This window comes from Dendrobates tinctorius, unplaced genomic scaffold (genome assembly GCF_039654945.1).
Source record: "Dendrobates tinctorius isolate UK_male_01 unplaced genomic scaffold, ASM3965494v1 ptg000019l, whole genome shotgun sequence".
NCBI classification, from domain to species: Eukaryota; Metazoa; Chordata; class Amphibia; order Anura; family Dendrobatidae; genus Dendrobates; species Dendrobates tinctorius.
Window position 1 is genome coordinate 49,616,717 of NW_027361687.1, and position 72,089 is coordinate 49,688,805.

The following is a 72,089-nucleotide window of genomic DNA, read 5'->3' on the forward strand; positions in this document are numbered from 1 at the left end:
TCCTGTTGCTGGGTTGTTACCTTCCTATGGCCGTCTCCTGGTGTACTGGCCTGTCTCCTGGTAGCGTCTCTGGACACTCCACTGACAGACACAGCAAACCTTGCTACAGCTGGCATTGATGTGCCATCCTGGATGAGCTGCACTACCTGAGGCACTTGTGTGGGTTGTAGGGTCCATCTCGTGCTACCATGAGTGTGAACGCACAACTAACATTCAAAAGTGACCAAAACGTCGGCCAGAAAGCATTGGTACCGAGATGTGGTCTGTGGTCCCCACCTGCAACAACACTCCTTTGTTGAGGGTGTCGTGATAATTGACAATAATTTCCATCTGTTGTCTATTCCATTTGCACAACAGCATGTGAAATTGATTGTCAATCAGTGTTGCTTCCTAAGTGGACAGTTTGATTTCACAGAAGTTTGATTTACTTGGAGTTATATTCTGTTGTTTAAGTGTTCCCTTTATTTTTTTGAGCAGTGTATAATTTGTTTTTCTTCTCTTTCAGGTTACATCGGGGGCTTACCTACAGCATTACAGAATGCTGTAGGTATGACCCTGATGGCGGTGTCGGCAGCTGATAGTCGAATAAATGTTAGGTGACAGATTCCCTTTAAGTTTTCGCAGTGATTTTTAAAGATTAATAAAAGGGAACACTTTGCAGAAAATAAGTGTCTATCCTGGACAACCTCTGCAAAATTAATCATGGGCTCAGTCCTGTTCTCTGGAGTCAGGGGCAGAGCTTAGGGTATGGGAGTCCTGATCATTGTTTTGGGCTATTCAAAGAGAACACCGCAATTTTGTCCAGAACAGTCAAATGGGTGGTTCCAAAGGTTTGGATACTTTTTTACAGGCCAGTTCTTCCCTATTCTTCATGCGTCTGGCGTCAGCTCTATCAGAACACTGCCCGTGCTACTGATCCCATTTCAAGTGCTGGAATCCTCCACTTCCCATGTGACTCGTCAGTACTTAAAAGGTTTGTCCAGCAGTAAAATATGAATGAGTTATCATTCGAATAGGCTGTTCGTATCGGATAAGTGGTGATCTACTGATTCCTTATCGATCAGCTGAAGCGCAGTGACATTGATCTCTGCAAGAAACAGTGTATCGAGTCAGAACATCCCAGTTCTCTCTTGCTTCATTGGGAGACACAGGAAACCATGGTGTATTGCTGGTGCCACTAGGAGGTTGACACTATGCAAAGAAAAAGTTAGCTTTCTGCCAATTGGTGGGTATATACTGCTGGGGAGGAGCTAATTTGTTTTAGCTTAGTGTCAGTAGGAGGTGGACAAAGGGCTGCTCTCAGCCCCGTATCTACCTTTTAGGTTTGTGATCTGGGCGACGGAGTGTAACTGGTCATTCCGCTCTCCCCCTTAGGCTGCTGTTACACTTAGGGTATGTGCACACGTAGGCGTTTTTTTCACGTTTTTTAAGCGGTTTTACAAAAAAAAACGCTTAAAAGAAGCATCCCATTTTAATGAATTCTGCACTTTTTGTGCATATTGATGCGTTTTTTTCCGCGAAAAAAAAGCATCATGGTAAATAACGCAGCATGCTCATTAACTTGACTGGGGACGCTCCGGAAAAAAACCGCATAAAAAACGTGCGTTTTCTGAGGAGTCCGGTTTTCAGTCAGGAATTTTCTGCATACGAGTGCACATATCCTTACCGTGTTTTTGCAGGCCGATTTTGCGGCCCCAATAGATTCCCATCGGGCCGCAAAATAGGCCTGCAAAGATTAGTAGGAGGGACGTATTTACGGCCGTGAAAAAATATTGAGCTTGCTAGATATTTTTTGCGGCTTATGGACACGGCCGTAATGCATTTCAATGGTACCGCAAAAAGAATGGTAGCTTGGTTTTTCGGCCCGTTTTTGCGGGATACCGCAAAAATCATGGCCATATGGCCCTCAAAAACGAGCCGCAAAAAACATGGCAAGTGTAAAACCAGCCTTAGAGACTGGGAGCACAGTGTGGGAATGCGTCACTACTGTACCTTCACGTGTCTACCAGGCAGGAACCCATGCCTCCTAACATTTCAAACGTATTTGGGGCATCCGCAAGACAGAAGATGCCGCCCAGTCCTTGCCCTACCCCCCTGCGCCGCCTGCCCTCCAGAGTCGTTCAGGGGTAGGAAGATGGAATCGTTACCTGACGGCCACCGAAGTAGTTTCAGTGGCCCAGAGGTCTGCATGCAAGTCCATCTTCCAGCACCAGTTCTGTGAAGAGGGATGCAGATCTTTAGGACAGGTATTCCATGCAGCAGGGGCCTCCATTTATTAAAAAAAAAATATATATATCCGGTATTTATTTTTAAGGGGCCCTGACCAGGGGGTATAGACGTCCCTTCAAATAACCACCTTCCGGTCCCAAGCCTGGTTCCCTTGGCCATCCGCAGTGTCTACTGTGCCCCCCTCCACCTGCGGCTACTCGGCTCAAGTTTAGCTCCCGACTCCTTTCTAGGCCTACTTCAGGGCTAGGTCACACCAGCCAATCACTGGCGCCAATGCTCTGCTTAGCCCTGCCCACCTCCTCTGGCCTATCTGCACGGACCTCTCTCCCCTGGCCTTGCTTCTCTGTGTGCCTTTTTCCTGCAGAAACAGTTACACTGCACGCCTCCCTGCCATAATGGAGCTGGAAATCTGCAAGCTCTTCAGGCTCTACCTATGATCCAGCGCCATCTTCTCGCCACTCTGCAACCTCACATCGCAGCTCTTGGACTCCATCCTGCTACCCCAGCAGCTCTGCCTATCAGTTTGATCCAAGCCAGGATCCAGGTCTGTAAGCTCTGTCACTGGGATGTCGGATCTCATCTCTGGTAGATCTCCCAAGGCACATAGTTCCTCACTCTCTATGTCTAACTCTAGGGAGCCTCACTCCCATCCTCCTCCCATTGTAGTATACTTGGCATGCTCCTCCTGTAACAAGAAGTTACCCTCTGGTCAGACCTCATCCCTCTGCCATAATTTCAGACCATCTAATATGTCTTCCCAGGAGTCCCCCCCGCCACTGCTCGCAATGAGAGTGCACCCCCTCCTGAGTGGGTGACATCTCTATCTCAGTCGGTAGCTGACCTAACCAAGGTGTCTCACACTTTGGTCTCTGTTTTGGAATGGCTCCCTAATACTGCCCCTGCTAGCGGGTCTCAGTTACCCCCCTCGGATGCGTCAGCTATTAACCCCTCGCATACCCATAGGGATTCCTGTTGTAGGAAGTCCAGAACTTTGAAAAATCACGCCCGCATTAGCTCACCGTCCAGCTCATCGTCCCCATCACCGCCTTTCCAGGACTCCAGCTCCCTCCCTGTCACCTTCATCTGATGCTCCAGAGGTGTTAGAATCAGACCCATGTTCTGAGTCAGATTCAGATCTGGACTCGGCACAGGTCTCCAAACTGCGTGACATGGTGAATAGTTTGATTGCCATTGTTAATGAGACTCTTAGCATTAAAGATTCTGCGTTTTCAACCACGAGTTCAACAGGACCTTCACGGTGGAATGGCAGCACCCAAACAAGCTTTTCCAGAGAAGAAAACGCATGAGCGTCCTGTATCCCTTTCAGCCTGACCTGCTTAACAAGTGGGCAGCGTCTCCTTCGATGGACCCTCCAGTCTCCAGGCAGGCCACAAAGACCTTGCTTCCTCTGATGGTTCCTCTAAAAGAACCCTCCGACAGACACATCGAGTCTCTGGCCATGTCCGCCTTTGAGGCCGCGGGTTCTTTCCTCTGCCCGTCCTTCGTGGCTACCTAGGTGGCCAAGGCAGTCTCCGCCTGGGCGAAGCATCTCCACCAAGGTGTTGTCGATGGTGCCCCGGCCGCGAGCTAGCAGATCGGGCGGACCAGGTCGGTCACGTGGGAAAATACCTCTTGTCCGCGTCTCGATGCAGCTGCCTGCTCAGCCATAGCAGCCGGCAACATCACTATCCACAAGGTCCTGTGGCTAAAAGCCTGGAACGCGGACTCCACATCACAGAAGTCCCTCACAGGTCTTCCCTTCCACGGTTCTCGTCTCTTTGGAGAAGAGCTGGGCAAGATAATTTCCAGTGCCTTTGGAGGGAAAAGTACACTTCTACCACAATAGAGGGTTAAGTGTATACCCCGTTGCACAGTTCCTTTCGGAGGTTTCAACCACAGAGTGACCCCTGACAGGACAAGTCCCCAGTGCGTCAACAAAGGAAAGGACCCTCCTTTAAGCCAGTCCTGACCTGGCTCTCAATAACTACTCAATGCTGGTCTTCCAGATCAGGCACCAACAGATTTTCCTCAGCATGATGGGTTGCCCCCACCTGGGAAGTCTCTCAGTGGGTGGTCGTCTCCGGTTTCGGGACGAGTGGCTATCCGTAGTCGACGCCTGGGTCAGAGACGTCATCTACGGTTACAAGATAGTTTTCTACTCTCCATCGATCTTGTTTTTTCAAGTCCTGTCCACCGAAAAATACCTCTCTTGTTCCAGACTTTTTCAAGGCTATCGACTCCCTCCTCAAGACCAGCATCATTGTCTCCGTCCCCACATGAGAGCGCTTCTCAGCTTTTTATTCCAATCTGTTTGTGGTTCCAGAGAAGGACGGCTCAGTTCGTCCCATTCGGGACCTCAAATTGCTGAACAAATATGTATGCCTGCATCACTTCAAGATGGAGTCCCTTCGATCCGTGAGAGCCTCAATGGAGCCAGAGGAATTCCTCTGCTCGGTTGATATTCAAGACGCCTACCTGCACATTCCCATTTTCCCGCCGCACCAAAAATTCCTTTGTTTCACCATTCAGGGACTTCACTTCCAATTCACAGTATGCCGTTTGGATTAGCCACTGCCCCCAGAGTTTTTACCAAAGTAATGGCGAGAGCGATGGCCATTCTACGCAGCAGGGGCATCCTCATCATTCCCTATTTTGACAACAACCTCATCAAGGCCACAACCCCCTTGGCATGTCAGGAGAGTCTGCAGATCACCCGGGACATTTTCTCGGCTGGGCTGGATTGTCAACACTGCGAAGTCCTCTCTGATCCTGGTCCAACATCTTGTTTTTCTGAGAATGCTCTTCGACACTGCCCAAGCAAAGATCTTCCTACCCAAGGAAGCACTCTAGCACTCATATGCGGAGTACGGTCTCTCAGAGGTTTGTGACGGGGTATACGACAGAGCAAGAAGGGACAACAGGCCGAGGGACGATCCAACGAGATTTATTAAGGCAGGGAGCATACAACATCAAATATCCATAATGTCCTTGGAATCCATGAGAAGTCCACAATAAGTCCACACATTGGAAACAAATCCGGGCACCTCACGATAGTCCTTGTGCCAGATACGATAACAATAATCCTTGCAATAGTCCACAGGATTCCACACAATCCCACGGACGTCACGAGCTGGCCTCAACACAGTTCGTGACTCCTTCACGTCTGCACTCAAAATCACAACTGATCTTAAAAGAATGTATTGTCAGGGCTCCTGGGATCAGCCCATCTGAAAGGGGGTAGGGGTCACACCTACTATTCAATGGTTTGGTCCATCAGAAGATTCTAGAAATGTAAGGGCTCCACTGAGTCTACAGGATGTGTATTGTAGGTTATCTTCTGCTTAGGAAAACATTAGCCACAGTTCTACTAGCTGTTGACAAGCCTAAATTAGATTATGGTCCAGGTACATCACAAGACATTGCAAAGTATTGGGGGAAGGAGACATGGTTAACTTACAGCAAATGCAACCAGAGAAAAGTTAAATGACATATTATACAAAATACAGGACAGGGCAAAACTGCAAATCATAACAATCCCTTCCCCTCCCAATTTGTGTACGTACTAGGGACCTCTACAGGTCGCTTGTTAAGTACACACGGGCATGGCTGACCAGACTCAGGGCTCCTCCTGCCTGGACAGTCCATCTGCATTTTGGTGTTGGCTGCCTCTTCTATACTGTAGATAATGAACAGGCAAAGGCCATCTGTAGCTGTCCTGCCTCCGAACGCCTGGACATTGGAATTGCAGATGCCCAGGCTGCCCACATCTATAACATCTGCGCTCTGGGATTCTTCCTCTACGTCGTAGTCCCGAAGGTGGAGCAGGAGTAATGCGAGGCAGTGTCACAGGAAGGTCACCATGAGTTGATGGTCTAGTGGGATGGTGAATACTGGAGGCCGAAGGACCAGGGGCCGCCAGCGTTGGGGGGCTGATAGTTTTTTTCTCACTGAGTAGTAGTTTTTTCCACTGAGGCTTGATGGTGAGAGCCTCATCAGCTAGAGCTGCAGCTTCCTCCACAGTGGCTGGTCTCCTTTCACGCACCCATTCCCGGATCTCAGCGGGGCACTTGAAGCAAAACTGCTCTTTTAGGATGACTTGGAGGAAGGTCTCCCAAGTTAAGGCCTCCTCTCCCTCCAGCCAGCGATGACATATTTGTTTGAGTCTGTTGGCATACATCTTGAAGGACACTTCCTCATCACAGGCTAAAGTACGGAACTGAGTCCTGTAAGTGTCTGGGGTCACAGCATAATGTTCTAGAATAATCTGTTTAATCTCCGCATACTCACAGTTCCACCGAGGGTCCATAGCTCTATAGGCTGCGGCAGCTCCACCCTCTAAGAGCCCCACCAGATGTCAGACTCGCTCCCTTTCCGGGACTTCCATTAATCGACACTGATGCTCAAAGTCCTTGAAGAAGCCCTCAATGTCATCTGAAGCCTCATTAAACGGCTTGAAGTCTTTGCGGGACACTCTGGGGAGTTCCCTCATGGTGGGTGCTGGGGTTGCAGTCTGGAGCTTCTAGCTGCTTCCACAGCGAGCTGCCTCTCCAGCAATGCCCTCTCTTGAGCTCTATGAATGGCCTCCCTCTTATCTTCTATGGTAGCCTCTTCTCCCAGCAATGCCAACTCCTCGTACCACACAACCCACTGACTTTTTTGGGTATTTACCTCCGGCTGCAGTCTTTCCTCCGTTTGCTGTGGGGATCCTTCCTCAGCGTCATCTTGCAGGCGAACTCCTTCCAAAGCCTCAATCAGCTGCTCCTTGGAGAGTCCCTTGTAGCTGACTCCCAGTTCATGGGCCTTTGTTTGTAGGTTCACCTCAGTACAGTTGTTGTACTCTGCGGTGCTGGTTCCAGATGTTGATGGGCCGTTGTCCTCCATTCCTTCTGCTCTGATCCCAGCGCTGCCAACCAGTTTGTGACGGGGTATACGACAGAGCAAGAAGGGACAACAGGCCGAGGGACGATCCAACGAGATTTATTAAGGTAGGGAGCATACGACATCAAATATCCATAATGTCCTTGGAGTCCATGAGAAGTCCACAATAAGTCCACACAATGGAAACAAATCCGGGCACCTCACGATAGTCCTTGTGCCAGATACGATAACAATAATCCTTGCAATAGTCCACAGGAATCCACACAATCCCACGGACGTCACGAGCTGGCCTCAACACAGTTCGTGACTCCTTCACGTCTGCACTCAAAATCACAACTGATCTTAAAAGAATGTATTGTCAGGGCTCCTGGGATCAGCCCATCTGAAGGGGGTAGGGGTCACACCTACTATTCAATGGTTTGGTCCATCAGAAGATTCTAGAAATGTAAGGGCTCCACTGAGTCTACAGGATGTGTATTGTAGGTTATCTTCTGCTTAGGAAAACATTAGCCACAGTTCTACTAGCTGTTGACACAAGCCTAAATTAGATTATGGTTCTGGTACATCACAAGACATTGCAAAGTATTGAGGGAAGGAGACATGGTTAATTTACAGCAAATACAACCAGAGAAAAGTTAAATGACATATTATACAAAATACAGGACAGGGCAAAACTACAAATAATGACAAGGTTACTCTCCCCGCTCCCTCTGCATGAGCGTACTAGTCAAGATGGTTGCTTCAATGGAAGGAGTTCCGTTTGCTCAGTTTCATACTCGTCCTCTCCAATTCTTACTTCTGGCGAGATGGGTATCGATCCCCCCGCAGATAAACCAGTCCCTGAAATGGTGGGAGTGTTCCCAGTCTATCCATCTCGGGAGGTCCTTCCTTCACATTCGTTGGAAGATAGTAATGACGGACGCCAGCCTTCTCGGCTGGGGAGCAGTGTTCCAAGATTTGACAGTCCAGGGTCGTTGGTCAGCTCAGGAATCTTCTCTCCCGATCAACATTCTGGAACTCCGAGCAATATTTCTTGCCCTACTTCATTGGCAGGAACTTCTTCACGGATGTCCGATTCGAGTCCAGTCCGACAACACCATGGTGGTGGGGTAAGTCAACCACCAAAGGGGAACTCGAAATCGGGCAGTATTGTCAGAGGTTGCTCGGATCTTGTCTTGGGCCGAACAGAATGTTCCAGAAATTTCCCCGATGCACATACCAGGAGTCGAAAACTGGGCGGCAGACTTTCTCAGCCGAGAGGGGCTCACCGCAGCCAAATGGTCGCTAAATCCACCAGTCTTTCACAGGATCTGCCTCAGATGGGCGACTTTGGACGTCGACCTCATGGTGTCCAGACTCAACCACAAGGTTCCTCAGTTTGTGTCCAGATCTCGTGATCCGCTAGCAATCGGATCCGATGCGCTAGCGATATCCTGGGCACAGTTCTCCCTTCCAAAAAAAAGATAAAAGCGGAGGGAATTCTCGTCATCCTCATTGCCCCGGATTGGCCACTAAGACCCTGGTACGCAGAGTTGGTCAACCTCCTAGCAGACACGCCATGGAGACTTCCGGATTGCCCGGACCTTTTGTCGCAGGAGCCCCTCTTCCACCAGAGTTCTCAGTCGCTCAATTTAGCGGCATGACTGTTGAAGCCGCTGTTTTGAAATCGGCTGGGTTCTCCGATCAGGTCATCCAGACTATGATTAAAGCAAGGAAGCCTTCGTTTTCCCGCATTTACCACTGAATATGGAAAGCATTTTTCCGCTGGTGTGAGACTCACCAAATCTCTCCAATGAGTTTTCACCTCCCATCCATCCTGTCTTTGCTGGACTCGGGTCTGGAGTCCGGACTGTCCCTTAGTTCTTTTATGGGACAAGTTTCGGCTCTGTCAGTTCTGTTCCAAAGGAATTTGGACGGTCGCCTACAGCTCAAAACATTCATCCAGGGAGTTGCTCACTCCGTTCCCCCTTACCAGCTCCCGGTGTATCCCTGGGATCGTAATTTGGTACTCGATGTCTTACAGGAGTCTCCGTTTGAACCACTGCGTGAGATCTCTTCCACATCCCTTTCTTGGAAGATCGCTTTCCTGGTCGCTATCACTTCAATTAGACGGATCTCTGAGCTAGCAGCGCTCTCTTGTCATTGTACTTACCTGGTCTTTCACCAGGACAAGGTGGTCCTGAGTCCGGTTCCATCCTTTCTTCCCAAGATGATTTCTGGTTTTCATCTGAATGAGGACATTGTGCTTCCATCTTTTTGTCCGTCTCCTCACCCTCGAGAACGGTCACTACACAAACGACCTAGTGATAGCTCTATGTCTTTATCTGTCCAGGACTGAGCTTTTACAGGGCTCAGATTCTCTGTTCATCATCCCAGAGGGTCCACGAAAGGGTCTCCTTGCGTCCAGGTCTACCATTCCTGGTTGGATCCGTTCCACTGTTCTGGAAGCTTACCGTCTTAAGAGGTAGAGCATGCCCACTGAGGATCATGGCACACTCCACGCGTTTGGTGGGGCCGCCTGGGCAGTTCGCCATTAGGCGTCGGCCTCACAGCTCTGCAAAGCTGCTACATGGGCTTCCATTCATACTTTTAAGTTCTACAGGGTTCACACTCATGCTTCATCTGAGGCAAACCATGGTAGAAAGGTTCTGCAAGCAGAAGTGGTCTGTGAGCTCTGACTTGAGGGTATTATACTTCTTCAGGGATGATTTAGCAAATCCTGCTTTGAGCAGGGGGTTGGACCAGATGGCCCAGGAGGTCCCTTCCAACTCTACGATTCAATGATTCTATGATTCCCACCCATGGGATTGCTTTGGGACATCCCATGGTTTCCTGTGTCCCCCAAGGAAGCGAGAGCAAGGTTTTGGGTACTCACCGTAAAACCTTTATTTGGAGCCTTCATTGGAGGACACAGCACCCGCCCTTGTTTATTGTTGTATCAGGTTATGTTGTTATCTGTTACATTGTTTCTGTTACGTTCTCTACTTTTCCTACTGCTTTCTCACTAACTGATTAGCTTTCTGCCAGTTGGTGGGTATGTACTGCTGGGGAGCAGCTAACCCTTTTTTTGCATAGTGTCAACCTCCTAGTGGCAGCAGCATACACCATTGTTTCTTTGTCCCCCAATGAAAGCTCCAAGAAAAAGATTTTACGGTGAGTACCCAAAATCTTGCTTTTGTGGCGAAAGGGAAGCTGAGTTGCAGTACCCAATCCTCTACCCCACCGATTTATTATTGATCTATTCTAAGGATAGGTCATTAAAATGTTAGTCCAGGACAACCCCATTAAGTACTGGTGAAGAGTCATCTGGGCGAGCTTGCTGAGGACGCCATCAGAGAGAGCAGACTTATAACGACTTTTGTTAAATTGAGGAACTGTGCCCTGTATTTTTTGGTACTTTTTTTTAACTGTATTTATTTAGAAATGTCAAATGTTATTGCAAATTTGTCTAAGTTTTTATGGGCTCACCAATGCTGTACAATAAGCACCCAATCCCCACAAGTGTACCATGATCAGAGACAGAATTCTGGAAGAGTCGTGTCAAAGTTGTGGATTTCATATACTTGTCAAGATGCGTTTGCAGCAGCTGTTGCCATGGAGACGGAATGTAAATTGTGACTTGATTTCGCCGGTCTGACAGCTTGATGGTGGAAGTGACTCTGCCACATTCTAATGTTGTGTGCCTGGAATAATCATTAAAGGGAGTGGTGACAGCACAGAAGGACTGTTCAAAGCAAGTACAAGTGCTTAGGTGCACCCTTTGTGCGGCTAAATATTTGAGTGCACTTTCTACCTGCTTGTTTTCCATTATCTCCACCCTTCTCTAGATTTATAAAGCCAGAGCTGTCAATCAAAGCAGATAAAGAGAAAACAAGTAGATGGGAAGGTGCACTTAAAGGGGTTGGCCACTACTTGAACAACCCCTTCTCAATTGCTATAGTCCTTCACCTCCTGTGGCAGCACCGTTCCAGTGATGTCTGTACTGACTCCAGGTTCTAACGTTATGTGAGCACTGCACCCAATCAGAGGCCGTTTCATTCTTGCTTCCTTCGGATGAAACGTGACACCCAGAAGTCAGAACTGCCGTTGCTAGTTGACTATTTCCGAATGTCAGTTATGTCCAAAGGAAGTGAAAGTGAAAATGATGCCGATTCGCTGCAGCGCTTGCGTGACACACACGGCAGCCCCGCCCTGCCCCAAGCTTTATTTAATTGTGCACCTGTGTCCGGGCCAATATCGCCCTTCATCTGTGTTTGCTGGTTGGGCAATGTGTGGAGGTCAATCCTGATATGTCTGTGTTCAGACCTGGTTGGCCTTCATCTGCACTTGTTTCATCTGGCTTCATGGGAGCGATCCAGCAATGTTCAGGTACAGATTGCACTTGATGTGGTCATGCTCTTAGGAGGCCGTAATGGCACAATATTTATTATAAATGTAGAGTAGGACCCCCCATATGAGATTGCCTTGGCGCGGCGGGGTGGCTCAATTGAATTGATCAATTTTTTTGCTAAATATCTCATTTTGAATACAGTTGGATATTATGTGCATATGCACTTCAATTTATGCGTTCTAACCTTAAGCAGTGCTGGCTTCCCCCCCTATTTTCTTGTTGTTGGTTTGTGGCTCACCACCACTGCTGCCGTGCACGCTTGGCTATGTCCGCTATTAATTTTTCTGTGTTCATTATGATGGATCTAGGCTGCTGTGCACACACACGGCAGCCCCGCCCTGCCCCAAGCTTTATTTAATTGTGCACCTGTGTCCGGGCCAATATCGCCCTTCATCTATGTTTGCTGGTTGGGCAATGTGTGGAGGTCAATCCTGATATGTCTGTGTTCAGACCTGGTTGGCCTTCATCTGCACTTGTTTCATCTGGCTTCATGGGAGCGATCCAGCAATGTTCAGGTACAGATTGCACTTGATGTGGTCATGCTCTTAGGAGGCCGTAATGGCACAATATTTATTATAAATGTAGAGTAGGACCCCCCATATGAGATTGCCTTGGCGCGGCGGGGTGGCTCAATTGAATTGATCAATTTTTTTGCTAAATATCTCATTTTGAATACAGTTGGATATTATGTGCATATGCACTTCAATTTATGCGTTCTAACCTTAAGCAGTGCTGGCTTCCCCCCCTATTTTCTTGCGTGACTAAGGCTGGTTTCACACTAGCGTTTTTTTGCGCTGCGTGTGCATACATGCGCAATGCGCCCTTATGTTTAACGGGTGCACATTGTCTAGCGTTTGTATGCGTTTTTGTGCGCATGCGTTTTTTTGTAGTGTGCGCCTATGCGCGCCAGACGCTCCCTGTTGCATTTTCTGTGCACCCAACCTGTGTGAAAAAAACGCATGCTCACAAATGCGCAAAAAAACACATTACAGTCTATGGGAACGCTGACGTGTGTATGGACATGCGCATGTCAGCGTTTAAAAACGCATGCGTTTTTAGTCAAACTGGTTAACAGGCATGCACAAAAAATAAGCAAACGCATACAAAACGCTTGATGCATTTTTTGTATGCGTTTGCACTGCGCACGGAGCGCAGTGCAAGAAAACGCTAGAGTGAAAGTAGCCTAAGACGTGAGCATTGCGAGAGCTAATGCTGACATCCCTGGAACGACACCTGAGTTGAATATTTTATAAAAGGATTTCCAACAATTGAGAACTAGTTTTCCGTGTAGTGGACAATCCCATTAAATCATGCTGAAGATGGTTGATGTAAAGTTCAGCATCGTTGTCATTTTTTCCCTTTTAATTTTCCGTTATCTAATTTTTATTCTTTCAACAAAATTTTTACTCTTGATAAAAACAAAGTACTTCTAATTTTCCTTTACCTCGACACAATTCCTTTCAGGGTTTTTCATATTGTTCTAGGCCATTTAAAATCTGAACTCTAGCATCTCGTGCATCAGGTCTGAAACTTGACTTTTGTGCCTAGCTGAATTTATGGGAATGGGACTTTACTGACAGCATATAGTGCACAAGAATGATGGTCTTGGCCACTAGAGGCATCTACCTTTTTGGTACACCACCCCATTTGGTGAACTGTCTGGTGGACACTTGCAAAGCACTGTTCACACTTCCGTGGTCCTTCCATCAGCTCCAAATCTCATTGGGTTGACTGTTGAGCCATGCTCAGTTTGTAGAGGCGGGACTTTAGGGGAATAATTATTATCTAGGTGATCAATAGCTCAACCTGAAAGGGTTGAGCCGGCGACTTATTCTTGGCTTGGCCATCAATAACCCGACCTGAGATTGTTGAGCTGAAAACTAATTCTTGGCTTGTGGATCGATAAACCAACCTCTTAGGGTTAAACCCCCGTTACACACAGCGAGATCGCTAGCAATATCGCTGAAACGTCACAGGTTTTGTGACGCAGCAGCGATATCGCTAGCGATATCACTATGTCTGATACTTACCTGCGACAGGCTCCCCCGCTGGTTATCGATGATCGCGCGAGAATGTCCTGGACCATTTCTCGTCGTTCGCTTCCTGCTGGGCTTCCTGTGGCGCCGACGAGCGACGTGTGGATGCGGGCGGGAGGACGTCAGGATCACCGCGTCTGACAGGTAAGTAGCGACCCCCGACCGCTGCTATGTCGCTGGTGAGATCTGCCTGTGTGGCAGCTCACTAGCGACCATTTAGCGATACACCAGCGATCCATATCGTCAGGATCGCTGGTGCATCGCTTAGTGTAACGTTACCCTTAGACCAGTGACTTATTCCTGCCTTGGGGATTGATAATCTGGCCTCAGAGGGTTAGACCAGTGACTCATTCTTAGTTTAGGGATTGATAAACCAACATCAGAGGCTTGAACTGGTGATTCATTCTTGGCCTGGAGATCAATAACCTGGCCTTAGAAGGTTGTACCAGTGACTCATTCTTGGCTTGGGTATCAATAACCCTGCCTGAGAGGGTAAAACTGGTGACTCATTCTTGGCTTAGGAGTCAATATCCCGGCCTCTGAGAATTGATCCAATAGCTTATTTTTGGCTTAGGGATCGATTACTCAACCTCAAAGTTTTGAACCCATGACTCATTCTTGACTTGAGGATCGGTAGCCCACTCTGAGAGGGTTCGGATAAGTGACTCATTTTCGGTTTAGGAATTAACAGCCCAGCCTGAGAGAGTTTGACAAGTGATTCATTCCTGGCTTGGAGATCGATAACCCTGCCTCAGAGGATTGGACAAGTAACTCCTGGCTTGGAGATCGATAACCTTGCCTCACAGGAATGGATCAGTGACTCATTCTTGGCTTGGAGATCGATAACCTTGCCTTAGAGGAATGGACCAGTGACTCATTCTTGGCTTGGAGATCGATAGCCCGGCCTCAGAGTAATGGACCAGTGACTCACTCTTGGTTTACGGATTGATAACCCAGGCTCAGAGGGTTGGTCTGGTGACTCATTCTTGGCTTAGGGATCGATAGCCCGGCCCCAGAGGTTTGGACTGATGATTTATTCTTGGCTTTGGGATCGATAGCCTGGCTTTGAAGATTGGACCAGTAATTCATTCTTGACTTAGGGATCGATAGCTCAGCCTTAGAGGATTCAACTAGGGACTTATTTCTGGCTTAGTGATTGAGAGATCAGTATAAGAGAGCTGGACTATCAAAACCCCCTGAGTCAGATTAACAAAGTGAGAATCTGTGGTGAGGTCCAGCCTGGCCAACCCTCGTGATGTTCAGACTGAATGAGTCCTAAAAGTATTACCTGCCATGGAACTGTGAGGAGAAGTGGTTTGTGAAAAATTGAAACCTTCCCAAAAATTGTATCAAGTAAACCATCTACAAGTAGACTGTTTACTTTTGATGGACCTTAGTATAGCTCAGGTCATCTCTTCTTAATTACACCTGTATAACTGGTGTTGTTCAATATTCCCATACGTAAACCTGTGGAGCTCTTCTAAAAATACAAGATCCATCAACGGCTGCATTTTAATAGTTCCCCCCATAATAATAGTGGTACTAGTCCTAAACTCCTGAGCCTCTTTATTGAGTTTGTATATTTTCTTAGTAAATGGTGGAGTCTCAGGTCTATAAAACAGTATAATACCATGTACAATGCCCTCTCTTGGGACTAGCTGCTATTTATGCTGCTTTGAAGGTACAGCATAGACCCATAGCAGACTGTAGGTGGCATATTACTGATCGGTGACTTATTGGCATATTACGGATCTATGACTAGCAATGTATGTAAACCGAAGTGACCCCGAGACACTGAAAAAGCATCTCCATTTTTATTGGATTTTTCACGTTGCGCACACACAAAAAATGCTGGAGCACATGAACGAGTCAGCAGATACTTTTGGGAGCTGGTATTTATATTCCATCATGTATATACTATTGCGTTCTGAAGTGTGCCGCCTGAGGCCTTATCTTCCTCTGTTGTCACAAAGTAGAACACTTTTGAATCAAGATGTCAAGTTTCCATGGAAACAGCAGACACTTTTTCTTCGCTCAGACAAACCTGCATTTTTGGCACGAAAAGGATCATTCCTGGCAGTGACTGGTCCCACTTTAAATTTCCACCTAGCGCTTAAAGAGGAACAGTCAGCTCTCCTGACATGTCTATTTAGCAATGGCATGTTTTCCTTCACGTTTCACACTATACTTCTGGAGCGCGTCCGGGCACAAACTGATACTTAGCCAGTCAATGTCAGACAGTCTAGAAACCCACTTGTTGGACAATGAAAAAAAGGGATCACCCACTTGTTAATTTATTTGATATATTTCCAGGAGTGTTAAAAGAGGAGCAGCACAATGCAACGTTCGCAGAAAAGATGCTCCTGAATTGTAATTTTAAAGGAAGTATATTTACTGAAAACGGACATGTCAGTTGATCAGACTGGTCCCCTAAACTAGACATTGTAAGTGTAAGGCTTCTTTTACACTTACCGGGTTTTTGTGTCCCGTTTTTGTGGCCCCAATAGATTTTTATGGGGCCGCAATAATTCCATGGAGCGCTGTGCGCCATATGGCCGTGAAAAAAGATCGAGCCTGCTCAATCTTTTTCACGGCTTACGGACATGGCCCCCATTGAAAATCAATGGGGCCGCAAAAACAAGGGTAGTATTGGAAACCCAAAAAACGTCGATCCGCAAGTGTTTTGTGGTCCGTTATTGCGGCAGATTGAAAAATGTGGCGATACGGCCCGCAAAAAAGGCCCGCTATAACGGGACGCAAACACCCAATTAGTGTAAAACAAGCCTAACCATCCTCAGATAACAGTCCACCTTTCTATTTGTAGGATTCTTTTAAAAAATTAATAAAAGAAAAATTTGTTCAAAAATGCTCAACTACCAATAAAAGAGGCAACCTTGGAGTCTAAAAATGTGTTTTTTTTTTGTTTTTTTTTTTAATTTTTTGGAAAAAACACCTGCACAAGATCATGGAAGGTTGCAGAAACAACCCCTTTGGAATGTGTTGCCAAAACTTTGTCCGTTTTTTTTAGCTGGTCCCGCATTGGTGATGATGCTGTTATAGAAATACGGTGAGATTTTGGTTGAGCATTATGATGCACTCGGTGTGCCGATAATCATTCGCATAGTCAAGAATAAGAACATCACAACTCCCGAATTCATAAACGTAGTACTTCTAGGTCAGTTTCTGGTCCAAAAGAGATTTTAGATTTTTTTCCATAATATATTTTTTTTTTTACAAAAAAAGTTTTCAAATATTTTCTGAGGTAATTTGGGGTTTTCAAAAATTACAGAACATTTCTAACCTTATGTCAACATAATTATGGATCGCCTTCATTTTTAATTTTATAGATCATTTTCTGGTCCAATAATAGTCTGTTCGGTTTCCATTTTAATTCAATTTTGTTTTTCAGTATTTAAAAAAAAAAAAAAAAAAAAAAGTATTCCCGAGGGTTTTTTTAAAGTACAATTCAAAGCGTAAGGCTGAAGCCAAGAACATTTCTAACCTACATAAAAATGGATATGCTTTTTTTTTTGATTTTTCCAACGCTCACCTTACAATATCAACACAGAACTCACAAAGTTGCGATGACAGTCACTGAACATTCCGGCGTAGGCTTGCACAAAAAGTGCGGTAATGAGGCTTCATTGTTTATTGTATTGGCAAATCTATGTCAGCTGTGTGCCACTTTAGTGCTTAGCGTTGTTGGTCACAAAGCTTCACAGTTGATGTAAACATCCCACACAATTCGGCTTTGAGAAATAAAAAAAAACACACAAATCCACATCCGATCCCCTAAGCTGATTTCTTGAAGGCCATCAGTGAAAGTTGGGTGACAAAATCGAAATTTTTTTTCTTCATCCCATGACAAGGACCATGATACCCTAGTCAGGCCCAACGGTAGTCGAAGGTGTCCTTTTCCATGTAATCCGTCCATGTGGACGAGGGCATACTGCGGTAAGGATCGAGGAGGATCCTAAAGCAACGTATGATGAGAAGCCCCAAGAAGATGAAGAGCAGGAACACAAGGACGAAGGCAGCTTTTTGTTCTAAGGTTAGAGAAGATACCGGAAGGGCAGCTCCTGACGTTGACATTGTGGTGCTTAGTATCTCACCGGCCATTGTTAATAGCATTGTGGCATCGATTGTCTTCCGATTTCAAACCTAGAAAAATAAAAAACATAAGGGGCAATATTATAGTAGTTATATTATTATACTGTACATAGAGGGCAGTAGTATAGTAGTTATATTCCTGCACATAGGAGCAGTATTATAGTAGTTATATTCTATATAGGGGCAATATTATAGTAGATATATTCTTGTACATAGGGGCAGTATTATAGTAGTTATAGTCTTGTACATAGCAGTATTATAGTAGTTATATTCTTGTACAAAGGGGGCAATATTATAGTAGTTCTATTCTTGTACATAGGGGCAGTATTATAGTACAGGGTGGGCCATTTATATGGATACACCTAAATAAAATGAGAATAGTTGGTGATATCAACTTCCTGTTTGTGGCACATTAGTATATGGTAGGGGGAAAACTTTTCAAGATGGGTGGTGGCCATGGTGACCATATTGAAGTCGGCCATTTTGGATCCAACTTTATTTTTTTCAATGGGAAGAGGGTCATGTGAAACATCAAAATCATTGAGAATTTCACAGGAAAAACAATGGTGTGCTTGGTTTTAACATAAATATATTCTTTCATGAGTTAATTACAAGTTTCTCTTTGTTTACAGTCATTGACGTTGCAGAGGTTAACACGTGAGGAGCGGATAGAAATTGTGTTGATGTTTGGTGAACGCAGTACCTGGGTAATTGCGGATGATTTCAATGCAAGACACCCTACGCAAGAAAACTGTCACCATTCCCATTTTATTTAGGTGCATTCATATAAATGGCCATCCAAAAAAGTTTGCCTCATCACTGAACATAATGTTCTGTGTAAACTGAGGGTCCTGTTCCAATTTTTGTTTTGCCCATTCTGCAAATTCAGCGCGCCGATCTGGGTCACCAACCATTCCCATTTTATTTAGGTGTATCCATATAAATGGCCCACCTTGTAGTTCTATTCTTGTACATAGGGGGCAGTATTATAGTAATTCTATTCTTGCACATAGGGGGCAGTATTATAGTACTATTGCATATGGCAGAAGTATTATAGTAGTTATATTGTACATGGGGCAGTATTATAGTAGTTATATTCTTGTACATAGGAGCAGTATTATAGTAGTTATATTCTTGTACATAGGAGCAGTATTATAGTAGTTATATTCTTGTACATAGGGGGCATTACTATAGTAGTTATATTCTTGTACATAGGAGCAGTATTATAGCAGTTATATTCTTGTACATAGGGGCAGTATTATAGTAGTTATATTCTTGCACATAGGGGCAGTATTATAGTAGTTATATTCTTGTACATAGGGGCAGTATTATAGAAGTTATATTCTTGTACATAGGGGGCAATGCTATAGTAGTTATATTCTTGTACATAGGAGCAGTATTATAGCAGTTATATCCTTGTACATAGGGGCAGTATTATAGTAGCTATAATCTTGTACATAGGAGCAGTATTATAGTAGTTATATTCTTGTACATAGGAGCAGTATTATAGTAGTTATATTCTTGTACATAGGGGGCAATACTATAGTAGTTATATTCTTGTACATAGGGGCAGTATTATAGTAGCTATAATCTTGTACATAGGAGCAGTATTATAGTAGTCATATTCTTGTACATAGGGGGCAGTATTATAGTAGTTATATTCTTGTACATAGGAGCAGTATTATAGTATTATAGTAATTATATTCTTGTACATAGGGGGCAGTATTATAGTAGTTATATTCTTGTACATAGGAGCAGTATTATAGTATTATAGTAATTATATTCTTGTACATAGGGGGCAGTATTATAGTAGTTATATTCTTGTACATAGGAGCAGTATTATAGTATTATAGTAATTATATTCTTGTACATAGGGGGCAGTATTATAGTATTATAGTAGTTATATTCTTGTACATAGGAGCAGTATTATAGTAATTATATTCTTGTACATAGGAGCAGTATTATAGTAGTTATATTCTTGTACATAGGAGCAGTATTATAGTAGTTATATTCTTGTACATAGGGGCAGTATTATAGTAGTTATATTCTTGTACATAGGAGCAGTATTATAGTAGATATATTCTTGTACATAAGGGGCAGTATAATAGTTATATTATTGTACATAGGGAGCAGTATTATAGTAGTTATATTCTTGTGCATAGATGGCAGTATTATAGTGGTCATTTTCTTGTAAATAGAAGTGGTGTTTAAGTACGCTTGATATGAGCTGTATGGCAGTATTAATCATGCACTAATGTTTTTTTTTATCATTGACCTCAAAATTGAAAAAAATGCAACAATTGAATCCGGGAGTACATTGTTACCCGCGGTTTCTAAAATAAAAAGTGTCATCATGGTAAAACTACGGTAAGTACGCCATGATTGGCTATGTGTTTGTATTGGAATGTTGGAATTTACCAGATTAATCTTTGCACTGATTCCATCATCAAATATTTTGCTGGATCAGTCTGTTCTGTTAACTGATGCAAGTGATTTTATAGCTCGCCTCTCTGAAGTACAAATGAGGGTGCAGGAGACTCAGCCCGCTAAATTCATTATTGGCATTCACTTAAACCAAGACAAATGGTGCTGATTTTTCTGTCTGTGCTCAATGAATGCCGCCTTGTCTACAAAGCATGTAAGCAAAGCAGCTGCAATATACTCTGTAATGAGCTGAAATTTTGGATTAGCCCCTGGGAAATGAGGGTTTCTGGACTGGAACATGTTTATCTGTGTATGCATGTATGTATGTTTGTGTGTATGTGTGTGTATACAGTGGGGCAAAAAAGTATTTAGTCAGTCAGCAATAGTGCAAGTTCCACCACTTAAAAAGATGAGAGGTGTCTGTAATTTACATCATAGGTAGACCTCAACTATGGGAGACAAACTGAGAAAAAAAAATCCAGAAAATCACATTGTCTGTTTTTTTTTTCATTTTATTTGCATATTATGGTGGAAAATAAGTATTTGGTCAGAAACAAAATTTCATCTCAATACTTTGTGATATATCCTTTGTTGGCAATGACAGAGGTCAAACGTTTTCTGTAAGTCTTCACAAGGTTGCCACACACTGTTGTTGGTATGTTGGCCCATTCCTCCATGCAGATCTCCTCTAGAGCAGTGATGTTTTTGGCTTTTCGCTTGGCAACACGGACTTTCAACTCCCTCCAAAGGTTTTCTATAGGGTTGAGATCTGGAGACTGGCTAGGCCACTCCAGGACCTTGAAATGCTTCTTACGAAGCCACTCCTTCGTTGCCCTGGCGGTGTGCTTTGGATCATTGTCATGTTGAAAGACCCAGCCACGTTTCATCTTCAATGCCCTTGCTGATGGAAGGAGGTTTGCACTCAAAATCTCACGATACATGGCCCCATTCATTCTTTCATGTACCCGGATCAGTCGTCCTGGCCCCTTTGCAGAGAAACAGCCCCAAAGCATGATGTTTCCACCACCATGCTTTACAGTAGGTATGGTGTTTGATGGATGCAACTCAGTATTCTTTTTCCTCCAAACACGACAAGTTGTGTTTCTACCAAACAGTTCCAGTTTGGTTTCATCAGACCATAGGACATTCTCCCAAAACTCCTCTGGATCATCCAAATGCTCTCTAGCAAACTTCAGACGGGCCCGGACATGTACAGGCTTAAGCAGTGGGACACGTCTGGCACTGCAGGATCTGAGTCCATGGTGGCGTAGTGTGTTACTTATGGTAGGCCTTGTTACATTGGTCCCAGCTCTCTGCAGTTCATTCACTAGGTCCCCCCGCGTGGTTCTGGGATTTTTGCTCACCGTTCTTGTGATCATTCTGACCCCACGGGGTGGGATTTTGCGTGGAGCACCAGATCGAGGGAGATTATCAGTGGTCTTGTATGTCTTCCATTTTCTAATTATTGCTCCCACAGTTGATTTCTTCACTCCAAGCTGGTTGGCTATTGCAGATTCAGTCTTCCCAGCCTGGTGCAGGGCTACAATTTTGTTTCTGGTGTCCTTTGACAGCTCTTTGGTCTTCACCATAGTGGAGTTTGGAGTCAGACTGTTTGAGGGTGTGCACAGGTGTCTTTTTATACTGATAACAAGTTTAAACAGGTGCCATTACTACAGGTAATGAGTGGAGGAAAGAGGAGACTCTTAAAGAAGAAGTTACAGTTCTGTGAGAGCCAGAAATCTTGATTGCTTGTTTCTGACCAAATACTTATTTTCCACCATAATATGCAAATAAAATGAAAAAAAAACAGACAATGTGATTTTCTGGATTTTTTTTTCTCAGTTTGTCTCCCATAGTTGAGGTCTACCTATGATGTAAATTACAGACGCCTCTCATCTTTTTAAGTGGTGGAACTTGCACTATTGCTGACCGACTAAATACTTTTTTTCCCCACTGTATATATATATATATATATATATATATATATATATATATATATACACACATACAGTGTGTCCGTAAAGTCATGCTGCACTTTTGACCAGTCACAGGAAAGTATAAAAGTACATCATGACCCCCGGATCTGACGCTCTTAGACTTTTACTTTTGGGGTTATGTGAAACAACATGACCACATTGAACATATTAACGACATTAATCACTTAAATCAGAGAATCATAGACGTTATTTCCTCTGTTACACCAGACGTCCTTACTTATGTGTGGCAAGAACTTCACTATCGTTTGGATGTGTGTAGGGCAACACATGGAGCCCACATCGAACTGCACTGAATAGGTATGAAACTGGGAGAGGTTTTCTTTTATTTGGAGCAGATTTCACATTTCTATCGTTTTTTGTTCCTTTCCATTGACTGGTCAAAAGTACACCATGACTTTACAGACACACTATACTGTATATATATCTATCTATATATATAATATATATATAGAAATATGAGGAAATTGGGATCCAGCAAAAGGATGAAAGTTCACCAGATTTGTAAAAACTTCTTTTTTATTAATCCATTATATCATAAAAAGTATGAGGAACTCCAATCAATTAGTAGCATTCCAGCAAGGGACTACATGTTTCAGCACTATGTGCCTTCCTCACGTGAGGAAGGCACATAGTGCTGAAACATGTAGTCCCTTGCTGGAATGCTACTAATTGATTGGAGTTCCTCATACTTTTTATGATATAATGGATTAATAAAGAAGAAGTTTTTATAAATCTGGTGAACTTTCATCCTTTTGCTGGATCCCAATTTCCTCATATTTCTATTTGTTGGGGCATACTCCCTGCCTGGATCCGTGCATAGTATAGGGTGAACACCGATTACTGCATCAAGAGGAACTCCTTTATGGTGAGCTGGCTATATGATTTTCACATTGTTTGAATATAATATATATATATATATATATATGTGTGTGTGTGTACCGTTCCAAAAAATAAAGGGAACGTGTAAACAACACAATGTAACTATAAGTGAATCACATTTCTGTGAAATCAACCTGATTGTGAAAAAATTTCTCCTGCTCTTTTGCAAATGTAACAGACAACAGGTAGAAAAGATAGGCAGTTCGCAAGACAGCCCCTATAAAAGAGTGGCTCTGCAGTGGATGATCACAGACCATTTCTCTGTTCTCATCCTTTTTGGCAGTTATTTGGGTCACTTGCATCTTGTCATTGCTTTCACCTCTATAGGTACTGTGCAATAGTATGATGTGGTGTCTACCATACAGCACACAGAAGTTGCTCAGGTAGTGCAGCTCATCCAGGATGGCACATCAATGCGAGCTCTAGCAAGAAGGGTAACTATGTCAGCACAGTGTTCAGAGCAAGGAGCAGATGCCTGGAACAGGAGATGTGGAGGGGGTCATAGGAGGACTATAACCAAGCAGCAGTGGGTCAGTAATGGTATGAGAATGGTATGAGGAGTCATTTCTTTGGAGGGCCGCAAAGCCCTCCGTGCTAGCCAGAGGTACCCTGACTGCCATTATGTACCGGGATAAGATTCTGAGACCCATTGTGAGACCATATGCATGTGCACTGGGCCCTGGGTTCCTTCTGATGCATGACAGTGCTACGCCTTATGTGCCTGAAGTTTGTCAGCAGCTCATGCATGACAAAGGCATTGATGCTATGGACTGGCCTGCCCGTTTCCTAGACTTGAATCCAATTGAGCACATCTGGGACATTCTGTCTTGTTCCATCCACCAACGTGACGTTACACAACAGTGTGTCTCTGAGTTGACTTATGCTTTAATCCAGGTCTGGGAGGAGATCTCTCAGGAAAACATCTGCTGCCTCATCAGGACCATGTCCAGGCATTGTAGAGAGGTCATACAGGCATGTGGAGGCCACACTCACTACTCGGCATCATTTCCTTGTCTTGAGGCATTTCCACTGAAGTTGGATCAGCCTTGAATTTTTTTCCACTTTGATTTTGAGTATCATTCTAAATCCAGACCTCCATGGGATATTAAAAAAACAGGGAACACTAAAATACCACATCCTAGTTATCACTTAATGAAATATATATTTTGTACTGCCTTGACAGAGCTGCAGTCACTATTTTAATAGTGCCTTCTCAGTTCTGAAGCTCACATCTTCCTTCACTCCTTGCTTGTTCAGGGTACATACAAATATGATGTAAAAATAGACTGTAAAACGAAATGTTTGGCACACCAGTCACAGAGCTACAATCATAATTTTGGTACTGCAAAATTGCACAACTTGCTGGTTCAGTGTCTGCATTAGACAACTATTCTTTAAAATCTTGAACTAAATCGTGTCTTATATTCAAGTCATAGAGCAGTAGTTAGAGTGGGGGAAATAAGTATTTGATCCCTTGCTGATTTTGTAAGTTTGCCCACTGACAAAGACTTGAACAGTTTACGATTTTAAGGGTAGGTTAATTTTAACATTGAGAGATAGAACATCAAAAATAAAATCCAGAAAATCACATTGTGTAAATTATATAAATTTATTTGCATTTTGCATTCAGAAATAAGTATTTGATCCCCTACCAACCATTAAGAGTTCTGGCTCCTACAGACCAGTTAGAAGCTCCTATTCAACTCATTACCTGCATTAAAGACAGCTGTCTTACATAGTCACCTTTATAAAAGACTCTTGTCCACAGACTCAATTACTCAGTCAGACTCTAACCTCTACAACATGGGCAAGACCAAAGAGCTTTCTAAGGATGTCAAAGACAAGATCATAGACCTGTACAAAGTTGGAATGGGCTACAAAACCATACGTAGGACGCTGGGTGAGAAGGAGACAACTGTTGGCGCAATAGTAGGAAAATGGAAGAAATACAAAATGACTGTCAATCGACATCGATCTGGGGCATCATGCAAAATCTCACCTCGTGGGGTATCCTTGATCATGAGGAAGGTGAGAGATTAGCCTAAAACTACACAGGGGGAACTTGTTATTGATCTCAAAGCAGCTGGGACCACAGTCATCAAGAAAACCATTGGTAACACATTACGCCGTAAAGGTTTGAAATCCTGCAGTGCCCACAAGGTCCCCCTGCTCAAGAAGGCACATGTGCAGGCCTGTCTGAAGTTTGCCAGTGAACACCTGGATGATTCTGTGAGTGACTGGGAGAAGGTCCTGTGGTCAGATGAGACAAAAATTAAGCTCATTGGCATTAACTCAACTCACCGTGTTTGGAGGAAGAGAAATGTTGCCTATGACCCAAAGAACACCGTCCCCACTGGAAACATGTTTTGGGGGTGTTTCTCTGCTAAGGGAATAGGACAACTTCACCGCATCAATGGGAGAATGGATGGAGCCATGTACCGTAAAACCCTGAGTGACAACCTCCTTCCCTCCACCAGAACATTAAAAATGGGTTGTTGCTACCATAACAGCACAGCACGACACCCTTCGTGAGTACCAGCGCGATCTTGAGGATTTAGACAACAGGGGACGGCGTCATAATATAAGAATCAGAGGCCTGCCTGAACATAACGGAGAGGAAAACCTATTCATAATTTTACAAAATATATTCAACAAAATTCTGAAGGCTCCGCCATCTCACAAAATAAGCCTAGATAGAGCTCACAGAGCCCTCCAGCCAAAAAATTCCTCCCAAACACCTAGAGACGTCATCTGCTGTGTCACTGACTATAAGCTTAAGGAGGAAATCATGCAGCAGGCACGGAAGCTGTGTAATATGGAATACGAAAGTCACTCTCTCCAACTACTGACAGACCTCTCCCTACAAAAGAGGAAGATGGTCAGACCTCTTCTAGACACTCTGAGGGAGCACAGATTCTCTATAGATGGGGATTCCCCTTTAGCCTCTCGGCCAGGAAAAACGGTCGTACAGCCACGCTCAGAGAAGCATCTGATCTTCCCCAATTCTGCGAGATTCTGGAGATTCCTATGCCGAAGTTGTCCAACTGGGGGCTGATTCCCCCTCCGCCGCCCCCTCCGGAGGTCTGGCGTCGGGTGTCTTCTAAAAGGCAGCATTCCCCTGCGTCCCCGGGTTCCGGTGGACCGGGGGGGGGGCAAACACCCCATAAGAAATGAGACACGAAACACAGCCACACTGCAAATATTGAGCAATCCTTGTTGGCCATACTATTCATCACTTACTAAAGATGTCTGTGGGGAGTAGACATGCCTAAAGCTAGTTGTATACTCTTTTTCTTTTCTATATACATCTTTGTTCAAAGATCCTGGTTTCGAAGCGGAGGCTCTGTTATATAGCCGAATCCGTAGACCCTTACGAGTGAATCTGACTCCTAGAGCACCCACGGCTCTAGAGGGAACAACTCTATTGTTATTCAAGCGTTAATTATAGACACTCGACCACAGTTCTTAACTTTTTGAAGACCAGAAAGACTGATTCCGATAACTCACTGTCATTGTTGACATATTCATCTGTGATGGTTCTAAATGTTGTTGTTGTCTCCCTCCTTTCCTAATGTGTTTTCCTAATGTGATTTATCTTTACTTGATTTACATGATGCATGCTGATGTGTCAGCGACGATGGGGAGCAGTCTGGCGGAGATTCACCATGCGGGGATAAGAAAACTACATCTACTGAAGCAGTGTAGGACTAGGATCCATTCTCAACTAAATACTTACAAACACAACCATGATTCGTATAATAACTATGAATGTTAAAGGGCTTAACTCCAATGTTAAGCGACGATTAGCTCTACAGGAGTTAAAAACCTCAAAGGCAGATGTGGCGTTTATACAAGAAACACACCACGACGACACAGGCTCATTTCACTTTGCACGGAGTAAATTTTCCACAGCATACACGGCTCCCTGTGTTAAAAAAAGAGCAGGGGTAGCTATCCTCATAGCCAATGGTTGCCCAATTCAAATCACTAAGGTTATCAAAGATCCCAAGGGTCGATACATCATCCTGACCGGACAACTAAAAGGAGCCCCAATTGTTTTATGCAACATATACGCCCCAAACGTCGGTCAAATACCCTTCCTTGAGCGGGTCCTAAATAAGGTTACTCGAGAGCTTCCTTCCACATTGTTTATTGGTGGCGATTTTAATGTCCCGTTCTCAGAGGTCAGAGATAGACACTCACTAAGTGGCCGACAGACGGGAGCACACATAGCCAGGCAAGCAAAGGCCTTTCGTGCTCTGATTCACAAACATGCCCTTTTTGATTTATGGCGAGTGGCGAACCCCACCTCCCGACAATATACATTCTACTCACACCCCCATTCCACACATACACGCATCGACACTTTCCTGGGGAACCTTCCGGCAATGCGCATCACTGGGAGTTCTGAGATTGGCCAGATTACCTGGTCCGACCACGCCCCCGTATTGTTGGACGTATGTGACTCTACCACAACCAGGAGGGTATGTCATTGGAGACTCAATGATCATCTCCTAAAGGTCCCCATGTACCAAACTAAGCTATAAGGCCAATTGGAGGACTACTTTCAACTAAATAAGGGATCTGTCTCCTCCCAATCTGTTTTATGGGAAGCACATAAATCTGTCATGAGGGGTAATTGCATTTCATTAGCATCCCACATGAAAAGAGACGCGGAGAGACAGCACCGGGAACTCACCAGTCAGCTTACAACACTAGAGCGAGACATGCTCACTAAACCCTCCATTGCTAAATTAAAATCCATCGTAACTGTAAGGAGTAAGCTAAAGGATCTGGCGGTTGGGAAGGTGGAGAAAATGATGGCGTTTACTAAACAACGATATTATGAGAGGGGTAATAAGGCCCACTCCCTTCTCGCAGCACAGCTTAGGGACCGTAAGGCGCAATCCACACCCTTGGTTATCAGAGATACACGAGGACATCTGACATACGACCCCCAGGGACATTCAGATACCTTCAGGGACTACTACGCCGGGTTGTACTCGCTTCCCTCAACTCTTCCGGCAGACCCAGAAACAAGAGCCCATTTAATTGATGAGTATCTCGCCGCTCGATCACTCCCAACACTAGACGCGGAAGCTCTTAACACCCCTATTACCACGGAGGAATTGAACTCCACAATCAAAGAGCTCCCAAGTGGAAGAGCCCCAGGACCAGATGGTTTCTCATATTTATATTATAAAATATTCCAAGATACACTTGTCCCTCACATGCAGACTCTATTTAATTCATTCCTCAGTGGTAACCCGATCCCTACCTCGATGCTGAAATCCCACATAACAGTGATTCCAAAACCTGGAAAGGACCCCTCGAACTGTGCAAGCTACCGCCCAATATCATTGCTAAACACAGACTTAAAAATATTTGCAAAAATCCTGGCCACCAGATTATCAATATTCCTCCCACGGCTGATTCATGGGGACCAAGTGGGATTTGTTTTGAATAGGCAAGCGGGGGATAACACCAGACGAACGATAGACCTTATAGATGCATTAAACCACCGAGGGGGGGAGGGCTTGCTTCTCAGTCTCGATGCGGAGAAGGCCTTCGATAGGCTGGGTTGGCCCTTCCTGTTTGCCACGTTTAAAAATTCGGCATCGAGGGACCTTTTCTGCAGGCTGTTCGGGGCTTATATACGAATCCTGAGGCCTCGGTGAAGCTTACGCGTCATCATCTGCTTTCCCCATATATTATGGCTCTAGACAGGGGTGTCCCCTGCCCCCCCTATTATTCGTACTTTGTATAGAACCCTTAGCTGCACAGGTCAGGGAGAACCCGGACATTCAGGGAATTCAGGTAGGGGGACACGAGTATAAGTTATCACTTTTTGCAGATGATATCCTTTTAACAATACGGAATCCCCTGATCTCTCTGCCCAACCTACACTCAATTCTAAACGAATATGGCAACCTGTCAGGCTATAAAATTAATGATACAAAAACGGAGGCTCTGCCGCTTAACCTAAAACCATCGACCATCGCAACACTGCAATCGGCATTTACATACACCTGGAAAAAAGACCACTTAAAATATTTAGGGATTTACTTAACCCCTTCACCCCCAAGGGTGGTTTGCACGTTCATGACCGGGCCAATTTTTACAATTCTGACCACTGTACCTTTATGAGGTCATAACTCTGGAACGCTTCTATGGATCCCGGTGATTCTGACATTGTTTTCTCGTGACATATTGTACTTCATGTTAGTGGTAAAATTTCATTCAAATAACTTGCGTTTATTTGTGAAAAAAACGGAAATTTGGCAAAAATTTTGAAAATTTTGCAATTTTCCAACTTTGAATTTTTATGCCCTTAAATCACAGAGATACGGCACACAAAAAACTTAATAACTAACATTTCCCACATGTTTACTTTACATCAGCACAATTTTGGAACCAAAATTTTTTTTTGTTAGGAAGTTATAAGGGTTAAAAGTTGACCAGCGATTTCTCATTTTTACAACACCATTTTATTTTTAGGACCACATCACATTTGAAGCCACTTTGAGGGGTCTATATGATAGAAAATACCCAAAAGTGACACCATTCTAAAAACTGCACCCCTTAAGGTGCTCAAAACCACATTCAAGAAGTTTATTAATTGCGGTGCGTCACAGGAATTTTTTTGAATATTTAAAAAAAAAATGAACATCTAACTTTTTTTCACAAAAAAAATACTTCAGGTTCAATTTTTTTTATTTTACCAAGGGTAACAGGAGAAATTGGACTGCAAAAGTTATTGTGCAATTTGTCCTGAGTACGCTGATATCTGATTTGTGGGGGGGAACGACTGTTTCGGCGCATGGCAGAGCTCAGAATGGAAGGAGCGCTGTTTGACTTTTTCAATGCAAAATTGGCTGGAATTCAGATCGGACGCCATGTCACGTTTGGAGAGTCCCTGATGTACCTAAACAGTGGAAACCCCCTACAAGTGACCCCATTTTGGAAACTAGACCCCCCAAGGAACTTATCTAGATATGTGGTGAGAACTTTGAACCCACAAGGGCTTTACAGAAGTCTATAACGTACAGCGGTACAATTAAAAAATCATATTTTTTCCACAAAAATGATCTTTTCACCCCAATTTTTATTTTCCCAAGGGTAACAGGACCCTAAAAGTTATTGTGCAATTTGTCCTGAGTATGCTAATACCCCACATGTGGGGGTAAACCACTATTTGTGCGCATGGCAGAGCTCGGAAGGGAAGCAGCGCCATTTGACGTTTTTGGCTGGAATTGAGATCGGACATCATGTCGCGATTGGAAAACCCCTGATGTACCAAAACAGTGGAAACCCCCCACAAATGACACCATTTTGGAAACTAGACCCCCTAAGGAACTTATCTAGATGTGTGGTGAGAACTTTGAACCCCCAAGGGCTTCACAGAAGTTTATAACATAAAGCCGTACAATTAAAAAATCATATTTTTTCCACAAAAATGATCTTTTCACCCTCAATTCTTATTTTTCCAAGGGTAACGGCACCCTAAAAGTTATTGTGCAATTTGTCCTGAGTACGCTGATACCCCACATGTGGGGGTAAACCACTATTTGGGCGCATGGCAGAGCTCGGAAGGGAAGCAGCGCCATTTGACGTTTTTGGCTGGAATTGAGATCGGACACCATGTCGCGATTGGAAAACCCCTGATGTACCTAAACAGTGGAAACCCCCCACAAATGACACCATTTTGTAAACTAGACCCCCCAAGGAACTTATCTAGATGTGTGGTGAGCACTTTGAACCCCCCAGTGCTTCACAGAAGTTTATAACGCCCGGGCGTGAAAATAAAAAATTCGTATTTTTTCCACAAACATGATCTTTTAGTCACCATTTTTTTTATTTTCCCAAGGGTAACAGGAGGAATTGGACCCCAAAAGTTGTTGTCCAATTTGTCCTGAGTATGCTGATACCCCATATGTGGGAGAAAACTACTGTATGGGAACACGTCGGGGATCGGAAGGGAAGTAGTGACGTTTTGGAATGCAGACATTGATGGAATGGTCTGCGGGTGTCATGTTGCCTTTGGAGAGCCCCTAATGTACCTAAACAGTGGAAACCCCCCACAAATGACTCCATTTTGAAAACTAGACCCCCTAAGGAACTTATCTAGATGTGAGGTGAGCACTTTGAACCCCCAAGGGCTTCACAGAAGTTTATAATGCCAGGGCATGAAAATAAAAAAATCGTATTTTTTCCACAAACATGATCAATTATTCCCCAATTTTTTTATTTTCCCAAGGGTAACAGGAGAAATTGAACCCCAAAAGTTGTTGTCCAATATGTCCTGAGTAAGCTGACACCCCATATGTGGGAGAAAACTACTGTATGGACACACGTCACGGCTCGGAAGGGAAGTAGTGACGTTTTGGAATGCAGACTTTGATGGAATGGTCTGCGGGTGTCATGTTGCCTTTGGAGAGCCCCTAATGTACCTAAACAGTGGAAACACCCACAAATGACCCCATTTTGGAAATGAGAACCCCTAAGGAACTTATCTAGATGTGTGGTGAGCACTTTGAACCCCCAAGGGCTTCACAGAAGTTTATAATGCCCGGGCATGAAAATAAAAAAATCGTATTTTTTCCACAAACATGATCAATTAGTCCCCAATTTTTTCATTTCCCCAAGAGTAACAGGAGAAATTGGACCGCAAAAGTTGTTGTCCAATTTGTCCTGAGTACGCTGACACCCCATATGTGGGAGAAAACTACTGTATGGACACACGTCGGGGCTCGGAAGGGAAGCAGTGCAATTTTGGAATGCAGACTTTGAGGGAATGGTCTGCGGGTGTCATGTGCGTTTGGAGAGCCCCTGATGTACCTAAACTATTGAAACTCCCAACAAGTGACCCCATTTTGGACACTAGACCCCCCCACGGAACTTATCTAGATGTGTGGTGAGCACTTTGAACCCCCAAGTGCTTCACAGAAGTTTATAACGCTCGGACGTGAAAATAAAAAAATCATTTTTTTCCACAAAAATGATATTTTTGCCCCCAATTTTTTATTTTCCTAAGGGTAACAGGAGAAATTGGACCCCAAAAATTGTTTTGCAATTTGTCCTGAGTAGGCTGATACCCTACATGTGGGGGTAAAACACTGTTTGGGCGCATGGCAGAGCTTGGAAGGGAAGGAGCACCATATGACTTTTTCAACTCAGAATTGGCTGGAATTGAGATCAGACGCAATGTTGCATTTGGAGAGCCCCTGATGTGCCCAAACAGTGGAAACCCCCAATTCTAACTCCAACCCGAACCCCAACACACCCCTAACCCTAATCTCAGCCCTAACCCAAGCCCTAACCCTATCTCTAACCCTAACCCTAGCCCTAACCCTAGCCCTAATGGAAAAATGGAAATAAATACATTTTTTTTTATTTTATTATTTTTCCCTAACTAAGGGGGTGATAACGGGGGGTTTGATTTACTATTTATGGCGGTTTTTATTTTTGGCAGCTGTCGCACGCTAAAAGACGCTTTTTATTGTAAAAATAGTTTTTGCATCACCACATATTGAGAGCTATAATTTTTCCGTATTTTGACCCACTGAGTCATGTGAGGTCTTATTTTTTGCGGGACGAGTTGACGTTTTTATTGGTACCATTTTCGGGCACGTGACATTTTTTGATCGCTTTTTATTCCGATTTTTGGGACGCAGAATGAACAAAAACCAGCGTTTCATGAATTTCTTTTGGGGGAGTGCGTTTACACCGTTCCGCGTGCGGTAAAATTGATAAAGCGGTTTTATTCTTCGGGTCAGTACGGTTACAGCGATACCTCATTTAGGTCGTTTTTTTATGTTTTGTCGGTTTTATGCAATGAAAACTATTTTATATAAAAAATAATTATTTTTGCATCGCTTTATTCTGCGAGCTATAACTTTTTTATTTTTTCGCTGATGATGCTGTGTGGTGGCTTGTTTTTTGCGGGACAAGATGACGTTTTCAGCGGTACCATGGATATTTATATGCGTCTTTTTGATCGCGCGTTATTACACTTTTTGTTTGGTGGTATGATAATAAATCATTATTTTTTGCTTCGTTTTTTATTTTTATTTTTTAAGGGGTTCGCTAAAGGGGTTAACTAATGGGGCAGTTTTATAGAGCGGGTCGTTACGGACGCGGCGATACCTAATATGTGTACTTTTATTGTTTTGGGTTTTTTTTATTTTCAAAAAATGAATTTATTTGGCGATTTTTTTAAAATTATTTTTACACTTTTTTTTAATTTTTTTTTTACTTTATTACATAGTCCCAGGTGGGACATCACTGTCCTGTGACAGATCGCTGATCTGTCACATCACAGATCACTGTGACAGATCAGCAATCTGTCACAGGCAGTGCACAAGGCTTCCTCATGCCTGCGCTTTGCAGGCACTGAGGAAGCCAGCTGGAGGAAAGGAGTCCCCCGCAGCAGCGCTGCACATTGCGCTGCCGTGGGGGGCTCAGGGAAGCACGGAGGGAGCCCCCTCCCTGCCGATGCTTCCCTTTAACTCCCGGTACACCGCGATCATGTTTGATCGCGGTGTGCAAGGGGTTAACATGTCGAGGGCGGTCCGTGACCGCCCCTGACACATAGTGCCGGGTGTCAGCTGTGATAACCAGCTGACACCCGGCTGCGATCAGCGGCGCTCACCACGTGGGCGCCGCTGATCGCGCTAGACGTACTATCCCGTCCATGGGCATAGGGGCCCGGGTCCCATGGACGGGATAGTATGTCTGATGTCAGGAAGGGGTTAACAGACACATACAAAACGCTATACTCCCATAATTTCCCCTCTTTTTTGGAAGACCTAAAAAAGACACTGACCAAGTGGGAAAAGCTCAATTTATCATTCTTTGGAAGAATGGCATCCGTTAAAATGACAATACTTCCAAGATTACTGTATTTGCTGGAGACATTACCTATACCGATCCCGAGACTGGTGATCTGACGAATCAAAAAATCGTTAAATAACTTCGTCTGGGCTCACAAACGCCACCGAATTGCCCAAACGGTGTTGATATCTCCCCGAAAATTGGGTGGCTTAGCTTTCCCTGATATATGGAAATACTACTTAGCCACACACCTGAGACGTGTCCCTGCTTGGACCAATTTGACCTCAGTGGATAGATGGAGAGAGGTGGAACAGAGATGGCTGGCCCCTATTCACCCAGCTACCTTATTGTATGGAAATTCCTCAAATGCCACAGATGCGAGTCTTTTGGGTCCCATGGTACTCACGAGACGAGTGTGGCGGGCGGCCAGGAAGGCCTGCTCACTAGCACCAACCGAATCTCCACTGACGCCATTTTTATACACAACAGCCTTACAAAATAGTTCAGATAGTTGTGTGACGACCCCATGGATCCGGGCTAGACTCTTTCGTTTTGTAGATATTATAGACCCTTGCACCAACACAATACTCCCCTTTGAGGACCTACGAGAAAAATTTAGACTTCCTAAAGAAGCTTTCTACACCTATGCCCAGATACGTCACTTAGCTATATCAATGATCAAATCAACTACATTCCCCAAACTTACCCCATTTGAGGGCCTCTGCAGGCAGGGTCCATCAACTAAGGCAGGGGTCCCCAACCGCCGGTCCACGGCCCAGCACCGGGCCGCTGCAGTGCCCTTGCCGGTTCGCGGACACAAGGGGAGCCAGGGGCGGTCAGTGACGTAGCGGGGGCTGGGGCAGCGCGCAGCAGTTCTTAGACTGCTCTCAAGTGTAGCGGTGGCCAGGGAGCGATCAAAGCAGCTCCGCTGCCTGCAAGAGGGAATAGCAGGAGCGGAGCTGCAAGGACCAGTCCAGCTTCCTGCCCGCCGCCCGCGCTTCCTGTCTCTGACTGACACAGAGAGGAGCGCGGCCGCTGCTGTGTCAGAGCGAGGAAGCGCGGGCAATGCTGCGGACAGGTGAGAGGAGAGGTGGTGTCTGTGTGTATGTATAATGTGTGTATGTGTGTGTGTGTATGTCTGTGTGTGTGTGTGTATGTCTGTGTGTATGTGTGTGTGTATGTTATGTATGTGTATGTCTGTGTGTGTGTATGTATGTGTGTGTGTGTGTGTGTTTGTGTTTGTGTCTGTGTGTGTAGGTTAGCCTGGCCCTGAAGGAGATGGGGACATGAGGAGAAGACAGTGATGGGGAGAGAAGGCCATGATGGGGGTAATGGGAGAAGGCCATGATGGGGGTAATGGGAGAAGGCCATGATGGGGGTAATGGGAGAAGGCATTGATGGGAGTGATGGGGAGAAGGCAATGATGGGGTGATGGAGAGACGGCAGTGATGTGGTGATGGAGAGACGGCGGTGATGGGGTGAAGGCAATGATGGGAGTGATGGAGAGACGGCAGTGATGGGGTGAAGGCAATGATGGGAGTGATGGAGAGACGGCAGTGATGGGGTGATGGGGTGAAGGCAATGATGGGAGTGATGGAGAGACGGCAGTGATGGGGTGATGGGGTGAAGGCAATGATGGGAGTGATGGAGAGACGGCAGTGATGGGGTGAAGGCAATGATGGGAGTGATGGAGAGACGGCAGTGATGGGGTGATGGGGTGAAGGCAATGATGGGAGTGATGGAGAGACGGCAGTGATGGGGTGATGGGGTGAAGGCAATAATGGGGAGAAGGGAGTGATGGGGTGAAGGCAATGATGGGGTGATGGAGCAGGCAAGGATGGGGGTGATGGAGCACTCATTCAAAACCTATGGTGAGTTGAGTCACATTATAAATGTTATTTAATTATAAGTATGCACTGCTAAACTACAACTGCGTCCATAGCCCCGCCCCTTATGACCAAAGCCCCGCCCCTGCCACACCTCCATCCCCACCCTGCCGGGCCATGGAAGAATGGTCTTGCTTGAAACCGGTCCCTGGTGCAAAAAAGGTTGGGGACCACTGAACTAAGGGATTAATCTCACGAATATATGACATACTCTCGTCGCATATGGAAATACAGCACTCGTACATGACGAAATGGGAAACATATCTGTGAAGAGTGATTCTGAGACCAATGTGGCAGACCATCTCGGAAACGACAGCAAAGACTTCCATATGCACCACACATAAAGAGAACCAATACAAAATACTGATGCATTGGTACCATACCCCTGAGGTCTTGAATAGACTCTTCCCCAACACACCAGACCAATGCTGGAGATGTAAGCTAGATAAGGGGTCTCTCACCCACATTTTTTGGGACTGTAATGTCCTGGCTCTGTTTTGGAGGGAAGTGGGGGGGTTGATCCACAGAGTTTTGGGGATTGAGGTCGCTTTGGATCCATTCAATTATCTCCTAAATGTTCCACCTATGGGTATCTCAAGGGACTCGGCCAGGCTGCTCCTACATATCTGGACTTCGGCAAAGTGTCTTATATCCTCGTTCTGGAAGAAGACTTCTCCCCCTACTATTCAAGATCTAGAACAGAGAATCCAGGAAACAAGGCGACTGGAATACCTCACCGCATGTATTAATAACCAGCTGGAAAAATATCAACGGATATGGTCCCCTTGGGACCTTTTTGTGAACAATAGCACTTAACCGCCAGTGAACACAGTTTATATATTTTGATGTGCTGATCTGTATGCAAAATGTGTCAAATACTCCTTCATACCCTTCCCTTCCCTATCTTTCCCTACGTCTCCCCCCTGTCTAAAAGTTTCGTTATATTTGATGGAAGGAGAGAGAGGTTGGAAATTTTTTCCTTTTCTCTTTTTCTTAAAGTGTAACCTTTCGTGTTTATGTTTTCAAAAAAAAAAACTTTTTCAGATAATAAAATAAACAGTTTAAAAAAAAAAAAAATGGGTTGTTGCTGGTTCTTCCAGCAAAACAATGACCCAAAACATGCAGCCAAGGCAACAAAGGAGTGGCTCAAAAAGAAGCACATTAAGGTCATGGAGTGGACTAGCCAGTCTCCAGACCTTAATCCCATAGAAAATTTATGGCGGGAGTTAAAGCTTCCAGCTGCCAAGCGACAGCCTCAAAATCTTAATGGTTTAGATATGATCTGCAAAGAGGAGTGGACCAAAATTCCTCCTGACATGTGCGCAAACCTCACCATTAACTACAAAAAACGTCTGACTGCTGTGCTTGCTAACAAGGGTTTTGCCACCAAGTATTAAGTCTTGTTTGCCAGAGGGATCAAATACTTATTTCTCACTGCAAAATGCAAATACATTTATACAATGTGATTTTCTGGATTTTATTTTTGATATTCTATCTCTCAATGTTAAAATTAACATACCCTTAAAATTATAGACTGTTCATATCTTTGTCAGTGGGCAAACGTACAAAATCAGCAAGGGATCAAATACTTATTTCCCCCACTGTAAGTCAGAATTGCCCCTGCATTCTCAATTTTAAAGCTTACATCATCTTTAACTCCTTGATTCCCTGCTTGTTCAGTGTCTGTACTGACAAATGTTTATCTTTACAGCATTGAGCTACATCATGTCTTATAGCATGTCTGCACAACATATGGCCAATGGGTTGCATGCGGCCACAGAAGGGTTTCTTGCAACTCGCGAAAAACGGTAGATTCCAGCTTCCTTCTTCTTGTTCCCAATTAAATATACTTGAACACCTCAGCGTCGGGACATGTCACATTTCTGCTGTCATTGCAGAGGTGGCACAGATGTGGGGGACATATCGGGACAGTAAGCGCTCCATATAGAAGCTGAAGATTAATTTTATGGATTGTGTTGTGTTACTGTTTCGACACAAGGGGAAGTGGGAGTAAAATAGTGAGAACAGGAGCCTTGTGGGAGGATATTATGGATAGGGGTAGTGTGGGCAAGATATTATAGAGGGGGCCGTATTCATTGATTTTATTGAAAAGGACATTGTGGGAGGATATTATAGAGAGGGACAGTGTGGTTATTATGAAGAGAAGTAGTGCGTGGGTATATATTTTGGAGAGGGGGGATATTATGGAGAGCTGAAGTGTGGGAGGATATGGTGGAGAGGGACAGTGTGGGAGTATAGTATTTAGAGGCTAAGTGTGGCAGGATATTAAGGAAAAAAGTGGGGGATTTTATGGAGAGGGACATTGTGGAGGGATATTATGGAGAGGGGAAGTATGGGGAAATTTTATGGAGAGAAGCAGTCTGGGGGGATATGGGAAGGGGCAGTATGGGTAGGATATTATAGCGAGAGGAATTGTGTGAGAGATTTTATGGAGAGAGGTAGTGTATGTGGGGCAATTTATTCATGATCATAGCGTATGTCAGATATTTTTATTCCTAGGGAATGATAATGACACTGCTATATTTTAAGGGACAGTGTCGGGTTTTCTGCAGGAGACCAGAGAAGAGAAATGTCTGCAGGCACGAGCTATGTCTTTCCAAAGTCATCATGGCGTCTGTACTACTTGGAGACAAAAGGGGTGAGAACGACCTCAATCACGTAAAAGGGTACCTGGATCTGTAATACTGCCTGTGTCTCAGCTGTGCTGTGGTTCATGTATGGTCCACAGACTGGTGTGGCTGGTAACCAAAACTCCCAACAAGTTGATGTGATACAATTGTATATGGGGCTGACCTTACATTACAACATGGATTGTTTCGGGGGACTCCAGTCCAAGTCTGGCACCTGGTGGCTTCTGGCAGAGATGTATCTAGGGGGGGCAGTCGGTGCATTTGCCTTGGGCACAGCCAGCAGGGGGGCGCAGTCGGGCCACCTAATGCAGCAGTCCGCAGTGTCTCCCTCGGCGGCTGCATTCTGCCACCCCCCCCGGCCTGGAAGTCGGCTGTTCTCAGTGCCAGCTGTCAAGCTGACAGCCGGCTGTTGTGAGTTCATTTTCCCCTTCGTCACTGGGGTCTGGTGAACTCCCTATTCTGGTAAAGGAAGGTAATGAGCCTGATTATCAGGCACCTGAGTCTAATGAGGATGACTGGCTGAGTGGAGTCACGGACTGGATATAAGGCTGCCGACGCCCTTCTGCCCTGCGGGTGATTTCTCTGTGGACTTCTAGGACACCAGTCTGATTCCTGCTCCTCTAAAGCTAAGTTTCTGTTTTGCCTGTTAGCTTTTTGCTTTGTTTTTTGTTTTCCTTGCTTTTCAGTATTCTGCCATTCCCTGCTGGGGTGAGCTGAATCTCCTTTTGCCTGTAGCTCTGTCTTCAGTATATTCCTGAGTACTGACATAGCTTTTTTGAAGCCTAGCGTCTTCAGGGCCTTTTTCACTGTCAGTCTGTTGGCTCTGATTTTCATAGGGTTTTTCACGGATTACAGACAGCAGCCTTCCTGTCCTTTTCTATTTAGTTAGTTTGGGTCCCTCTTTGCTCAGTCTATCTTTCGGTCTGTGTTAGTATTTTCATCTTGCTTCACCGTCATTATATGTTGGGGGCTGCCTATTGCTTTGGGGTCTGCTCTGGGGCAGTTTAGATTTCCCCTTTCTTTCTTTAGGCCTATTTAATTCTCCGGCTGTGATCGAGGGGTCTAGGGCATCGTAGGAACCCCCCACGGCTACTGCTAGTTGTGTTGATAGGTTCAGGGGTCTGCAATCCGATAGCTGCCAACTTCTCTGGTTTTCTGGACTTAGCTAGCATTTCTGTTTTTGCCTCCTACGGTGACTCAATCATAACAGCCGGCGCAGAGAAGCTGCAGCGCCCAGCTCCCAGTGATCAATTGTACTGGCGTCTGTAGAGACGCCAGTACAATTGAAGCTCTGACCGCTGGGTCACAGCGACGTCAGCAGCGTGACCAGGTCATGTGATCACGCTGCTGATGTCACTCCCCAGCACCCAGAGCGAACGCTGGTGGTATGTGTGCTCCACTGTGGAGCTGAAGAACCATCGAAGATGGGAGATGGGGATAATGAGTGGGGATGGGGGTTAATGTGTGGGGGGATTTGGAGTGGGGATGAGGGTTAATGAGTGGGGGGATTTGGAGTGGGGATGGGGGTTAATGAGTGGGGGAATTTGGAGTGGGGATGGGGTTAATGTGTGGGGGGATTTGGTGTGGAGATGGGGGTTAATGTGTGGGGCTATTTTGAGTGGGGATGGGGGTTAATGTGTGGGGGGATATGGAGTGGAGGGTGCATAATGTGTGGAGGGATTTGGGAGTAGGGACGGGAGGTTATTGAGTGGGGATGGGGGATACTTAATGTGTGGGGGGATTTGGAGTGGGGATGGGGGTTATTTAATGTGTGTGAGGGATTTGAAGTGGGGATGGGGGTACTCAATGTGTTTGGGGGATTGGGGATGGGGGATTTAGAGAGGGATGGGGGGATTTAATGTGTGTGGGGAGATTTGAGGACACAAAATGAAGAGTATGTATGTATGAGGGCATGTATGAGGAAACAGTATGGGGGATGGGTGCAGACACAGTATGGTGAATGGGGATGGGTGCAGACAGTATGGGGAGCGAACAGGTAAATATGTGGACACAGTATGAGTAGCCATGGGAAAAATGTATGTGGACACAGTATGGGGAGTGAGGGTGATGGGATGTGTGCAGACACAGTATGGGGAGTCAGGGGTATGTGTGAGCAGACAGTATAGAGAGTGAGGGGGTAAATATATGAGGAGACAGTATGATGAACAGGTGGGATGCTAGAGGAGACAGTATGAGGAGGGAGGGGAATAGTGTGAGGCGACAGAATATTGCACATATTTTTATTCAGGAGAATTATAATGACACTTCTATCTTTAAGGGGAACGTGTGGAGAGTTGGTGCAGAAGACCGGAGAAGATGGAAGTCTGCAGAGACGGCTGTGGATGAGAAAACTCATCATGGGGTCTGGACAAGAAGAAGAAAAGGAGAACGGCTGCAGAGACGACGTCATCTATAAGGTACCTGGATGTAAATGTTATTTGTGATACGGACTTATTCTCATGTTTTTATTTATGTTAGGAACATTAAAGGGGTTGTTCAGGTTTGTGCTGAGTCTGCAGACATTCTATGTGACTGCAGACTTCTGAATTCTCACAGTGCTCACTGAATGCTGTTAGGATTGTCTCATGCCGGTAATTTACATACATGCGGTCACATGCTGACTAGACATGTGTGGCCTCACTCAATGAAAATGAACGGAGCGAGGCCGGGCACGTCTAGTCGAATGTGGCCAGAAGTATAGAAATCACATACATGTGCTGATATATGACCGTGTACTCTTACGACCGGTAAGGGAGAATCCTAAAAGTGTGCAGTGCATTAGTTGTGAGAATTCAGAAGCTGCAATGTCAGGATTCAGCTTTGCAGGTTCCAGTAGTCATCACATGGACATTTCACTCATATGCGATTTTCATACTTAAGGTCCTGTGACAACGAGCTTCTCTTCTGAACCGAATTTTTGCCCCGGGTGCAGGAAAGCCTAGATACGCCTCTGGCTTCCGGCATCATTTGATTCGTCAGAGCTGGCTTGACTTCATCTTTGCATCACATTACACAGGACAGCCGTCTACCATTTTTCTACTGCATTTTTAATTCTGAAGCTCACATCTTCCTTCCCTCCCAGCTGGTTTAGTGTCTGCACTAGGCAACTATTCAGCTTTAAAACCTTGAGCTAAATCATATTTGCTACTACTAGCACAGAACAGTAGTCATTATTATGCCAGCGCCTTCTTAATTCTGTAGCTTGCATCTCCCTTCATTCCCTGCTGGTTCTGTATCTGAGCAAAATCATGACTTAATTATGGGAAAAACAGACTTTACAGCAGACATTATATATTAGTTTGACACTGAAAAAGTGAATCTTCTGGATTCTTCTTATAGCCGTTTACAATCTTATTTATGTGTTGCAGTAGAGAACGGGTGTGTAATTTGGATGGATATGAAAACTGTCTGTGGGAACACGATCTTTGACCGATAATGTAGGGTGTTCTACATCGCGGCGAATATGAGTGCACGCAGCAGCCTGTGATTATACCACTTTGGCTTTTCTGGCAGTAAATACATATTAATTATCTGCTTATGTGAGCACAATAGTACCCGAGTCTGCTGCCAGCAGCTGCCAATTGCCAGCCTGGATGTGTGATACACATTCTCATACATCAGTCTTACAAAAACACTTGCTGCATAAGTCGCTATTTTGCCAGCGCCTTTGTGGACTTATAACTTACACCCTACTCTGCTGATTTAGTGTCTGCAAAATTCAGCTTGTGCTAAATCCAGTCTTGTGCTTCAGGCACAGAGATGCAATCACGAATTTGTCAGCGCCTTCTTCAGAAGCTCTCATTTCCCTTCAACAATCCCTGATGGTTCAGTGTCTGTAAGGGAAATGGATTTGATATGACTAGTGTAATAAGCCCTAATGTAATGGGGCTTGTACTGGGGCTATTTTATCTCGGCGATCAAAAGTGTTAGGCTATGTGCCCACGTTGCAGAAATGCTGCAGAATTGTCCGCAGCATTTCCGCAACTCCCCGCCGTGGGTAAAACGCATGCAGAATTCGCATGTGTTTTCCTGCAAAACACAAGCGTTTTGCAAGCATTTTTAGCTTGCAGAATGCTTGTGCTTTTCCAAGCGATTTGAAGCATCGCTTGGAAAAGTGACTGACAGGTTGGTCACACTTGTCAAGCATAGTGCTTGACTAGTGTGACCAACTTTTTACTATGGATGCTGCCTATGCAGCATCAATAGTAAAAGAATGTTAAAAATAATAAAAAAATTAAAAATATGGAAATACTCACCTCCTGGCAGACCCCGATCTCATCGGCGATCCTGGTCCCCAGCGAGCCAGCGGCGCTGCCAGCAAATTCTGTTCCCAGGCGTGCATGGTGAAAATGACCTTTGTGACATAGCGGTCACGTGACCGCTACATCATCAGAGGTCATTCTCGCAAAGCACGCTTGGGAACAGAACTTTCCGGCAGCACCGCTGAGGACTCCGTGGACTGATAGAGGGTAAATATATCCCTATTTTTATTTTAATTCTATTTTTTACAGGAATATGGTACCCAGGGCATGAAGGTAAGTCTCCTCTCCTCCAGATCCTGGGTACCATCCGCACATGAGCATAGCCACATGCGTAAAGTGAGCATTTCAATGCAATCCTATGGCGGCAGAATCGCTGCGATTTCGCAAAATTAATCGACATGCTGTGGATTTTACCGCTATGCGATTCCGCAGTGGTAAAATCCGCAGCATTGGCACAGCAATTGCAGAATCCCATAGTATTACATGGGATGCGTTTAAAACAGCGTTGCCGCAGCGGCAAAAACGCGGCGGAATCGCTTAAAAAATGCAACGTGGGCATACAGCCTTAGAGAGCATGAGGCGCAGTGGTTCATGGCTGCTCATCTGGAAACCTTGAAATTCCCGTGCTCAAAACTAATGGGGGGTCTGAGCAGTAGGTCCCCCAGTGATCATACTGCTGGCTGTTGCTGTAAATTACTTAGAATGGATGTACCTAACACACAACATAGCTTTCTGGGTTTGGTTTTTAGGTTGGCAGTATTAGGCTATGTCCACACTCAGCGCTTTTGCTAAATTTTTTTCTGGAGGCAAAACTGCTCTATTGGACAAAAAATGTCGCATTCTATACTCATGTTTTCACAATGTTTTTGTTGCTTTTTTTACAGCTTTTTTTTAGCAGATTATGCATGTGCTTTGTCTACAATACATGTTTAATAGAGATAGTTTTATTCACCAAAAACCCTGCAGAACCTGTGTTTTGTTTTTGGCAGCATTTTTCACTTTCTCATTGCCTTCTATGGGTGAAAAAATGCTACAAAACACTGAAAGAATTGACATGCTGCAGAGTTCACAAACACTGCAGTTCTTGTACGCATGATATTTCTGAAATGTCATAGCTTTTGGGTGTAACTATAGAGGGCTGTAAAGGTTACTCAAGGATCCTTCCTAGGTCCTCTCCTCTTCTTATAAACTGCCCCTATTGGACAAACCATCAGCAGATTTGGTTTCCAGTACCATCTCTATGCTGCTGACCCCCAATTATGCACCAAAGTTTCCTGACATCACCCCCACTTTAATACAAAATATCAGGTATTGTCTGTAAACTGTCACTAATGTAATGTCCTCCCTCTATCTGAAACTGAATCTCTCCAAAACGGAATTTCTCATTTCCTCCCTATACTAACCTACCTACATAGCTCCCAACCATCCTGGATCTGGCGGGACAGTCCTGTTTTTGACTGCCTGTCCCGCTGTCCCGGGTGGGAGCTTATTTTTCCTGCACTGCACTGATAAGCCGCACGCCCCCCCATACACCGACCCCATCCTCGCCTGTCCAGAGACACACCGCAGCCCCTCACAGCCTGCGATGATGTCGCTAGGTTGTTCTCTTCTGTGCGCACAGGACCTGTGATGAGGTCACAGGAGCGGAGGAGTCAGGGGTCACATGATCAGAAGCTGGTGTATGCAGGACTCTGCTGTGCTGGATTGGGGAAGTTTAAGTGTGGGGTCAGGAGGGGTTTACAGGGTGGATGTAGCAGAGCTGTGTGTGTACAAGGTGGACGGAGTGGAGATGTGTGTGTACGAGGTGTACGGAGCGGAGCCACGTGTGTGTGTATGAGGCGTATGGAGCGAAGCTGTGTGTGTACAAGGTGTACGGAGCGGAGCTGCGTGTGTGTCCGGGGTGTGAGGAGTGAAGTCGTGTGTGTGTACGAGGTGTACGGAGCGGAAATGTGTGTGTACGAGGTGTACAGAGCGGAGCCACGTATGTATGAGGTGTACAGAGCGGAGATGTGTACGGAGCGGAGCCGTGTGTGTGTATGAGGTGTACTGAGCGTAGCTGCGTGTGTATGAGGTGTATGGAGTTGAGATGTGTATAGAGCGAAGCCGTGTGTGTGTACGAGGTGTATGGAGCAGAGCTGCATGTGTATGAGGTGTACGGAGCGGAGATGTGTGCGGAGTGGAGCCGTGTGTGTATGAGGTGTACGGAGTGGAGCCGCGTGTGTACGAGGTGTACAGAGCAGAGCCACTTGTGTACGAGGTGTACGGAGCGGAGATGTGTGTGAGGTGTACACAGCGGAGCCGTGTGTGTACGAGGTGTATGGAGCGGAGCCCTGTGTGTACAAAGTGTACGGAGCAGAGCCGTGTGTTTACGAAATGGAGCAGAGCCGTATGTGTACGGGGTGTACGGAGTGGAGCCGCGTGTGTACGAGGTGTATGGAGAAGAACCACATGTGTATGAGGTGTATGGAGCAAAGCTGCATGTGTACAAGGTGCACGGAGTGGAGCAATGTGTGTACATTCTTTCTCTCTCTGTTCTTTCTTTCTCCTCTTTCGTTCTCTCTCCCTCTGTTCTTTCTCCCTCTCTGTTCTTTCTTTCTTTCCCCTCTTTTTTTTCTCTCTCATTCTGATCTTTTTTTCGGTCCCCTCTTTTTTTCTCTCTCTGTTCTTTCTCTTTCTCTTTCTTTCTCGGTCTTTTCTTTCTCTCGCTCTCTGTTCTTTCTCTCTCTGTTCTTTCTTTCTCCTTTCTCTCTCTGTTCTTTTTTCTTCTCTCTCTCTTCTTTCTTTCTTTCCCCTCTTTCTTTCTCTCTCTGTTCTTTCTCTCTCTCTGTTCTTTCTTTCACATCTTACTTTCTCTCTATCTGTTCTTTCTTTCCCCTTTCTTTCTCTCTCTGTTCTTTCTTTCCCCTCTTTCTTTCTCTCTCCCTCTGAGTTCTTTCCCCTCTTTCTTTTTTCTCTCTCTGTTCTTTTTTCTGTCCTCTCTTTCTTTCTCTCTCTGTTCTTTCTTTCTCTCTATCTCTCTGTTTTTTCTCTGTTCTTTCTTTCTCTCTGTTCTTTCCCTTCTTTTTTCTCTCTTTCTGTTCTTTCTGTCTCTCTCGCCTTTCTTTCTCTCTCTGCTCTTTCTTTCTTTCCCCCTCTTTCTTTCTCTCTCTGTTCTTTCTTTCTTTCCCCCTCTTTCTTTCTCTCTCTGTTCTTTCTTTTTCTTTCTCTCTCTGTTCTTTCTTTTCCATCTTTCTTTCTCTCTGTTCTTTCTTTCTCCTCTTTCTTTCTCTTTCTGTTCTTTCTTTCCCCTCTTTCCTTTTTTCTCTCTCTGTTACTTATTTTTTCCCCTTTTTCTTTCTCTCTCCCTCTGTTCTTTTTTCCCCTCTTTCTTTTTTTTCTCTCTCTCTGTTCTTTTTTTCTGTCCACTCTCTCTTTCTATCTCTGTTCTTTTTCTTTTTCTCTCTGTTTCTTTCTTTCTTTCCCCTTTCTTTCTCTCTCCCTCTCTGTTCTTTTTCTTTCCCCTCTTTCTTTTTTTCTCTCTCCTTCTGTTCTTTTTTTCGGCCCCCTCTTTTTTTCTCTCAGTTCTTTCTTTCTTTCTCTTTTTGTTTCCTTCTTTCTTTCTTGCTCTTTTCTTTCTCTCTCTATGTTCTTTCTTTCCCCTCTTTCTTTCTCTCTGTTTTCTTTCCCCTCGTTTTTTCTCTCTCTGTTCTTTCTTTCCCCTTTTTCTTTCTCTCTCCCTCTCTGTTCTTTTTTCCCCTCTTTCTTTTTTTTTTCTCTCTCTCTGTTCTTTTTTTCTGCCCACTCTCTCTTTCTATCTCTGTTCTTTTTCTTTTTCTCTCTCTGTTTCTTTCTTTCTTTCCCCTTTCTTTCTCTCTCCCTCTCTGTTCTTTTTCTTTCCCCTCTTTCTTTTTTTCTCTCTCATTCTGTTCTTTTTTTCGGCCCCCTCTTTTTTTCTCTCTGTTCTTTCTTTCTTTCTCTTTCTGTTTCTTTCTTTCTTTCTTGCTCTTTTCTTTCTCTCTATGTTCTTTCTTTCCCCTCTTTCTTTCTCTCTGTTTTCTTTCCCCTCATTTTTTCTCTCTCTGTTCTTTCTCTCTCTCTGTTCTTTCTTTCACATCTTACTTTCTCTCTATCTGTTCTTTCCCCTCTTTCTTTCTCTCTCTCTTCTTTCTTCCCCTCTTTCTTTCTCTCTCTGTTCTTTCTTTCCCCTCTTTCTTTCTCTCTCCCTCTCTGTTCTTTCTTTCCCCTCTTTCTTTTTTTCACTCTGTTCTTATTTCTATTGCCTCTTTCTTTCTCTCTGTTCTTTCTTTCTTTCTCTCTGTTCTTTCTTTCTCTGTTCTTTCTTTCCCCTCTTTCTCTCTGTTCTTTCTTTCTCTCTCTGTTCTTTCTTTTTTCATCTTTATTTCTCTCTATGTTCTCTCTTTCCTTTCTTTCTCTTTCTGTTCTTTCCCCTCTTTTTTCTCTCTCTGTTATTTATTTTTCCCCTCTTTCTTTCTCTCTCCCTCTCTTTTCTTTTTTTCCCCTCTTTCTTTTTTTCTCTCTCTGTTCTTTTTCCTGTCCACTCTTTCTTTCTATCTCTGTTCTTTTTCTTTCCTTCCCTCTCTGTTTTTCTTTCCCCTCTTTTTTTCTCTCTCCCTCCCAGTTCTTTCTCCCTCTCTGTTCTTTCTGTTCCCTCTTTCTTTTTTTCTCACTCATTCTGTTCTTTTTTTCTGTCTCCTCTTTTTTTCTCTCTCTATTCTTTCTTTCTCTTTCTGTTTCTTTCTTTCTCTCTTCTTTCTGTCTCTGTTCTTTCATTCTTTCCCCTCTTTCTTGCTTTCTCTGTTCTTTCCTTCCCCTCTTTTTCTCTCTGTTCTTTTTTCTTCTATCTGTTCTTTCTTTCCCCTCTTTCTTTCTCTCTCTGTTCTTTCTCTCTCTCTCTGTTCTTTCTTTCCCCTCTTTCTTTCTCTCTCTGTTCTTTCTCTCTCTCTCTGTTCTTTCTTTCACATCTTACTTTCTCTCTCTCTATCTGTTCTTTCTTTCCCCTCTTTCTTTTTTTCTCTGTTCTTTTTTCTGTCCCTTCTTTCTTTCTCTCTCTGAATATTTTTCTCTCTCTGTTCTCTTTCCCATCTTTCTTTCTATCTCTCTGTTCTTTCTTTCTTTCTTTCTTTCTTTCTCTCTGTTCTTTCTTTCTTTCTTTCCCTTCTTTCTTTCTCTCTCTCTGTTCTTTATTTCCCCTCTTTCTCTCTCCCTCTCTGTCCTTTCTTTCTTTCCCTCTCACTCTGTTCTTTTTTTCGGTCCCCTCTTTTTTTCTCTCTCTGTTCTTTCTTTCTGTTTCTTTCGCTCTCCTTTCTCTCTCTGTTCTTTCTTTCTTTCCCCTTTCTTTCTCACTCTGTTCTTTTTTCTTATCTCTCTCTATTCTTTCTTCCTTTCTCCTCTTCCTTTCTCTCTCTGTTCTTTCTTTTTTTCTCTCTCTGTTCTTTCTTTTCCTCAGTACCAGTCAGTGTGCCCACAGTACCAGCCACTGTGCCCTCAGCATCAATGTAATCAGCTGTGCTAAATGGGTGTTGACGGGGCATGGACATGGGTGTGACTAGTTGTAAAATGGGTGTGGACGGGGCATGGCCTAAAATTTGCCATGGCTCCGCTTCCTACAGGAAGAAATGGCAGTGGAGCAGAGCTGCAGAGATCTGTCCTCTGCTTCCTGCCCTGCGCTTTCTGTCTGAAACAAGCGCATGGGTGGATGATGTCAGCAAGCAGCAGTGCGCTCACCTGTGTCAGAGAGAAAGCTGCCAGTGACGATGATGCTGTGAGAAAGGACAGAGAGGTTAGTGGTGTCAGAGGTGTATCTAGGCTCTCTGGAACCTGGGGCAAGGATTTAGTTTGGCGCCCCTCCTCCCCCCAAGCACACATGCGATTTGCACACTTAGTCATGTACCGACGAGCTGCTCTACCTAATGCTCTCAATGTTCAGTCAAAACCAGAGAGAAGCAGGAAGAGAAGCTCGTCGTCACAGGACCATAATTATGAGAGTCACATATGTGTGAAGTGTCCATGTGATGACTACTGGAACCTGCAGAGCTGAATCCTGACATTGCAGGCTTCTGAATTCTCACAAAGAATGCACTGGACACATTTAGGATTCTCCGTTTCCAGTGGTAAGAATACACGGTCATGTCAGCACAAGCACTGGCCACATTCTGACCAGACGTGCCCGTCCTCGCTCCGTTCATTTTCATTGAGTGAGGCCACACATGTCTAGTCAGTATGCGACTGCATGTATGTAAATTACCAACACGAGAGAATCCTTACAGCGTTCAGTGAGCACTGTGAGAATTCAGAAGTCTGCAGTCACATAGAATGACTGCAGACTCATCACAAACCTGGACAACCCCTTTAATGCTCCTAACATAAATAAAAACATGAGAATAAATCAGTTTCTCAAATAATATTTACATCCAGGTACCTTATAGATGTCATTGTCTCTGGAGTCGTTCTCCTTTTCTTCATCTTGTCCAGACCCCATAATGAGTTTTCTCATCCACAGCCGTCTCTGCAGACTCCCATCTTCTCTGGTCTTCTGCAGCAAATCTCCCCATGATGCCCTTAAAGATAGAAATGTCATTATAATGGTCCTGAATAAAAATATCTGCCCTATGCTGAGCCCCTGAATAAATAATTGCTCCTCACTATATTGTCTGCACAAAATATGACCCCACACTGTCCCTCTTTTGGTACATGTACCTCTCCTTTCCAGACTGGGATACCTTTTAACACTGTATTCTCACACTGTATCCTCCCAATAGGGCTCAATCTCTATACTGTACCTTTTCATCATACTCCCCCTCCTTGGCATACTGTGTCCTCCTGGCTGTACCCTTACACTGTCCCCCATGCTACGCCCCCACTACTCAGTCTCTATTCTGTGTCCACTCACTTTTCTCCCCCATACTGTCTCAAACTATTCCCCTCCCTCCTCATACTGTCTCCTTTCACATCCCTCCTGTTCACCATACTGTCTCATATATTTACCCCCTCAGTCTCTATACTACCTGCTCACACATACCCCTGACTCCCCATACTGTGTCTGAACACATCCCATCACCCTCACTGCTCATACTGTGTCCACATACATTTTTCCCATCGCTACTCATACTGTGTCCATATACATTCACCCGTTCGTTCCCCATACTATCTGCACCCATCCCCCCAGTCACCATACTGTGTGTGCACCCATCCCCATACTGTTCCCTCATATATGCCCTCATATATACATGCTCCTCATTTTGTGTCCTCAAATCTCCCCACACACATTAAATCCCCCATCTCCACTCCAAATCTCCACAAACACACATTAAATCCCCCATCCCCACTCCAAATCTCCCCACACACATTTAATCCCCCCATCCCCACTCCAAATCCCCCCATACACATTAAATCCCTCCCATCCCCACTTCAAATCCCTCCACACACATTAAATCCCCCCATCCCCACTCCAAATCTCCCCACACATTAAATAACCCCCATCCCCACTCCAAATCTCCTCATGCATTAAATAACCCCCATCCCCACTCCAAATCCCCCCACACATTAAGTACCCCCTTAATCTTCGATGGTTTCTTCAGCTCCAGAGTGGAGCACTTACCACCGATGCTCTTCGCATTTCTGGGCACTAGCGAGTGACATCAGTAGCATGAGCCACATGTGGTGATCACGCTGCTGGCGTCGCTCTGACCCGGAGGCCAGAGCTTCAATTGTACTCGCGTCTGTAAGACGTGACTACAATTGATCACTGGGAGCCTGCAAGCTGCAGCTTCTCTGTGCCGGCTGTCAACTTGACAGCTGACACAGAGAACGGCCGACTCCCAGTCTGGGGGGCTGCAGAATGCAGCCGACGGGGAGACACTGCGGACCTCCGCATTAGGCGGCTCGACTGCGCCCCCCTGCCGGCTGCGCCTGGGGAACATGCCCCGGTTGCTCCTCCTAGATACGCCTCTGGTGGTGTTGGTGTTTTGTTTTTTTTAACAATACACTGTAGATAGGTCCAGGACATTCAGGGGTGGTGGGGGAGTAGAGAACAATGATTTTGATGGTTGAGAGGACAATAATAGATGTGGGAGAGAATTCAATGATGGAGATGAGGAGAAGGCAATGATGGAGGTGGGGTAGAGGACAATGATGGAAGTAGGGGAGAGGGCAGTGAAGCAGGTGAGGGAGAAGAATGATTGGGTTGGTGGAGAGGATAATGATAAGGTGGGAGGCGAGGGCAATGATGGAGGTGGGGGAGTACAATGATTGGGGTGGTGGAGACAACAATGATGAAGGTGGGGGAGAGGGCAATAATGTAGGTGGCAGATGACAATGATAGTGGTGGTGGCGATGACAATGATGAAGGTAAGTGAGAGGGAAATTATGATGTGGGAGAGGGCAGTGATGTCGATTGTTGAGAACAACGATGGAAGTGTTGGAGAGGACAATGATAGTGGGGGAGAACAATGATGTGGGTGGTGGAAAGGACAATCATGGAGGTGGGTGGAGGACAATGATGGAGGTAGTGGAGAGGGAAATAATGGAGGTGGGGGAGAGGGCAATTATGTGGGTGGGGGAGGACAATGATGAAGGTGGGGGACAACAATGGAGTTGGAGAGGACAATGGAGGTGGGGGAGAACAGTGATGGAGGTGGAGGAGAGGGCAATGATGGAGGTGGAGGAAGTACAATGATGGAGGAGGGGGACGTTGGCTATAGATATAAAATGAATTGGGTAGTGGTGAGGGTGCTAAATCCTGATAATTCACAGTCCCTTAGTATAAGTGTACTCCCTTATTAATGGGGCCATCATACTATATACTGTATATGGAGAGAACTTGGGTAATCATACTATATATATGGGGAAACTGGGGCCATCATAATATACTGTATACAGCATAGGGGGAGAACAGAGGCCATCATACTATATATATGGGGAGAACTAGGGCCATCATACTATATATATGGGGAGAACTGGGGCCATCATACTATGTACATGGGGAGAAATGGTGCCATCATACTATATATATGGGGAGGGAGAACTGGGGCCATCATACTATATACATGGGGAGAAATGGGGCCATCATACTATATATATGGAGAGAACTGAGGCCTTTATACTATATACAGCTCTGGCAAAAATTAAGAGACCACTGCACAGTTTTCTAAAAATCAGCTTCTCTTCATGTCTGACGGCCATTCCATTCCATTGTCAGTTGAATTCCAACCAGAGTACACCTAATTTTACTTAATGTGCTTCTGATTAGGTGATCACCTGAACCAAATCTTATTTAATGAAGGAAAGTATAAAAAATCCTGCTGTGATGTTCACAAACTTCTTGCAATAGGACAAGTTGGATGGCAAAACAAGTGCTAGTAATATCTCTAAAGTAATAGGATTGAAAAAAATAACTTTTAACCATGCCAAAGGAATTGAAAAGAAAAGTCTTGCGTAAGGAAAAGAAGGGCTAAATTCTAGCTTTACTAGCAGAGGGATACAGTGAGCGTCATGTTGCCTCCATTCTTAAAATTTCTAAGACGGGAGACCATTACAACAAGGTCAAGGAGCAGACATTGGGGACAACGAAGCTACAGACCGGCAGAGGGCGAAAACGACTCTCCACTGACCGGGATGACCGTCATCTTATTCGAATGTCACTCAACAACCGCAGGATGACATCAAGTGACCTACAAAAGGAATGGCAAATGACAGCTGGGGTGAAGTGCACGGCAAGAACAGTTCATAACAGGCTGCTAGAGGCATGGCTCAAGTCCTGTAAAGCTAGAAAAAAGCTTTTCATCCAATGAGAAGCAAAGGAGAGCCAGGCTGAAGTTTGCCAAAAACCATAAGGATTGGACCATAGAGGACTGGAGTGAGTTTAATTTTCAGCTTTGCCCAACACCTGGTCATCTAATGGTTAGACGGAGACCTGGAAAGGCGTACAAGAAACACTGTCTTGCACCCACGGTGAAATTTGGAGGAGGATCGGTGATGATCTGGGGATGCTTCAGCAAGGCTGGAATTGGACAGGTTATTCTTTGCGAAGGACGTATGAATCAAGCCGCATACAAGGTTATCCTGGAAAAACGATTGATTCGTTCTGCTCAGGTAATGTTCCCCAACTCTGAGGACTGTTTTTTTTCCAGCAGGACAATGCGCCATGTCACACAGCTAGGTCAATCAATGTGTGGATGAAGGACCATCACATCAAATCCCTGTCATGGCCAGCTCAATTTCCAGACCTGTACCCCATTGAAAACCTCTGGAATGTAATCAAGAGGAAGATGAATAGTCACAAGCCATAAAAAAAAGAACTTACATTTTTGTACCAGGAGTGGCATAAGGTCACCCAGAAGCTGTGTGAAAGACGGGTGGAAAGCATGCCAAGACGCATGAAAGCTGTGATTAAAAATCATGGTTATTCCACAAAATATTGATTTCTGAACTCTTCCTGAGTTAAATACTAATGGTATTGTTGTTTCTAAATTATTATGAACTTCATTATTTGAGGTCTGCAAGCACTGCATTTTTTTGTTATTTTGACCATTTCTCATTTTCTGAAAAGAAAAAAAATTATTGCTTGTAAATTCAAAGACATGTTGTGAGTAGTTTATAGAATAAAAGAACAATTTACATTTTACTCAAAAATATACCTATAAAGAGAAAAATCCGACAAACTGAAAATTTTAATCTCATGGTCCTTTTTCTTATAGGCGAGAAGTCACTTCGATACTTAGTTCCATGTATTTCGTATTGGTGGGTACCATATGAAATGAAGTAAAAAAAAAAAATGGTAAGAAATGTGAAGTAAAATCATTACCGTATTTTTATTAGGTAACATTAAAATATGAAACAAGCTTAAATAGATAGGGCAATAAGCCTCCAAATGAAAGGGATGATCCGCAGCAGAAAACAACGTATATATTATATATTAGAAGCAATTGAATAGATAAACCTTGAGGGTTATGATAGTATAAATTAAAAATCTCCACATATATGCTGAGGTCAGCCTGCCAGACAAGACCACTTGGCAAAGACATTAATATGCAATTGTTTGCTACTACCAAGATTTGGAAAAAGCAATATTAAATGCTGGGCGGGAGAGGAGGGGATAAGAATTGAAAATACAAAAGTGCTTACCAATGTTGGTGGCAAGGGTTTATCAGATAAGTACACTAAAGAATTTTAACTGCTGATAGGTGGATGCTGAAAATGGTGCTGCAGAGCAATGCCCTCACACGGGATTGCCTAAGGAGGGTGCATTATACTATAGAGTCTGCCTATTGGAGGGTGCATTATACTATAGAGTCTGCCTATGGAGGGTGCATTATACTATAGAGTCTGCCTATGGGGGGTTCATTATACTATAGAGTCTTCCTGTGGGGGAGGGATGTATTATACTATAGAATCTGCCTATGTGGGTGCATTATGCTTTAGAGTCTGCCTAAGGGGGTGCATTATACTATAGAGTCTGCCTATGGGGAGTGCATTATGCTAAATAGAGTCTGCCTATGGGGAGTGCATTATACTATATAGAGTCTGCCTATGGGGGGGTGCATTATACTATAGTCTGCCTTGGGGGAGTGCATTATACAATATAGAGTCTGCCTATGGGGAGTGCATTATACTAAATAGAGTCTGCCTAAGGGGAGAGCATTATGCTATATAAAGTCTGCCCATGGGGAATGCATTATACTATATGGAGGCCTATGGGAAGTACATTATGCAATAGAGGCCTACAAGGAGTTTATTATACTATATTGAGATATATCTGGTGCATTATATTATATGGAGGCTATCTAGGGGCCATCATACAGTGTAGAGTTTACAGTGAGGGAGCCATCATACAGTTTTTGAGCCATTGGGGCTATTAAGCGGCTCAGTATTGGGGTATCAGGTGCAGTAATAGGGACACATATGGCAGCAGCTGCTCAGTATTGGGGTATCAGCAGGATGAGAAGTTTGTTCAGGTTGGGAATAGATGGTGATGCCGGGCTGGAAGTATGAGAAGTGAAATGTGTCTTTGTTGTAATCTCTGCAGCTGAGTACTGTCTGGAAGAAGTTGTCATGTCGGTCTGTGCCAGATGGAGCTGTAAGTCATTATCTGTAAACTAGATGGTGGCCCGATTCTAACGCATCGGGTATTCTAGAATATGTATGCAGTTTATTTTTGAAGATTTAATAATAATGAAATAATGTACCCCCCAATCCTGATATGTATGGTTCTCTCACCCCCAATCCTGATATGTTTGGTTCTCTCACCCCCAATCCTGATATGCATGATACCCCTAAACCCCCTATCCTGGTATGCATGGTCCCCTGACCCCCAATCCTGGAATGCATGATCCTCTCACCCCCCAATCCTGGTATGCATGGTCCTCTCACCTCTCTTTCCTGGTATGCATTGTCCTCTTACTCCCCTTTCGGGGTATGCATGGTCCCCTCACCCCCCAATCCTGGAATGCATGGTCCTCTCACCCCCCAATCCGGGTATGCATGGTCCTCTCACCCCTCTTTCCTGGTATGCATGGTCCTCTTACCCTCTTTCGGGGTATGCATGGTCCCCTCACCCCCCAATCCTGGTATGCATGGTCCTCTCACCCCCCAATCCTGGTATGCATGGTCCCCTCACCCCCCTTTGCTGGTATGCATGATCCTCTCACACCCCAAACCTGGTATGTATGCTCACCGTCACCCCCCTTTCATGGTATGCATGGTCCCCTCACCCCCCCAATCCTGGTATGCATGGTATCCTCACCCCCCTTTCCTGGTATGCATGGTCACCTCACCCTCTTTCGTGATATGCAAGGTGCCCTCACCCCCCAATCCTGATATGCATGGTCCTCTTACCCCCCTTTCGGGGTATGCATGGTCCCCTCACCCCCCAGTCCTGGTATGCATGGTCCTCTCACCTCCCCAATCCTGATATGCATGGTGCCCTCACCCCCCTATCCTGGTATGCAGGGTCCCCTCACCCCCCTTTCTTGGTATGCATGGTCCCCTCACCCCCCTTTGTATGCATTGTCCTCTCACACCCCAATCCTGGAATGTATGCTCAGCATCACCCCCCTATCCTGGTATGCATGGTCCTCTCACCCCCCAATCCTGGTATGCATGGTCCCCTCACCCCCCTTTCCTGGTATGCATGGTCCCCTCACCCCCCAATCCTGGTATGCATGGTCCCCTCACCCCCCTTTCCTGGTATGCATGGTTCCCTCACCCCCCAATCCTGGTATGCATGGTCCCCTCACCCCTCAATCCTGGTATGCATGGTCTCCTCACCCCCCTTTCCTGGTATGCATAGTCCCCTCACCCCCCTCCTGGTATGCATGGTCCCCTCACCCCCCATTCCTGGTATGCATGGTCCCCTCACCCCCCTTTCCTGGTATGCATGGTCCCCTCACTCCCCTTTCCGTGTAACCGCGAACAATCAGCGTCGCGGCCCTCTGTCTGTGACCAATCAGCCATGCGGCCCTGTAGCCGCGAACAATCACTGCCGCGGTCCTCTAGCATGTAAAAAAATAATATTACAAAATAAAAAAAAGTTATTCTCACCTTCCGACAGCCTCCTGTCTTCTTTCCACGCGCCCGGCCTCGCGTTCCCAGTAATGCTTTGCGGCTTAGACCGCTGATGACGTCGGTCTTCTTTCTCGCTCTCGCGAGAGTGACGTCGGTCTTCTTTCTTGCTCACGCGAGAGTGACGTCATCAGCGGTCTAAGCCGCAAAACATTACTGGGAACGCGAGGCCGGGCGCGTGGAAAGAAGACAGGAGGCCGTCGGAAGGTGAGAATAACCTTTTTTAAATTTTGAGCGCTGCACCCGACTGCGCCTGCCGCTGATTGGGCGGCAGGCGCAGCTTACCGTTACAAACAGCTGCGCCTGTCGCTGATTGGTTGCGGCCTGGCGGGGGCCTGGCGGCCGCGACCCGTGGTTTCAGTTACAGACAGACATGATAAGACGATTATATATATATATACAGTGGGGCAAAAAAGTATTTAGTCAGTCAGCAATAGTGCAAGTTCCACCACTTAAAAAGATGAGAGGCGTATGTAATTTACATCATAGGTAGACCTCAACTATGGGAGACAAACTGAGAAAAAAAAATCCAGAAAATCACATTGTCTGTTTTTTTTTCATTTTATTTGCATATTATGGTGGAAAATAAGTATTTGGTCAGAAACAAAATTTCATCTCAATACTTTGTGATATATCCTTTGTTGGCAATGACAGAGGTCAAACGTTTTCTGTATGTCTTCACAAGGTTGCCACACACTGTTGTTGGTATGTTGGCCCATTCCTCCATGCAGATCTCCTCTAGAGCAGTGATGTTTTTGGCTTTTCGCTTGGCAACACGGACTTTCAACTCCCTCCAAAGGTTTTCTATAGGGTTGAGATCTGGAGACTGGCTAGGCCACTACAGGACCTTGAAATGCTTCTTACGAAGCCACTCCTTCATTGCCCTGGCGGTGTGCTTTGGATCATTGTCATGTTGAAAGACCCAGCCACGTTTCATCTTCAATGCCCTTGCTGATGGAAGGAGGTTTGCACTCAAAATCTCACGATAAATGGCCCCATTCATTCTTTCATGTACCCGGATCAGTCGTCCTGGCCCCTTTGCAGAGAAACAGCCCCAAAGCATGATGTTTCCACCACCATGCTTTACAGTAGGTATGGTGTTTGATGGATGCAACTCAGTATTCTTTTTCCTCCAAACACGACAAGTTGTGTTTCTACCAAACAGTTCCAGTTTGGTTTCATCAGACCATAGGACATTCTCCCAAAACTCCTCTGGATCATCCAAATGCTCTCTAGCAAACTTCAGACGGGCCCGGACATGTACAGGCTTAAGCAGTGGGACATGTCTGGCACTGCAGGATCTGAGTCCATGGTGGCGTAGTGTGTTACTTATGGTAGGCCTTGTTACATTGGTCCCAGCTCTCTGCAGTTCATTCACTAGGTCCCCCCGTGTGGTTCTGGGATTTTTGCTCACCGTTCTTGTGATCATTCTGACCCCATGGGGTGGGATTTTGCGTGGAGCACCAGATCGAGGGAGATTATCAGTGCTCTTGTATGTCTTCCATTTTCTAATTATTGCTCCCACAGTTGATTTCTTCACTCCAAGCTGGTTGGCTATTGCAGATTCAGTCTTCCCAGCCTGGTGCAGGGCTACAATTTTGTTTCTGGTGTCCTTTGACAGCTCTTTGGTCTTGACCATAGTGGAGTTTGGAGTCAGACTGTTTGAGGGTGTGCACAGGTGTCTTTTTATACTGATAACAAGTTTAAACAGGTGCCATTACTACAGGTAATGAGTGGAGGAAAGAGGAGACTCTTAAAGAAGAAGTTACAGGTCTGTGAGAGCCAGAAATCTTGATTGCTTCTTTCTGACCAAATACTTATTTTCCACCATAATATGCAAATAAAATGAAAAAAAAACAGACAATGTGATCTTCTAGATTTTTTTTTCTCAGTTTGTCTCCCATAGTTGAGGTCTACCTATGATGTAAATTACAGACGCCTCTCATCTTTTTAAGTGGTGGAACTTGCACTATTGCTGACTGACTAAATATTTTTTTGCCCCACTGTATATACACTCACTGGCCACTTTATTAGGTACACCTGTCCAACTGTGTGTTAAGACTTAATTTCTAATCAGCCAATCACATGGCGGCAACTCAGTGCATTTAGGCATGTAGACATGGTCAAGACAATCTCCTGCAGTTCAAACCGAGCATCAGTATGGGGAAGAAAGGTGATTTGAGTGCCTTTGAACGTGGCATGATTGTTGGTGCCAGAAGGGCTGGTCTGAGTATTTCAGAAACTGCTGATCTACTGGGATTTTCACGCACAACCATCTCTAGGGTTTACAGAGAATGGTCCGAAAAAGAAAAAAAATCCAGTGAGCGGCAGTTCTGTGGCCGGAAATGCCTTGTTGATGCCAGAGGTCAGAGGAGAATGGGCATACTGGTTCGAGCTGATAGAAAGGCAACAGTGACTCAAATTGCCACCCGTTACAACCAAGGTAGGCAGAAGAGCATCTCTGAACGCACAGTGCGTCGAACTTTGAGGCAGATGGGCTACAGCAGCAGAAGACCACACTGGGTACCACTCCTCTCAGCTAAGAACAGGCATCTGATGGCTACTTTCAGCAGGATAATGCGCCATGTCATAAAGCTCGAATCATCTCAGATTGGTTTCTTGAACATGACAATGAGTTCACTGTACTCAAATGGCCTCCTCAGTCACCAGATCTCAATCCAATAGAGCATCTTTGGGATGTGGTGGAACGGGAGATTGGCATCAGGGATGTGCAGCCGACAAATCTGCGCCAACTGTGTGATGCCATCATGTCAATATGGTCCAAAATCTCTGAGGAATGCTTCCAGCACCTTGTTGAATCTCTGCCACGAAGAATTGAGGCAGTTCTGAAGGCAAAAGGGGGTCCAACCCGTTACTAGCATGGTGTACCTAATAAAGTGGCCAGTGAGTGTAGATGTACTGTAATCTCTTATATGTTCCGTAGGACTGGTATCTATCACTGACCATATGGTGGTAATATCAATGTTGGTTTTATATAGAGATTACTTTTAGCAGCAGCGCAGTCATCTGCTGAGGTTCTCCTCCACTATTAGAGTGCGTCACCATAGTTGTAATCAAGGTTACCTGGTTAGGGGCCCACTCAGAAGTTTTGCCCCCCTGAACCCTAGCTAAGCCTCTGTGCTCCATACAAAATACGCCCCATATAAAGCTCCATAAAGTTCAAGATGGGCCCCATAAGATGCGCCATACAAAATACGCCCCATATAATGCTCCATAAAATTCATGATGGGCCCCATAAGATCATGGGCGGACGTAACGCAGGTTCAACTGGTGCGGCTGCAGCGGGGCCCAGAGGCTCCAGGGCGGATAATGCATACCTCCCAACTGTCGCGGGCAGGAGCTTATTTTTCCCGCATTTCACTGAGCTGCCACGCCCCCCAATGCAGTGACCCCATCCTCGCCCTCCCAGAAAGACCAACTGGCCACTGTAGCCTCTCACAGATAAATCCCAGGAATGATGTCGCTGGGCTACTATGTGCTCACAGGACCTGTGATGAGGTCACAGGAGGGGAGGAGTCAGGGGTCACTCACACGATCAGGGTCCTCTGTCCTGTGACCTCATCACAGGTCCTGTACGCACAGCCCTCGATGTATGTATGCAGGACTCTGCTGTGCCGGTTGTCATGGTACTGGATGAGGGGAAGTTTCTGTGTGGGGTCAGGAGGGGTTTACCGGGTGGATGTAGCAGAGCCGCGTGTGTACGAGGTGTACGGAGCAGAGCCGCGTGTGTACGAGGTGTACGGAGCAGAGCCGCGCGTGTACGAGGTGTACAGAGCAGAGTCACACGTGTACGAGGTGTACAGAGCAGAGCTGCACGTGTGCAAGGTGTGCGGAGCCGCGCATGTACGAGGTGTATGGAGCGGAGCCGTGCGTGTACAAGGTGTACGGAGCAAAGCCGCGTGGGTACGGGTGGGTGGAGTGGAGCCGCGTGTGTATGAGGTGTACAGAGCGGAGCCGTGTGTGTGTACGGAGCGGAGCCACGTGTGTATGAGGTGTGCGGACCCGCTGTGTACGAGGTGTATGGAGTGGAGCCATGTGTGTACTGAGTGGAGCCGTGTGTGTGCAAGGTATACGGAGCGGAGCTTTGAGTGTACGAGGCATGCAAAGCGGAACCGTGTGTGTATGAGGTGTGCGGAGCCATGCGTGTACAAGGTGTACAAGGGGGAGCATTCATACCTCCCAACCGTCCCAGATCCAGTGGGACAGTCCCGATTTAGAGAGAGTCTGCCCCACTGCCCCGGCTGGGAGCTTACTTTTCCCATGGACACAGGAATACACGGCAGAGCACCGAGGAGCACTTTAAAATTCGCACGTGACTTTCCACCGGAAGTGACGTGCTAGAAGCTGACCGGAAATTAGGTAATTTTGGGAGGAGATTGTGACGGAAGCATGGAGACACTTCAAGAAATGCTTCAGATCCATTACCGTGTCCTCCTCTGACAGCACGGACAGCGGGATCGCCTTGGAATCAGGGATGCCGGCCATGTGAGCGGATCATGATATGTCCTGCACCGGGAGGCTCAGGTGGGCACTACAATGGGATCTGGGCTGCTATAGTATCTTTATAGAATCTTTCTTTCTTTCTCTCTCTGTTTCTTTCTCTCTGTTCTTTCTTTCCCCTTTCTTTCTCTCTCTGTTCTTTCTTTCTCTCTCTCCTTTCTTTCTCCTCTGTCTCTGTTCTTTCTTTCTTTTCCTCAGTCAGTGTGCCTACAGTACCAGCCACTGTGCCCATAATGCCAACCACTGTGTCCTCAGTACCAGTCAGTGTGATCAGCAGTGCTAAATGGGTGTGGTTGGGGCGTGGACATGGGTGTGGCTAGTTATGAAATGGGTGTGGTCGGAGCGTGGCGGCGCCAGCGCTTCCTGTCTCTGGCACAGAGAGCAGAGAAGGTGCGGGCGCCAGTGATGCTGCGGACAGGTGAGATGTGCTGTGTGTATATGTATGTGTGCATGTGTGTGTGTGTGTAGGTGGTGGAGAAGGCCATGATGGGGTGATGGGGAGAAGGCCATGATGGGGTGATGGGGAGAGGGCCATGATGGGGTGATGGGGAGAGGGCCATGATGGGGTGATGGGGAGAAAGCTGTGATGGGGAGAAGGCCAAGATGGGGAGAAGGCCATGATGGGGTCATAGGGGAGAAGGCAATGATGGAGGTGGTGGAAAGGGCAATGATGGGGTGGTGGGGGAAAAAGAAATGTGGGTGGTGGGGGGAATGCAATGATGGTGTTGGTGGAAAGGGCAATAATGGGGGTGGTGGAGGAGGAAATGATTGAGGTGGTGGAATGGGCAATGATGGGAGTTGTGGGGGAGAAAGCAAAGATAGTGGGCAATGATGGGGTGGGGGAGAGGACAATAATAGGATGTAGGTGGAGGAGGACAATGAGGGGTGTAGGGGATTGGGATGGGAGGAAGGGGGCCTTATAATAGCCTTAGGAACAGGGGGAGGTGGAGGAAGACATTATCGCTTATTATGTCTAACACAGTCCCTTAGCATATAGTGTACTCACTTATTATGTCTAACACAGTCCCTTAGTATATAGTGTACTCACTATGTCTAACACAGTCCCTTAGTATATAGTGTACTCACTTACTATGTCTAACACAGTCCTTTAGTATATAGTGTACGTACTTATTATGCATAACACAGTCCCTTAGCATATAGTGTACATACTTATGTATAACACAGTCCAGTCCCTTAGCATATACTATACATACTTATTATGTATAACAGTCCCTTAGCATATAGTGTACTCACTAATTCTGTATAACACCATCCTTACATAGTTTCCTCCTTTATTATGTATAACACACTGTCTCTTATTATGTACCATCCTCTCTAGTTATATATGGTGCCGTCCCTTATTATATAGCTTCCTCTGCTGTTATGTATAGTGCTGTCTCTTACATAGTGTATCCTTGTTAATTTTGTTATTCAAAGTGCCCTCTTTTATTACATAGTCCCCTCTCTTTTTAGATATAAAATGACTGCTGATTCAGGAGCCGGGGACCAGACTACCAGTCCATCAGCTCCTCCATTAGAAAGGAAGCTTTCCCATGCTCCATCAGCCATCACTGCATTATACAGCCAACAAGACAGGACGGTATGTAATAAAAAACAGGGCTCTATAAAATCCAATATGTAAGGGACGGTACTGTACATGACAAGTGAGGGCACTGTTTAAGGGACAGCAATATACATACCGTAATAAAGGAAACTATGTAATATATATACATGTATGTGTGTGTGGCTATATATATATATATATATATGTAGTTTTGTCACCATAATGGAAAGGTGGCCCAGACATATTTCTTGCACAGGGGCCCCAAGTGGTCAGTGTCCGCCCCTGCTGATAAGATGCTCCATAAAGCTCATGATGGGCCCCATAAGATGATCCATACAATATATGCCCTATAATGCTAGATAAAGTTCATGATGAGCCCTGTAAGATGCTCCATAAAGCTCATGATGGGCCCCATAAGATGCTCCATACAATATATGCCCCATATAATGCTCCATATAGTTCATGATGGGCCCATAAGATTTCCATATAATGCACAGTTTATGTTGATCTCCACATACCATATATTGCTGCTGCTGAAAGAAAAAGAAAAATGAAATACCTCTTGTCACTGACCGCTGTTCCTTAGTGTCGCCATCTATCTGCACTGACTGTTTATGCAGAAGTGCAGAGGGTGCACACTAAGCACGTCATCGTGCCCTCTGACCTGAACGTCACAGTCAGAGGACACTGAAGACATCACAGCGGTGGACCGGGGAGAGGTGAATATCGCAAGTACTGGGGGCCTGAGCAAATGGTGGCGAGGGCACCTGGCCCCCATAGCGCGCTGATGTCCCCGTCTGCTCAGGACCCCGGCACTTGCCCCAGTGCTAACGCCGACTGCCGGTCCTGTCAGCAGTCACCGGGAGACTGACAGAGGCTGCAGGTGCGTGCAGATAACCAGGAGAGACTGGGGAACACCCGTGCGGCAGCGGAGAACAAGTAAGTGGGACTGTGACTCGTGTATAAGCAGAAGGGGGTCTTTTTCAGCAAAAAAGTGCTGAAAACATCGGCTTATACATCAAAGCAACCTGGGCTTCCATAACACCTCAGTAGTGCCACAGACTGATCGCCTCCATGCCACGCCGCACTGATGCAGTAATTGATGCAAAAGGAGTCCCTGACCAAGTATTGAGTGCATTTACTGAGCATACATTTCAGTAGGCCAACATTTCGCATTTTAAAATCATTTTTCAAGCTGGTGTTATAAAGTATTCTAATTTACTGAGATAATGACTTTTGGATTTTCATTGGCTGTAAGCCATAATCATCAACATTAACAGAAATAAACACATGAAATAGATCACTCTGTAATGACTCTACATAATATATGAGTGTCACTTTTTGTATTGAAGAACTGAAATAAATTAACTTTTCGATGATATTCTAATTTTGTGAGATGCACCTGTATTAGTGAAACACATATGATGTATGGATGGTGGCGGAGGAGTGGGCTGTTTTTGGCGCACCCTTTGACTTATAATGGGCAAATCTGATCGGTGTGTAAGGCTGTGTTCACACACAGCGTTTTTTTTAGTGGTTTTTACCGCGGTTTTCAATATAAAACCGCTATAAAACCGCTAAAAATAAGCTTCCCAGTCAATTTTCCCAAATTTTTACCGTGAAAAAACCGCATCGCGGTAAAAAACGCAGCATGCTCATTAATTTTGCGGATTTTCCACGGTTTTGGCTTCTTCGATGCGGTTTGAAACCACTGAGGAAAAAAACGCATCAAAAACGAGCAAAAAACGCGCAAAAACCGCCGTGGAAAAATAGGTGCGGTTTCTGGGAAGGGATTCAGGTTTTTGAGCAGAAATTTTCTGCAACGTATGCACTGAGCCTTACTGTCCATGAGGCAATTAAATGGCGCCACACTGTGATCTGCAAGATACCTGGGGAAAGAAAGTAGCAAAACAAATTCAACTGGTTTTGATTTTTGTTACTTGCCCTGGTCATTGCACCCCATACACTCAAGGCTTGCTACCTCCAGTAGGGCAGCGCTCCATGCTTGATTGCTGCTCTTATGTTCTGTGCATCAGATAACTTCTGCAGGATGATGGGTATTGTAGTCTCTGCGTCTGTATGACAATCCTCCGTGATGGTGATTCTTTACCCCATGGTAAATGATCCCCGCGTGCCCGTTTGCACCAATTACCTGACCTCCCTAGAGGTGAGGTGACGATGGATGGCCGGCATCCATTTAGACCCGAAATTCTTTTTATTCTTTAATGTTTTTCACAAGAAAGTGGCAGAAAGAATGGGGCACACCTTTCTTGTTAAAAACATTTAATAAAAAAAATCTGGCATAAAGCGATGACCAGAGCGTCGAAAGTAGTCACAAAAATGGTCTGACGTCCCCTCGAAGCATCTGCACCTGTTGCTGAAAGGGTTAAAATGCGCCAGAACTGACCTCCCTGGGCACAAGATGGGTCAGATCCCGCAGGTTAACTCCTTCGCTGCTGGATGGTGATGTGATCCGTCTGGATGTCAGGCTGCGATATATGCGGACCTCGGCCACCCACCCTCTGTTCTATATGTCAGGTGCCATGTACACACACTGCTGCTGCTGCATACAGATGGCAGACGATGGGCAGCACCCGGCTCCATGCCTCCGTCGCAGCAGACTCGTCGCCTCCTTACCTGTTGATGAGGAACTTCACTATTCCCATTCCCGTGCGCTGCAGCTTTAACCGCCTCCTGATGAGGGATTATTTGCTGATCTCTGGGGGTCTTCACACTGAGAACTGACTATGCCCCCTGCAGCTGCTCACCTGCTGCCTGCCCGGCACCCTCCTGCATTTAGGGGGTGGTCGGGGGGATGCTGCTGGGGGTTTGGTTGCTACTAGTAACGGGTACCTCTGTGCTGGGCATCTGCAGTTACTTTGTGAGAGGCAGTGAGTGGCGACTCCCCCGCCTGCCTGGACCACCTATACTCCTGCCCGAGAGCTGTGATTGGCTGCTGCATTTACTGATGGGAGATGGAATAAGCCCCTCCGCTGGTGAGAGAGCAGGGGGGACACAGAGGATATTAACCCTGTTTATGCCACAGGGAAGCAACAGGTTGGAGAGACGGGGAGATGCAGATCAGATAGTGGTGATCCTGACAGTGTCGGAACCAACTCAGGGCCCATCTTTTCAGCTACATGCAAGTCAGACATTTTCCTCAAACATGGATTTATATAACAATGCACTGGGTAGATTGTTAATTGAAAACGATGCCGCCTCTGTCTGTACATAGTGATTCAAGTATATTGCGCCAAGTACTGCTCAGATAAGAGGGTGGTGGCCACTGCTGCACAGGGGCCCTCCTGAGGATTCTCCTGTTCTCCTGTGGGCCAGTCCAAGTGCAGCTGGGGAGTCAGGAACGAGACTGACACTGGGGGTACAGGAAAATGACCTGACTCTCAGGGTACAGGAATATGACACTGACACTCGAGGTACAGGTTAATGACGCTGACACTCGGGGTACAGGATAATGACGCTGAAACTTGTGGTACAGGACAATGACTCTGACATTTGGGGTACAGGATATGGACACTCAGGGTAGAGGATAATGACACAGACACTCGGGGTACAGGATAATGACACTGACACTTGGGGTACAGGATAATGACAGGGTACAGGATAATGACAGACACTCGGGGTACAGGATAATGACACTGACACTCGGGGTACAGGATAGTGACACTGATACTCGGGGTACAGGATAATGACACTGACACTCGGGGTACAGGATAGTGACACTGACACTCGGGGTACAGGATAATGACACTGACACTCGGGGTACAGGATAATGACACTGACACTCGGGGTACAGTATAATGACACTGGCACTCGGGGTACAGGATAATGACACTGACACTCGGGGTACAGGATAGTGACACTGATACTCGGGGTACAGGATAATGACACTGACACTCGGGGTACAGGATAATGACACTGGCACTCGGGGTACAGGATAATGACACTGATACTTGGGGTACAGACTGTAAAGGTATCTTTAGTCTTGTAGGAATGCAAGGAAACAGGACAAGACAGAGGTGTGCGAGTATTATAAGAGACTAGCTGAAGAGCCCGGCGTTGCCTGGGCATAGTAGCCAACTGTGGTTAGTTATAACAAATTATAATGATTATATTGCACATAAAAACATTTCACATCATATATTCAACACTACAGATTTGCAACACAAAAAATTACTAAACGATTACCCAAGTATTTTATTTTCAACTCATTCAAGATTTTTGGTTTTTCCTTTCGGTGCAAAGATGAACAGATTTTTGGCAGTTCCAACTCTTGAACAGACCATGTTAAGCTGACCATGAGAAAAGCATGGAGATTGCAAATTGATCCCAACTACTTTCAAGGACTGTCCCTGAGAATTGTTAATGGACATTGCAAATAGCAGTTGAACTGGAAACTGGAGGCGTTTAAAATCAAAAAACAAATTGGATGGAATGAGTGGAATTCTTGGAATGAAAATGGCCTCTCCTTTGGCACATCCTGTTTCTGAGCTGTGTATCTAACCCAATCCTGTGTGATAATGTCTGCTGAGCTGTGTACCTAATCCTCTCCTGTGTGATACTTTCTGCTGAGCTGTGTATCTAATCCTATCGTGTGTTACTGACTGCTCAGCCATGTATCTAATCCTATCCTGTGTGATACCGTCTGCTGAGCCGTGTATCTAACCCTATCCTGTGTGATACTGACTGCTTAGCTGTGTACCTAAGCCTATCATGTGTTACTGTCTGCTGAGCCGTGTATCTAATACTATTCTGTGTGATACTGTGTGCTGAGCTGTGTATCTAATCCTATCCTGTGTGATACTGTCTGCTGAGCCGTGTATCTATTCCTATCTTGTGTGATACTGACTGCTGAGCTGTGTATCTAATCCTATCCTGTGTGATACTGACTGCTGAGCCATGTGTCTAATCCTCTCCTGTGTGATACTGACTGCTGAGCTGTGTGTCTAATCCTATCCTGTGTGATACTGACTGCTGAGCCATGTATCTAATCCTATCCTGTGTGATACTGGGCTCCCCCTGCAGTCTGTGTCAGAGGGTGGTCTGAGTTGACACGGTAATAAATTGTGTAATTTCCAGCTTTACAGAAGGACGATAACACCATAGAAATAAGAATAATAGGCCAAATTGTTTAGTGAATTGGAACGCGTGGGGTTAAAATTTCGCCTCACAACATACCCTATGACGCTCTCGGGGTCCAGATGTGTGACTGTGCAAAATGTTGTGGCTGTAGCTGCGACGGTGTAGATGCCAATCCCGGACATACACACATACATACATACACTTTTTCCCCATTATGTCCCTAGGGGCAGAATTGTTTGGTGAATTGGAACGCGCGGGGTTAAAATTTCACCTCACAACATAGCCTATGACGCTCTCGGGGTTCAGACGTGTGACTGTGCAAAATTTTGTGGCTGTAGCTGCGACGGTGCAAATGCCAATCCCGGACATACAAACATATACACACACACACATTCAGCTTTATATATTAGACTAGCTGAAGAGCCCGGCATTGCCTGGGCATAGTAACCAACTGTGGTTAGTTATAACAATCTTGTGTGATACTGATTGCTGAGCTGTGTATCTAATCCTATCCTGTGTGATACTGACTGCAGAGCCGTGTATCTAATCCTATTCTGTGTGATACTGTCTGCTGAGCCGTGTGTGTATCTAATACTATTCTGTGCGATACTGTGTGCTGAGCTGTGTATCTAATCCTGCAGCTGCCAATCCCTGACATACACACATACATTCATACAAACATACACACACACATTCAGCTTTATATATTAGACTAGCTAAAGAGCCCGGCGTTGCCTGGGCATAGTAACCAACTGTGGTTAGCTATAGCAAATTATAATGATTATATTGCACATAAAAACATTTCACATCATATATTCAACACTACAGATTTGCAACACAAATTATCTAAACGATTACCCAAGTATTGATAGCATTTTATTTTCAACTCATTCAAGAGCCTTTTGATAAACAACATGTGTATCTGTGTATCTAACCCTATAATGTGTGATGTCTGCTGAGCTGTGTACCTAATCCTCTCCTGTGTGATATTTTCTGCTGAGCTGTGTATCTAATCCTATCGTGTGTTACTGACTGCACAGCCGTGTATCTAATCCTATCCTGTGTGATACTGACTGCTGAGCAGTGTATCTAATCCTATCCTGTGTGATGCCATCTGCTGAGCCGTGTATCTAACCCTATCCTGTGTGATACGGACTGCTGAGCCGTTTACCTAATCCTATCATGTGTGTTACTGACTGCGCAGCCTTGTATCTAATCCTATCCTGTGTGATACTAACTGCTGAGCTGTGTATCTAATCCTATCCTGTGTGATACTGACTGCTGAGCCCTGTATCTAATATTATTCTGTGCGATACTGTGTGCTGAGCTGTGTATCTAATCCTATCCTGTGTGATACTGTCTGCTGAGCCGTGTATCTATTCCTATCCTGTGTGACACTGACTGCTGAGCTGTGTATCTAATCCTATCCTGTGCTGCTGAGCTGTGTATCTAATCCTATCCTGGGTGATACTGACTGCTGAGCCGTGTATCTAATCCTATCCTGTGTGATACTGACTGCTGAGCAGTGTATCTAATCCTATCCTGTGTGATACTGACTGCTGAGCCATGTATCTAATCCTATCCTGTGTGATACTGGGCTCCCCCTGCAGTCTGTGTCAGAGTGTGGTCTGTGTTGGCACGGTAATAAATTGTGTAATTTCCAGCTTTAAAGAAGGACGATAACACCATAGAAATGATAAGAATAATAGGCCAAATTGGTGAATTGGAACGCGTGGGGTTAAAATTTCGCCTCACAACATAGCCTATGAAGCTCTCGGGGTCCAGATGTGTGACTGTGCAAAATGTTGTGGCTGTAGCTGCGACGGTGTAGATGCCAATCCCGGACATACACACATACATACATACACTTTTTCCCCCATTATGTACCTAGGGGCAAAATGCTTTGGTGAATTGGAATGCGCGGGGTTAAAATTTCGCCTCACAACATAGCCTATGACGCTCTCGGGGTTCAGACGTGTGACTGTGCAAAATTTTGTGGCTGTAGCTGCGACGGTGCAGCTGCCAATCCCTGACATACACACATACATTCATACAAACAAACACACACACATTCAGCTTTATATATTAGACTAGCTGAAGATCCCGGCGTTGCCTGGGCATAGTAACCAACTGTGGTTAGCTATAACAAATTATAATGATTATATTGCACATAAAAACATTTCACATCATATATTCAACACTACAGATTTGCAACACAAATTATCTAAACGATTACCCAAGTATTGATAGCATTTTATTTTCAACTCATTCAAGAGCCTTTTGATAAACAACATGTGTATCTGTGTATCTAACCCTATAATGTGTGATGTCTGCTGAGCTGTGTACCTAATCCTCTCCTGTGTGATATTTTCTGCTGAGCTGTGTATCTAATCCTATCGTGTGTTACTGACTGCACAGCCGTGTATCTAATCCTATCCTGTGTGATACTGACTGCTGAGCAGTGTATCTAATCCTATCCTGTGTGATGCCATCTGCTGAGCCGTGTATCTAACCCTATCCTGTGTGATACGGACTGCTGAGCCGTGTACCTAATCCTATCATGTGTGTTACTGACTGCGCAGCCTTGTATCTAATCCTATCCTGTGTGATACTGACTGCTGAGCTGTGTATCTAATCCTATCCTGTGTGATACTGACTGCAGAGCCGTGTATCTAATACTATTCTGTGCGATACTGTGTGCTGAGCTGTGTATCTAATCCTATCCTGTGTGATACTGACTGCTGAGCTGTGTATCTAATCCTATCCTGTGTGATACTGACTGCTGAGCAGTGTATCTAATCCTATCCTGTGTGATACTGTCTGCTAAGTCGTGTATCTATTCCTATCCTGTGTGATACTGACTGCTGAGCTGTGTATCTAATCCTATCCTGTGTGATACTGTCTGCTGAGCTGTGTATCTAATCCTATCCTGTGTGATACTGACTGCTGAGCCGTGTATCTTATCCTATCCTGTGTGATACTGACTGCTGAGCCGTGTATCTAATCCTATCCTGTGTGATACTGTCTGCTGAGCCGTGTATCTAATCCTCTCCTGTGTGATACTGACTGCTGAGCTGTGTATCTAATCCTATCCTGTGTGATACTGACTGCTGAGTTGTGTATCTAACCCTATCCTGTGTGTTACTGACTGCTGAGCCGTGTTCCTTATCCTATCCTAAAAACCAGGGGAAGAGTCTTGAGGAGATCATTTGCATATTCCCAGTGCCTTCTGGGATAAGTGAAGAGTCTCCGCGAGCTCAACGATCACTGGGTTTTGGCTGTTGCAGCTGAATTTTGGCTCATCTTTCATCGTTTTTAAGAAATCTCAATATGGAAGAGGCCAGGAGCCATTTGGTGAGCTGTATTTCTTGCTACATGTTCACAGACTTACCAGTGGAAAAGCCAAACTTCACATGCCACAAATGCAAGCTTGTGTCCCTGTTGGAGGAAAAGTTGCAATATCTCGAAGAGAGGTTAGCTACATTGAAGATCATTAACCCCTTCACCCCCAAGGGTGGTTTGCACGTTCATGACCGGGCCAATTTTTACAATTCTGACCACTGTACCTTTATGAGGTCATAACTCTGGAACGCTTCCATGGATCCCGGTGATTCTGACATTGTTTTCTCGTGACATATTGTACTTCATGTTAGTGGTAAAATTTCATTCAAATAACTTGCGTTTATTTGTGAGAAAAACGGAAATTTGGCGAAAATTTTGAAAATGTCGCAATTTTCCAACTTTGAATTTTTATGCCCTTAAATCACAGAGATACGGCACCCAAAAAACTTGATAACTAACATTTCCCACATGTTTACTTTACATCAGCACAATTTTGGAACCAAAATTTTTTTTTGTTAGGAAGTTATAAGGGTTAAAAGTTGACCAGCGATTTCTCATTTTTACAACACCATTTTATTTTTAGGACCACATCACATTTGAAGCCACTTTGAGGGGTCTATATGATAGAAAATACCCAAAAGTGACACCATTCTAAAAACTGCACCCCTTAAGGTGGTGCTCAAAACCACATTCAAGAAGTTTATTAACCCTTTAGGTGCGTCACAGGAATTTTTTTGAATATTTAAAAAAAAATGAACATCTAACTTTTTTTCATAAAAAAAATACTTCAGGTTCAATTTTTTTTATTTTACCAAGGGTAACAGGAGAAATTGGACTGCAAAAGTTATTGTGCAATTTGTCCTGAGTACGCAGATACCTGATATGTGGGGGGGAACCACTGTTTCGGTGCATGGCAGAGCTCAGAATGGAAGGAGCGCCGTTTGACTTTTTCAATGCAAAATTGGCTGGAATTCAGATTGGACGCCATGTCACGTTTGGAGAGTCCCTGATGTACCTAAACAGTGGAAACCACCTACAAGTGACCCCATTTTGGAAACTAGACCCCCCAAGGAACTTATCTAGATGTGTGGTGAGAACTTTGAACCCACAAGGGCTTTACAGAAGTTTATAACGTACAGTGGTACAATTAAAAAATCATATTTTTTCCACAAAAATGATCTTTTCACCCTAATTTTTATTTTCCCAAGGGTAACAGGACCCTAAAAGTTATTGTGCAATTTGTCCTGAGTACGCTGATACCCCACATGTGGGGGTAAACCACTATTTGGGCGCATGGCAGAGCTCGGAAGGGAAGCAGCGCCATTTGACGTTTTTGGCTGGAATTGAGATCGGACACCATGTCGCGTTTGGAAAACCCCTGATGTACCAAAACAGTGGAAACCCCCCACAAATGACACCATTTTGGAAAC

The 72,089-nt window shown here is 45.1% G+C and overlaps 1 protein-coding gene across 1 annotated transcript; it reads right to left on the bottom strand.

The window, feature by feature from the left end:
* Positions 1 to 15,333: 15,333 nt before the first annotated feature.
* Positions 15,334 to 42,655, bottom strand: LOC141082635 (cortexin-2-like). The gene is made up of 3 exons (XM_073566586.1): positions 42,570 to 42,655; positions 23,223 to 23,297; positions 15,334 to 17,596 (listed from the first exon to the last, which is right to left on the bottom strand). Exons 1-3 carry the CDS (start codon positions 42,653 to 42,655, stop codon positions 17,419 to 17,421), a joined length of 339 nt encoding a protein of 112 aa, XP_073422687.1. The 3' UTR covers positions 15,334 to 17,418.
* Positions 42,656 to 72,089: the final 29,434 nt, after the last annotated feature.

Bases quoted from the DNA above. Each gene is read 5' to 3' on its own strand.
- LOC141082635 (XM_073566586.1), bottom strand. From the start codon at position 42,655: ATGCACGCCTGGGAACAGAATTTGCTGGCAGCGCCGCTGGCTCGCTGG. The intron at 23,298-42,569 runs GTGAGTATTTCC...GCTGTATGGTAG, and splicing joins AGATCGGGGTCTGCCAGGAG to ACACCACATCATACTATTGC. The intron at 17,597-23,222 runs CAAAAAGGATGA...TGCCCTTCCGGT, and splicing joins CAAGTGACCCAAATAACTGC to ATCTTCTCTAACCTTAGAAC.